Below are 72,089 nucleotides of genomic sequence, written 5' to 3'. Positions count from 1 at the left end.
CAACATCAACTATGAAGGATTCTTCCTTTAAAAAATTTTTTTTTAATTTATCTATTTATTTATTTTTGGCTGCACTGGGTCTTCGTTGCTGTGTGCAGGCTTTCTCTAGTTGCAGTGAGCGGGAGCTACTCTTTGTTGCAGTGTGTGGGCTTCTCATTGAGGTGGCTTCCCTTGTGGAGCACGGGCTCTAGGCACGGGGGCTTCAGTAGTTGTGGCACATGGGCTCAGTAGTTGTGGCTTGCGGGCTCTAGAGCACAGGCTCAGTAGTTGTGGTGCACGGGCTTAGTTGCTCCGTGGCATGTGCGATCTTCCCGGACCAGGGATCAAACCTGTGTCCCCTGAATTGGCAGGTGGATTCTTAACCACTGTGCCACCAGGGAAGTCCCTGAAGCATTCTTGACAAAAATATTTAACTTGAATCTAATAATGAGAAACAATTGGTCAAATTCAGAATATAGGACATTCTACATGACAGTTGGCTGGAATTCTTCAAAAAAGTCATTGTCATACTCACACATAAAAGGCAGGATACTTTTCTTAATTAAAAGAAGCTTAAGAAACAGACCAATCAAGTTCAATGCACTTTGGGCAGCTTCTGTTTTTCTTAAGTCATAAAATATATTTGGAAGACAATTAAGAATATTAGAATACAGACCATACAGTAAATGACATTTTATCATTACTTTTCTGAGATGAGATAATATTATGATTCTATAGGAAGATGTCCTTATTCTAGGAAATGCGTGTTGAAGTATTTAAGGATAAAGTGTCCAGTGATTATAAGTTAATTTCAATTGGTTCAAACCAAAAAAACAGGTATTTATCGATACACACACGTGCACGCACGTGCACACACACGTGTGTAGGTATAGATATCGGCGTATGTATAGAGAAACTGGTGACGCTAGAACTGTTCATTGTACTTTTCTCTTGACTTCTCTGTAAGTTTTTTTTTTTTTTTTTTTTTTTTTTTTGCGGTACGCGGGCCTCTCACTGTTGTGGCCTCTCCCGGTGCGGAGCACAGGCTCCGGACGCGCAGGCCCAGCGGCCATGGCTCACGGGCCCAGCCGCTCCGCGGCACATGGGATCTTCCCGGACCGGGGCACGAAACCGTGTCCCCTGCATCGGCAGGCGGACTCTCAACCACTGCGCCACCAGGGAAGCCCCTCTGTAAGTTTTAAAACATTAAGTTTTTTAACTTTGTAAGAAAAGGCAAAAACAAACAAACAAAAAACCACATGAAGGATAGCTATAGGTACAACTGCTCAGGGGGAAGATTTTCTCCCCTACACCAGAGCTAAAATCAAGACAGGCAAGATTTCTTGTTCTCCCCTTTCGAACAGAGGGTTTATTTCTAGTCCACTCTTACACTGAGAGTGTGACTCCTTCAGGTCTCAGCTTTACATGGGGGAGGGCGTCCTCCTATTAGTTACTTCATCCTAGGAGAGTCTTAGGCTTTTTTTACCCCTTCAACCTGTGAAGCTGATAAAACAGAAGTTTAATTTCCCAAGGTTTATCAGATACTCTCAGTGTAAAAGCTGACTTCAGTGCTCACTACCTTTTAGGATTCAGGCTCTAACTTTATGTTTGGCCTCTATGAATTTCTTGCTTTCTTACAGCTCAGTAATCAATCTAATTTTTAAAATATTTTCTACTCTGAAATGTTAATTGTTTTTACTAGGAGGATCATTCAGGGCATCTTGTTCTAATATACTACCAGAAACAAAAGTCTTCATGCAACAACATTTTAAATAAAAATTCAATCACAATTATTTTTCTTCCAATTTTTGTAGAGATTTAAATAGCAGTTATAACCACAAGCAAGTTTCAAAAAAATATTCCTTCTCATATCATTATTAAAAAGCCTCTGGTCTTAATACATAAATCCAGTACATTTACCTTTCAGCTACCTAGGTGAAAATACAGTTGTCTCAATAGACAAAAAAGTACGCTATCAAGCCAATCTTTTCTCCTGATTTATGAAGCTCATTTACTCAAATCGTTGTAAAGTCATAATCTACCTTATGTACCAAAAATGTACATAAAGAGAGGCTAGATCATGAAAGAACACTTCTCAGTGTCATAAATTCCTTTCATAACAACAGTGGAAACAGCCCTGTTGACAAGTCTGATACATCCTTTTCTTCGTGCTTTATTTATTTGCTTAGATAAGGATCAGACTACAAAGCCCACATCTCTCCCATTTTCTTTTTACGGTACTGGACTTGGGATGGTCTGGCCCAAACTACTCTATGAGGATGTCACAGTTCTCTCAACACAAGGCTCCACCGAAGCACAGGGCAAACCTTTCCCCAAGATAGCTGGGTAGGTTACCATTGATGTCCTCAGTTGGATGAACACCAGCCTTAATTGAACAAGAATATTTATTAAAGAAACATAGAGAAATGAAGGAAAGTAAACAAATATCTATTCTGCAACAAGCAAATCTCAGAATCATAACATTCCATGATGTCCCACAGACCCTGATTATAGCAGAATAATTATTCCCCAATTACAGTTGTGGATTGAGGATATTTTTATCCTGGGACTTTCCTTAGCCTTTACCAGCCTCCAAAACTCTCTATTTTTCTGATCTGTATGTTGGCCAACATATCTAACTGTACCTGCACACACATAGAGTTACCCAGGAGTGAGATTACAGAGTTTCTATATATAATAGCACAGCCTTCTCCTTGATTTTGAGCTCAATTTTTGCCCTAGGTAACCAAGGCAGCAAAAGCATTAATTCTGCTTGTAGTCAGAGTAATTAAAATTTCCTCTAAGTCCTGCTGTCTTTCCCTTCTTTTTACAAGAGGGTCGGGTGTTCTTTCTCTAAGAGAATATGCTCTACTTGTTTAAAATTGTCAAGGCAACCTACTCTTTCCCCATTTCCTCTCATTTAGGCTCCGGAGAATAATAGATTAACAAACTCAATTTAAAATGGAAATACCTGAACCTCATTCCCCCCAAAATGAAAGTAATAATGAAACCACTTTGTGTCAGGCACTAGGTTAAATGCTTATATTTATTCTCTCACCCAAAAAGTGCTATTGGCATCTCCACTCATCTTACAATGGGTACCATTAGCATCTCCATCTTTTGAATGACACTTCAGACTAAGGAACAGAGCCATTAAAGGCCTTCCTAAGGGCACACAGTATGGAATCAGGATCAAAGCCATTATGGCTGCAGAGCCTACTGCATTCCTAACCAGCACAATACCCCTGCTTATTTTCAGCAGCCCTTCTCAGAAATGTTTCAGATTCACACATCCTGGGAGTCTTCAGGTCCCTGAAGTCAGAGTCTCAACCTAGGAATAAACAACCACTGTTAATTGAAAGTTACAGTATGTCAGACACCATCCTGGAGCTGGTTCTCATACAACTCACAAGGTAGGTATCATTCCCATTTCCCAGTGAGGAAATGGAGACACCACCCCCTCCCCCAACAAAAGTTTTAAGAGACCATACACCTTCTAAGGCCATACATCTAGAGAGTGATGAGCAGCGTTTCAAACCCAGGTGCGACTCCATGTGCCACCTCTCCAGATCAGACACTGCATTCCTTCACAGGACAGGGCTAGGTCATGATACACTGTGCTGGTGACCACAACCATTATGGCAATGGTCTTTAAAAAGTGTAGAGAAAGAAAAGCTAATACTGGAAAACTGAGTTTTTGGTTTCACATAATATATTAGAAGAAAATAAATTAAATTAACAGCAAGAAATTCATTCTTATGGCTTCCCTTCCCTTAGCCTGCCCAGGAAGCAGGGGTTTTTGCATTGATCATTCATTCTCTAGAAGCCAGTGCAGTAGGGTAGAAAGGCGCTGGGCCCGGGGTCAGAGACTTGAGTTTGAGGCCAAGCTTCAGCATTCCCTTGGGTAGGTGGTTCAACCTCCCTGACCTTTAGTTTTCTAGTCTGTACAGTGGGAATTTTAACCATCTTATCTATCTCACTTCAGTGTCGTGAAGATTAAATGAGATCAAAGATATGACAGGGCTCTGTATCTGAATGAGATAAAGTTGATTACTATTATTATGTGAGTTACTAAGACTCTTCCACAGAAAAGAGATAAGGATGGAGTGTGTGTGTGTGTGTGTGTGTGTGTGTGTGTACTTATGCATATACATGCATATATATGCATGCATGAATATGCATATAAGTACATATGTATAAGTAAGTTGTGTTGTGCAAATGAAGATAAAAAATTAGTCATAATGTCACAGGAAAAGCCCTGGTCGGGTGTGCTGCAGCAAGCCTGCAGGCCTTGATTTTAGCTGCTTAACTAAGCTGCTTATCAGATATGCAGATAGTGTTGAAAGACTGCTGCTGGACCAAGATAAGAGGGATAGTAATCCTCAGAGGACTAGTACCAAAGTCTGTGCTCTCACTGGTGACTTCCGGGAGCCTCATTGAACAGCGTGTTCCAACCAGAGGTCACTGGGAAAGGAGCGCTTACATTCTGGAGAGAGAGGGGGTGGGGGAGAGAGTATGTGTGTAAGAAAGAAAAATGAAGGTATCAAATGGAACATGGGACTCTTTGACGGGTCCTTGAAAAAGAAGCAGCACTTGGGGCTTCCTTGGTGGCGCAGTGGTTGAGAGTCCACCTGCCGATGCAGGGGACACGGGTTCGTGCCCCAGTCTGGGAAGATCCCACATGCCGCGGAGCGGCTGGGCCCGTGAGCCATGGTCACTGAGCCTGCACGTCCGGAGCCTGTGCTCCACAACGGGAGAGGCCACAACAGTGAGAGGCCCGCGTACCGCAAAAAAAAAAAAGAACCAGCACCCAACACCCCTGCATACAATGAGCTTGTTTTTGAGGGACTCTTGGCTGCCTCCTCACCTTGCCTTCCCCTTTTTCTCTCCTTCTTCCCCCAACTCCTCTGCTACCTTTGCTCACTTCTGCTTTTCCTGCTGAAACTTTTCCTTTCTTGGATTTGTCACGTCTACTTTGCTTTCCCACTGGTCACTTTTTAAATGCGGCAGCCAAAGTCATCAATATCAGTAGCAATTATATCCATACTCAGAATTATTTCTGTGAAGAGACATGCCAGAACACCAGAAGGAAATCACTTTCTGAGAATTATGCAAGGCAGAATCTCATTTTTAGCTGACATGTATGATGAAACACATGCTATCTACCAATGAAATTGAAGGCTCAAGTGGCAATATAAAAGGTCTGCAGTTCACATTTCCCTAGACCCATAAAAGGAAGCATATTTTCATTAGACAGATTTTTCAAGTCAATGACCAACTCCCTCCCGTTTCTCCTGAGACTGATGTAAAGCTGGTCCATGTTAATACCACTGGCAGGATACTGTACCTAGAGAGAGGAAGGAGAGGAAGGGTAGATTTAATACTTATTAGTTTGTGGTACTAGGAAGTAAGATGTGACGCTCATGCCCCGTGCCCCTCAACTCCTCGGTCTTAATAGAAGACAGGAGAGTAAGGAATGGAGTCAGCAACAGGAGTCTGCTAATATTTGCTTTCTTTCTTCTGCTTGATAATTAAGTCTAACATAATGGATAGGATTTCAGAAAATGTATGGCCTAGAAGAGGGGCCTGTCACTTTTCCCGTGAAGGGCCAGAGAGTAAAGACTTTAGGGCTTTGTAATCCACATGGACTTGGTTGCAACTCCCCAGCTTTGTGGTTGTGTCACAAAAGCAGCCGTAGACAAGTGAACATGGCTGTGTTCCAACACAATTTTATTTATAGACCTTGAAATCTGAAATTTACATAATTTTCACATGTCATAAATAACACTCTTCTTTATAATTCTTTTTTCTGCAGCCACTTAAAAATGTCAAAACTCCCCTTAACTTGTCGACCCTCCAGAAACAGGTGGTAAGCCAGATTCGGCCTGTGGGTCACAGTTTGCCAGTCCCTGGTCTAGAACTTCTTATATATTAAGAGTATTCTTCACATTAAACCCATGGAAACTGAAGTTATTTCGTCTCTTTTTGCCCATCCTCTTTTCCCTAAGTCCATTATTTTTCCCCATCCCCTCCCTCCCATTCTCATTTACCAGTTCACCACTTCTCTTCTAGCTTCGCCTATTTGAGCTATGAACCTCAAAAGAGAATAAGGACCATTTGCCAAATACCCACTTGTAAGCACCCAGCCCTGCAGGGGGCACTAGCAGAATGAGAGACACAGAGCCTGTGGTGACCATGTTGGCCTGGTCTGTAATCCACCCTCCTCTCCCTCTTCCTTCCTGGTCGAGCCCACTCCCACAGTGGAGGCTGAAAACACCAGTCGTCCCTTTCCCACCCTTCCTGACAGAAAAGACACGGGTATGTCTGTGACCCATTCCTGGACAATAAGACTTGAGGAGAAAGAAGTCTATTTGGGTGTTGCTGGGAAAGGTCTTCCTCATGGAAAAATGAGCAGTGGTTGTAGATTGAGAGAGATACAAGAGCAGAAGCCTCACCGTCCCCTTGCTTCCTACTCTTGGATGATGTTATGTAAAGACATGCTGTTAGGAGCTGCAATAACCACGAGGGAAGTTCAAGAGCTGACCCAGAGGCATAAGGTTGTTAATTCACTGAATCACCCCTGCAACTCTCTCCCTCTGGACTTCATGTTATAGGAGGTAATGAACCCCTGGGATGGGAATTCTGTTACTGTCTTAACACAGACAGCCTTCATTCTTGTGAAGCTTCTGCTGTGATACAGAAAATGAAAAACTATTATAAGAAAACATAAAATATCAAATTTAATAGACCACCACATGACACTAGTTATACTTTTAATGCCTCCTGATTAAGAAAAATCACAGATCATCAACTCCCTCCCTGGCAGCTCTGTTCCATCTACGTCAAAATATGTTCCTATCTCTCCCAATAATTACTGCCCTATCTCCACCTTCCACATCCCGGGCAAGCTTCTTGAAAGTTACCTTACTTTTTTTTTTTTTTTTTAATATTTTTATTTTATTTTAGGCTGTGTTGGATTTCCATTGCTGCGTGCAGACCTTTCTCTAGTTGAGGCGAGCAGGGGCTACTCTTTGTTGCAGTTGTGCGGACTTCTCATTGCGGTGGCTTCTCTTGTTGTGGAGCACGGGCTCTAGGCACATGGGCTTCAATAGTTGTGGTTTGCGGGCTCTAGAGCACAGGCCAGTAGTTGTGGCACACGGGCTTAGTTGCTCCATGGCATGGGGATCTTCCTGGACCAGGGCTCGAACCCGTGTCCTCTGCACTGGCAGGCGGATTCTTAATCACTGAGCCACAAGGGAAGCCTGAAAGTTATCTTACTTCTATCATTGTCTTTATTCTCCACTTACTATTCTGTCATACTCACTCCTCAAATGGCGGTACCGTTTTTCTTTCACCCCCACTACTCCATCAAATGCTTCCAACAGAGTCACCAATGACTTCCATGTTGATAAGCCGAAGCACAGTTTTCAGTTCTTATCTTGCTTGACCTCTCCAAGATATTGATACTATTCACCATGCCTCCCTGATACCACACTTTCCCAGTTCTCTTTTACTTCTCTCCATCTTTATCTCTGCCTTCTCCTCTACTGGTTCTGAACATTAGTGTTCCTCGGTGTTTTTTCCTCATCTGATGCACGCTTCTTACGCAGTCTCATCTACACCTACAGCTTTAGCTGCTACCTGTAAATTAATGAGGCCACACCTATCGACCTCTCTCTTGATTTACAGACCCATGTAACTAAGCTCCTAATGGACAGCTCCACTTGAATGTCTTAAAGGTGCCTTAACCTCAACATGGCCAAGCCAAACCATCATCTACCCCTCATATCTCAGGGGATGGCACTACAGTCTGCCACGTGGCCCAGGTCAGGACCCCAGACATCATCTTGACATCTCCCTCCATGGGCTTGTACATAACATGCATTCACTCTGCCTGCAATGTTCTTCCCTTACTTTGCCACATGGAGAATGTCTTCTAGGAAGACTCTTCCAATTCTCTCTAACTATAAGTTGCTTTCTCCTCAGCATTTCCTTATTTCTTGGGACACATAACTGTTATAGCCTTTATCATATTATTTATATCCTCTGTATTTCTGTATTTCTCACAGGAGACTGTGAGCTGGAGAACAAGAACTGTGTTTCATTCATCTTTGTATGGCCATTGTCTAACACAGTGCTGGGCACATTCTTGAAGACTGTTGAGAAATATTTGTTGAGTGAAGTAATGAACAGGCACAAAATAATTGTTTGTTGGATAGCTGATTGTATTAAAGAGAAGAAACTCTAATTCATATTTCATGATTGATAGGCAAATATTCTTTCTAACTCAACAGTTTTGTCAATGATTGGATAGCAACACCTACAGAATTTTATAATTTAGAGTTGGAAAAAATATTTATATATATGGTCCAGCTTCTTTACAAACTTGTTAGGGCTCATTTTTCATTAGCAGTACCAAGTTTCCAGTTGACAGTTAACTACTAAAATCCTTCATGTGTTCGTTATTTTAGTAAAGTTAAACATGCCCCCAGGAATTCGAGTAATACTATTCACTTGCTTACAAACATTTTCCCCCCATAGATGAATTTCAATCCAATTCAAATCAAATCATCCCCAATTCTAAACTCCTCATATCCAAATGAATATAATTTTAGCGTATTTTGCAAGTTTGCTTTATGTCCTATTATTTCATTGCAGTTTGCATCATATTTTCTTAGCAAATACATTTAGACATCTGGCACTAAGTTTGGGATTTCCCTGGAACAATAATCATTCTTATCACTAGACTTTGCAGAAACCACCATTTGGATGGATTAATGTATTGTTTAATGAAGCAGTGCAGTTACTTTAAGAAACGCTAGTTGTCAAAACTCTCTCTGGACTTCAAGCTGGGTAGACATAGTTACTGGTAATAAATGTCCTCACAATTGCACTTCTGGCTATTTTTCTAAGGAATCTTTACACAGTATTTAGTAAAGTATATTAAAGAAGCTTAATAAGAATTTAAAAAATAGTCTACTTAGACCCTTAGTGAGATTGAAAATGAGTGATTTTACACACTTCTTTTCTTGCTTCACTAATCTTCAGTGCCTAATTGCTAAGGCAAACTATCTTTTTTTGAGTTCTGTGAAAAAGTTTTTTACTTTTAATTGTACACTAATCAAAAGTCCCCTGCTTGATTTACTAGGCCCTTATTGGTGTTGGCTAGTTTCTAGAGAAGCTATTTTCCTGTCACTTAATCAAGAAACTTCCTTTGTTGAAACTAACTCAACATGGTAAAACAACTATACCCCAGTTTAAAAAAAAAAGGAACTTTCTTTGTTATTAACACTAAACTAAACAGTAGTCCAAAGTCTACATTTTCCAGTGCTGTGGCATAAATGTCATCACATATTACAGTGTAAACCATACTCCCTTCAAACCATCTTTAAATGTTAGTAATTATCTTCCATTTCTATTCCCTTCAAGAATTCTAGTGGAGAAGGGGGAGACCTTCAAGATGATGGAGGATAAGACATGGAGATCACCTTCCTCCCCACAAATACATCAGAAATACATGTACGTGTGGAACAACTCCTACAGAACACCTACTGAATGCTGGCAGAAGACCTCAGACCTCCCAAAAGGCAAGAAACTCCCCATGTACCTGGGTAGGGCAAAAGAAAAAAGAGAAAACAGAGACAAAAGAATAGGGACAGGACCTGCGCCTCTGGGAGGGAGCTGTGAAGGAGGAAAAGTTTCCACACACTAGGAGCCCCTTCACTGGCAGAGACTGCGGGTGGCGGAGAGGGGGAAGCTTCGAAGCCACGGAGGAGAGCGCAGCCACAGGGGTGCGGAGGGCAAAGCGGAGAGATTCCCGCACAGAGGATTGGTGCCGACCGGCACTCACCAGCCCGAGAGGCTTGTCTGCTCACCCGCCGGGCGGGCAGGGCTGGGAGCTGAGGCTCGGGCTTGGGAGAGTTTAGATCCCAGGGAGAGGACTGGGGTTGGCTGTGTGAACACAGCCTGAAGGGGGCTAGTGTGCCACAGATATCTGGGAGGGAGTCCAGGAAGAAGTCTGGACCTGCCAAAGAGGCAAGAGACCATTGTTTCGGGGTGCACGAGGAGAGGGGATGCAGAACACTGCGTAAACGAGCTCCAGGGACGGTCGCGAGCCACGGCTACCAGGGCGGACCCCAGAGACGGGCATGAGACACTAAGGCTGCTGCTGCTGCCACCAAGAAGCCTGTGTGCGAGCACAGGTCACTCTCCACATCGCCCCTCCCAGGAGCCTGTGCAGCCCGCCACTACCAGGGTCCCATGATCCAGGGACAACTTCCCCGGGAGAACGCACGGCGCACCTCAGGCTGGTGCAACGTCCCGCCGGCCTCTGCCGCCACAGGCTCGCCCCGCACCCATACCCCTCCCTCGCCCCGGCCTGAGTGAGCCAGAGACCCCAAATCAGCTGCTCCTTTAACCCTGTCCTGTCTGAGAGAAGAACAGATGCCCTCAGGCGACCTTCACGCAGAGGCGGGGCCAAATCCAAAGCTGAACCCCAGGAGCTGTGCAAACAAAGAAGAGAAAGGGAAATCTCTCCTAGCATCCTCAGGAGCAGCGGATTAAATCTCCACAAACAACTTAACGTACCTGCATCTGTGGAATACCTGAATAGACAATGAATCATCCCAAATTGAGGAAGTGGCCGTTGGGAGCACCTGTAGACTTGGGGTTTGCTTTCTGCATCTAATTTGTTTCTGGTTTTATGTTTATCTTAGTTTACTATTTAGAGTTTATCATTGGTAGATTTGTTTATTAATTTGCTTGCTCTCTTCCTTTTTTAAAAATATATAGATATATATATATTTTCCTTTTTCTCTTTTTGTGAGTGTGTATGTACTTGCCTCTTTGTGTGATTTTGTCTGTATAGCTTTGCTTTTACCATTTGTCCTAGGGTTCTGTCTTTTTTTTTTTTTTAGTATAGTTTTTAGCGCTTGTTATCATTGGTGGATTTGTTTTTCGGTTTGGATGCTCTCTTTTTCTTTTTTATTACTTTTAAATTTTTTTAATTTTTAATAATTTTGTTTAATTTTAATAAATTTATTTTATTTTTTCTTTCTTTCTTTCTTTTTTTCTCCCTTTTCTTCTCAGCTGTCTGGCTGACAGAGCCTTGGTGATCTGGCTGCATGTCAGGCCTGTGCCTCTGAGGTGGGAGAGCCAAGTTCAGCACATTGGCCCACCAGAGACCTCCCAGGTCCACATAATATCAAACAGTGAAAGCTCTCCCAGAGGTCTCCATCTCAATGCCTAAGACCCAGCTCCACTCAATGACCAGCAAGCTACAGTGCTGGACACCCTAGGTCAAACAACTAGCAAGACAGGAACACAACCCCACTCATTAGCAGAGAGGCTGCCTAAAATCATAATAAAGTCACAGAAACCCCAAAACACACCACCAGATGCGGTCCTGCCCACCAGAAAGACAAGATCCAGCCTCATCCACCAGAACACAGGCACCAGTCCCTTCCACTGTGTAGAAAGCCTACACAAACCACTGAACCAACCTCAGCCACTGGGGGCAGACACCAAAAACAACAGGAACTACGAACCTGCAGCCTGCAAAAAGGAGACCCCAAACACAGTAAGTTAAGGAAAATGAGAAGACAGAGAAACACACAGCAGTTGAAGGAGCAAGGCAAAAACCCACCAGACCAAATAAAGGTAGAGGAAATAGGCAGTCTACCTGAAAAAGAATTCAGAATAATGAGAGTAAAGATGATCCAAAATCTCGGAAATAGAATGGAGAAAATAGAAGAAACATTTAAAAAGGAAGTAGAAGAACTAAAAAGCAAACAATGATGAAAAACACAATAAATGAAATTAAAAATTCTCTAGAAGGAATCAATAGCAGAATAACTGAGGCAAAAGAATGGATAAGTGACCTGGAAGATAAAATACTGGAAATAACTACTGCAGAGCAGAATAAAGGAAAAAGAATGAAAAGAATTGAGGACAGTCTCAGAGACATCTGGGACAACATTAAACACACCAACATTCAAATTATAGGGGTCCCAGAAGAAGAAGAGAAAAAGAAAGGGACTGAGAAAATATTTGAAGAGATTATAGTTGAAAACTTCCCTAATATGGGAAAGGAAATAGTCAATCAAGTCCAGGAAGCGCAGAGAGTCGCATACAGGATAAACCCAATAAGAAACATGCCAAGACACATGTTAATATTAATCAAACTATCAAAAATTAAATACAAAGAAAAATATTAAAAACAGCAAGGGAAAAACGACAAATAACATACAAGGGAATCCCCATAAGGTTAACAGCCGATCTTTCAGCAGAAATTCTGCAAGCCAGAAGGGAGTGGCAGGACATATTTAAAGTGATGAAAGGGAAAACCCTACAACCAAGATTACTCTACCCAGCAAGGATCTCATTCAGATTCAATGGAGAAATTAAAACCTTCACAGACAAACAAAAGCTAAGAGAATTCAGCACCACCAAACCAGCTTTACAACAAATGCTAAAGGAACTTCTCTAGGCAGGAAACACAAGAGAAAGTAAAGACCTACAATAACAAACCTAAAAGAATTAAGAAAATGGTAATAGGAACACACATACTGATAACTACCTTAAATGTAAATGGATTAAACGCTCCAACCAAAAGACATAGACTGGCTGAATGGATACAAAAACCATACCTGTATATATGCTGTCTACAAGAGACCCACTTCAGACCTAGGGACACATACAGACTGAAAGTGAGGGCATGGAAAAAGATATCCCATGCAAATGGAAATCAAAAGAGAGCTGGAGTAGCAATTCTCATATCAGACAAAATAGACTTTAAACTAAAGACTATTACAAGAAACAAAGAGGGACACTACATAATGACCAAGGGATCAATCCAAGAAAAAGATATAACAATTGTAAATATTTATGCACCCAACATAGGAGCACCTCAATACATAAGGCAAATGCTAACATCCATAAAAGAGGAAATCGACAGTAGCACATTCATAGTAGGGGACTTTAACACCACACTTTCACAAATGTACAGATCATCCAAAATAAAAATAAATAAGCAAACAAGCTTTAAATGACACATTAAACAAGATGAACTTAATTGATATTTATAGGACATTCCATCCAATAACAACAGAATACACTTTCTTCTCAAGTGCTCATGGAATATTTTCCAGGATAGATCATATATTGGGTTCACAAATCAAGCCTTGGTAAATTTAAGAAAGTTGAAATCATATCAAGTATCTTTTCTGACCACAGTGCTATGAGACTAGATATCAATTACAGGGAAAAATCTGTAAAAAATACAAACACATGGAGGCTAAATAATACACTAATAAATAACCGAGAGATCACTGAGGAAATCAAGAGATTCTGTGCATTAATTTTGTATCCTACTTTACCAAATTCATTGATTAGCTCTTATAATTTTCTGGTAGCATCTTTAGGAATCTCCATATATAGGATCATGTCATTTGCAAACAGTGACAGCTTTACTTCTTCTTTTCTGATTTGGATTCCTTTTATTTCTTTTTCTTCTGTGACTGCTGTGGCTAAAACTTCAAAAACTATGTTGAATATTAGTGGTGAGAGTGGACAACCTTGCTCCTGATCTTAGAGGAAATGCTTTCAGTTTTTTGTCATTGAGAACATTGTTGGCTGTGGGTCTGTCACATATGGCCTTTATTATGTTGAGGTAAGTTCCCTCTATGCCTACTTTCTGGAAAGTTTTTATCATAAATGGGTGTTGAATTTTGTCAAAAGCTGTTTCTGCATCTACTGAAATGGTCACATGGTTTTTCTCCTTCAACTTGTTAATATGGTGTATCACATTGATTGATTATGCATATATTGAAGAATCCTTGCATTCCTGGGATAAACCCCACTTGGCCATGGTGTATGATCCTTTTAATGTGCTGTTGGATTCTGTTTGCTAGTATTTTGTTGAGGATTTTTGCATCTATGTTCATCAGTGATATTGGCCTGTAGTTTTCTTTGTGACATCTTTGTCTGGTTTTGTTATCAGGGTGATGGTGGTCTCGTAGTATGAGTTTGGGAGTGTTCCTTCCTCTGCTATATTTTGGAAGAGTTTGAGTAGGATAGGTGTTAGTTTTTCTCTAAATGTTTGATAGAATTTGCCTGTCAAGCCATCTGGTCCTAGGCTTTTGCTTGTTGGAAGATTTTTAATCACAGTCTCAATTTCAGTGCTTGTGATTGGTCTGTTTAAATCTTCTTTTTCTTCCTGGTTCAGTCTTGGAAAGTTGTGCTTTTCTAAGAATGTGTCCATTTCTTCCAGGTTGTGTATTTTATTGGCATAGAGTTGCTTGTAGTAATCTCTCATGATCCTTTGTATTTCTGCAGTGTCAGTTGTTAGTTCTCCTTTTACATTTCTGAATCTACTGATTTGAGTCTTCTCCCTTTTTTTCTTGATGAGCCTGGCTAATGATTTATCAATTTTGTTTATCTTCTCAAAGAACCAGCTTTTAGTTTTGTTGATCTTTGCTATAGTTTCCTTCCTTTCTTTTTCATTTATTTGTGATCTGATTTTTATGATTTCTCTCCTTCTGCTAACTTTGGTGCTTTTTTGATCTTCTATCTCTAATTGCTTTAGGTGTGAGGTTAGGTTGTTTATTTGAGACATTTCTTGTTTCTTTTTTCTTTTCTTTTTTTTAATAAATTTATTTATTTATTTATTTTTGGCCATGTTGGGTCTCCATTGCTGCACGTAGGCTTTCTCTAGGTGCAGCGAGTGGGGGCTACTCTTTATTGTGGTGCGTGGGCTTCTCATTGTGGTGTCTTCTCTTCTTGCAGAGCACAGGCTATAGGTGCACAGGCTTCAGGAGTTGTGGCACGTGGGCTCAGCAGTTGTGACTCATGGGCTCTAGAGCGCAGGCTCAGTAGTTGTGGCATATGGGCTTATTTGCTCCATGGCACGTGGGATCTTCCTGGACCAGGGCTTGAACCCATGTCCCCTGCACTGGCAGGAAGATCCTTAACCACTGCACCACTAGGGAAGTCCCATTTCTTGTTTCTTGAGGTAGGACTGTATTGCTAAAAACTTCCCTCTTAGAACTGCTTTTGTTGCATCCCATAGGTTTTGGGTCATCGTGTTTTCATTGTCATTTGTTTCTAGGTATTTTTTGATTTCCTTTTTGATTTCTTCAGTGATCTCTTGGTTAATTAGTAGTGTATTATTTAGCCTCCATGTGTTTGTATTTTTTACAGATTTTTTTCCTGTAGCTGATATCTAGTCTCATAGCGTTGTGTTTGGAAAAGATACTTAAAACTATTTCAATTTTCTTAAATTTACCAAGGCTTGATTTGTGATCCAAGATATGATCTATCCTGGACAATGTTCCATGAGCACTTGAGAAGAAAGTGTATTCTTTTGTTTTTGGATGGAATGTCCTATAAATATCAATTAAGTCCATCTTGTTTAATGTGTCATGTAAAGCTTATGTTTCCTTATTTATTTTCGTTTTGGATGATCTATCCATTGGTGAAAGTGGGGTGTTAAAGTCCCCTACTATGAATGTGTTACTGTTGATTTCCCCTTTTATGGCTGTTAGCATTTTCCTTATGTATTGAGGTGCTCCTATGTTGGGTGCATAAATATTTACAATTGTTATATCTTCTTCTTGGATTGATCCCTTGGTCATTATGTAGTGTCCCTCTTTGTTTCCTATAATAGTCTTTATTTTAAAGTCTATTTTGTTTGATATGAGAATTGCTACTCCAGCTCTCTTTTGATTTCCATTTGCGTGGAATATCTTTTTCCATGCCCCCACGTTCAGTCTGTATGTGTCCCTAGGTCTGAAGTGGGTCTCTTGTAGACAGCATATATACAGGTATAGTTTTTGTATCCATTCAGCCAGTCTATGTCTTTTGGTTGGAGTATTTAATCCATTTACATTTAAGGTAGTTATCGGTATGTGTGTTCCTATTACCATTTTCTTAATTCTTTTAGGTTTGTTATTGTAGGTCTTTACTTTCTCTTGTGTTTCCTGCCTAGAGAAGTTCCTTTAGCATTTGTTGTAAAGCTGGCTTGGTGGTGCTGAATTCTCTTAGCTTTTGCTTGTCTGTGAAGGTTTTAATTTCTCCATTGAATCTGAATGAGATCCTTGCTGGGTAGAGTAATCTTGGTTGTAGATTTTTACCTTTCAACACTTTAAATATGTCCTGCCACTCCCTTCTTGCTTGCAGAGTTTTAAAGATGATACAAACAGATTGAGAGATATACCATGTTCTTGGATTGGAAGAATCAACATTGTGAAAATGACTGTACTGCCCAAAGCAATCTACAGATTCAGTGCAATTCCTATCAAGCTACCAATGGCAGTTTTCACAGAACAAGAATAAAAAACTTCACAATTTGCATGGAAACAGAAAGACCCCGAATAGCCAAAGCAATCTTGAGAAAGAAAAATGGAGCTGGAAGAATCAGGCTCCCTGACTTCAGACTATACTACAAAGCTAGAGTAATCATGAAAGTATGGTACTGGCACAAAAACAGAAATATAGATCAGTGGAACAGGATAGAAAGCCCAGAGATAAACCCACCCACCTATGGTCACCTTATCTCTGATAAAGGAGGCAAGAATATACAATGGAGAAAAGACAGCCTCTTCAATAAGTGGTGCTGGGAAAACTGGACAGCTACATGTAAAAGAATGAAATTAGAACACTTCCTAACACCATACACAAAAATAAACTCAAAATGGATTAAAGACCTAAATATAAGACCAGACTCTGTAAAACTTTTATAATAAAACATAGACAGAACACTCTATGACATAAATCACAGCAAAATCCTTTTTGACCCACCTCCTAGAGAAATGGAAATAAAAACAAAAATAAACAAATGGGAACTAATGAAACTTAAAAGCTTTTGCACAGGAAAGGAAACCATAAACAGGAGGAAAAGACAACCCTCAGAATGGGAGAAAATATTTGCAAATGAAGCAACTGACAAAGGATTAATCTCCAAAATTTACAAGCAGCTCATGCAGCTCAATATCAAAAAAACAAACAACCCAATCCAAAAATGGGCAGAAGACCTAAATAGACATTTCTCCAAAGAAGATATACAGATTGCCAACAAACACATGAAAGGATGCTCAACATCAGTAATCAGTAGAGATATGCAAATCAAAACTACAATGAGGTATCATCTCATAGCAGTCAGAATGGCCATCATCAAAAAATCTACAAACAATAAATGCTGGAGAGGGTGTGGAGAAAAGGGAACCCTCCTGCACTGTTGCTGGGACTGTAAATTGATACAGCCACTATGGAGAACAGCATGGAGGTTCCTTAAAAAACTAAAAATAGAACTACCACATGACCCAGCAATCCCACTACTGGGCATATACCCTGAGAAAACCATAATTCAAAAAGAGTCATGTACCACAAAGTTCACTGCAGCTCTATTTACAATAGCCAGGACATGGAAGCAACCTAAGTGTCCATCGACAGATGAATGGATAAAGAAGATGTGGCATATATATACAATGGCATATTAATCAGCCATAAAAAGAAATGGAATTGAGTTTTTTGTAGTAAGGTAGATGGACCTAGAGTCTGTCATACATAGTGAAGTAAGTCAGAAAGAGGAAAAGAAATACTGTTTGCTAACACATATATATAGAATCTAAAAAGAAAAAAGAAAAGGTTCTGAGGAACCTAGGGGCAGGACAGGAATAAAGACACACATGTAGAGAACTGACTTGAGGACATGGGGTGGGGGAAGGGTAAGCTGGGATGAAGTGAGAGAGTGGCGTGGACATATATACACTACCAAATGTAAAATAGATAGCTAGTGGGAAGCAGCTGCATAGCACAGGGAGATCAGCTCGGTGCTTTGTGACCACGTAGAGGGGTGGGATAGGGAGGGTGGGAGGGAGACGCAAGAGGGAGGACATATGAGGATATATGTATATGTATAGGTGATTCACTTTGTTATAAAGGAGAAACTAACACACCACTGTAAAGAAATTATACTGCAATAAAGTTGTTAAAAAAGAAATTCAAGTGGAAAACTTGACATAACTAATGATAGCTTCATTCAAATATCAATTAACAAATATGTATATAGCTTCTACTTAGCTGTGCCAAATAGTAGCATGTAATACGAGTAACTTCTCCCCCTTCTAAAGAACAGGAGGAGCAGAAGCAGGATGGGTATCCCCACGCCCAGCTGCAAAAGATTTTGAAAAGGTTTATTACTCACATAGGGAGGCTTTCTGGTGAGAGCAGGATGGGCTCCCAAGCTGGTCTGCAGATGGCTTGAGAGAAGGGAAAGAAGGCTGGCTTTGGGGTGTTCATGATGATTAGGGGGTGGGGCTGGGGAGAGTGTTCCCATGCATGATGTAGGGCTTGCACAGCACCAGAGGAAGGAGCACCCAGGCTTTCTTATCCAGTTGCTCAGATGTGGGACCAAGAGGAAGGGGAGTGCTGAAGCTTGAAATCTGTCAGCAAACATCAAAAATGGGGCATACTCTGTGTTACAATAATTAGAAATGGCACAGAACCTAGTATATAATTTGCTACAATAAGATCGTAATGTGACAATAATGTTACATAGTAAACAACCCCCAAATCTTAATGGCATATAAAAATAAATGTTTAAAATAAATAAATAGGGACTTCCCTGGTGGCACAGTGGTTAAGAGTCCACCTGCCAATGCAGGGGACATGAGTTCGATCTCTGGTCCGGGAAGATCCCACATGCCGCGGAGCAACAAGCCTGTGCACCACAACTACTGAGCCTGCGCTCTAGAGCCCACGAGCCACAACTACTGAGCCCATGCACCACAACTACTGAAGCCCGTGCTCTGCAATGAGAGAAGCCCCCACAATGAGAAGCCCCCGCACCGCAATGAAGAATAGCCCCCGCTCGCCACAACTAGAGAAAGCCCGCGTGCAGCAGCAAAGACCCAATGCAGCCATAAATAAATACATACATACATACATACATTTATTAAATAAATACATTTTAAAAAATAAACGTTTGTTCCTCTCATGGCTAGAGTCAACAAGACAGCTCTGCTGATCTTGCCTGAACCTATTCACGTGTGTGAGTCAGCTGTGAGCAGATCTCAGCTGGCTTTACTTAGGGTGACTGTGGTGCCTCAGCTCTGCTCCATGTCTCGTCCTCCAACAGGCTAGCACAGCCACACTATCATGGCAAAGGCAGAGGTGGAAAAGTAAGCAAATCCAATCACACACGTATGTTTTTTACTTCTGCTTGTAGGAGTTTTGCTAAATTCTTATTGACCAAGAAAACTACATGGCCAAGCCTAGGGCTACAGCTGGAAAGCAAAAGATATATAGACAACAGTGAAGCTTTGGGGCCATTTTTGCAATCTACGGCACGAATGGATCACTAACATATCACAACCTCTTACCCTGCTTTACAGTACCAAGAGAAGGAAAGTAAATTCAGTGAGCTACTTACTATCAAGTGTTAGCACTGTACTTGGAATTAGGACTATGAAAATAAATGAGATAGTGCTAAAGAGCTCAGTCTGATATTGGGGAAAATTTAAATAAATTAGTACATTATTAAAATAAATTAAAATGCAGTGTAAGTGTTAACAACAGATATTTTAATGAGGTGGCACAGAAAAGACACAGATTAACTCTTTCACCTCCTTTACCATATATTTCACAGCCAATTTAATGAATTTTATTGTAATCAAATTTCCTCTTGATTCTGAGAACATGAAGAAAAAGCTGACTGAGGTTCCCCAAAGAATAGCCTCATAAAAATGCAGTCTCTTTAAAAACAAAACTAAATTGTAAGTTCTATTAGGCTAGCAGAAAGTCATTTGATTCTTTTGTTGCTCAGGTACACTTAGTAGTCATCCAGTTTCAACCAAAATTTATTGTGTGCCTACCTGTGCAAGCTCTTTTGTTGGGAATTTGCTAGGGTTTGGGGATGCCTGACAAAGATGACTAAACAAAGATGACTTAAAAAAAAAAGGCATCTGCCTTCCAAATAACTTAGTCCTACTTACTCCAAAGTCCGTTGCATAAAACATATACAAGCAGAGCCATTGTGCTTAAAGTAGAAGTTGGGGGCCTGGAGCTCCCTCCAACCCAGGCCACTCCTGAGGACACCGTTTGGTGACTTGAAGATTCTCGAGTCTAATCCATCTCACTAGTGTACAGTCACATTGCTGGAAACATGTGCCCTTTGTCTCTTCAGTGCTCTCTTATATGTAGACATATGGTGACCCACTCCATACAGAGACTTAGTGCAATGCGGCCTTAAATGAAGCCTGGATTAGAACTATGTTAGACCCCAAATAGAAAGGAGCTCTGAATATAGCTCACAAATTTTCAGGTCATTAGCTGTGAGTGGAATCATAATTGGTGAGGGGTTATTCTAGCACAGTTTGGGAATAAGAAGATGAGTTAATCTTCCAGTTTATGGCAGATAGCTTCTTAAACTTTGAAATGGAATTCTTTGAGATTTAAAGATAGGGATATAAATACTTTGCTGGATTTTCTCCATTAGTCAAGATTGTTTAAGAGGAAAAAGGTTGCCATTGTTCTGAAATATTTTTTCCTCTAATTAATCCACATTATTTTTAGGGAGCTTTGCCTAGGAGGAAGACTAATTCCTTATGTTCCTTCCCTCTCTTTTAGGTCCTACTCCCATAGCTTTAAACTGTCACTTGGAATCTTTTGGGAAGGCGGAACAGAAGTGGGCAGAGTGTTTGGAAACCTGACTGAAAAATTCTCCATAAAACACTGCCATCTTATAAATGGTTCTGTCTGGATGGATTCCTTGAGATGTGTTTTATTTCCATTGAAAACTCAAAAACTTTGAAACATTCACCGTTCACGTCTCAAAACTTGATGGGGAAAATATTCATCATTTAAAGTATTCAAGAAAAGCTTGAAGAAATAAAAGAAACCAGTTGTTCTCCGGACCACCTTAGGAGGCAGAAGTTCCCGGAGAGCCTTCAGGGCTCGTTGGGAAGGGAACCCAAGATGGGCGTTATGAGCCTGACCAAACGATGTTCTTCTGTTTAGAAAAGAAGAGGTGGGGGATGGATGGTGCCCAAAGCTAGCGGGTCAGTGTCACTTTCTTCCTCCTTTGCCCCGCTCTTCTCCTTCTTCTCTGTCCTGCGTGTCCTCACTTTCTCACCAGCCCCGCGACTGCTCATCCTTGCACTTGGCATCCTCCTAACCCCCTCGTCCGTGCGGGCCCGGCGACTACGCCCACCCACCCAGGACCGGGTCGGCCCAGGGCTCCTTCCCGTCCCCAGTCCCGAAGCTCACGCCTCTCTCTCTGCCGCCCACGCTCCCCGCTCCGGCCGCCCCCATACTTCCCGGCCAAAGGGGATCCCAGCCAAGTAGGCCGCCCCGGCCTCGGCCCTCCCCCACCCCGGCCAGCCAGACCATAAAGCGCCCTGCCCAGCAGCCCGCGCACTCAGCTCCGCGGCGCCGGGACGCGAGCACCGCCCCCGACGGCAGCCCGGACGCCGCGCTCGCCTCACCTGCGCTGCGCGTTCGAAGCCCGACCGAGGGGCCCCGCGCCGACCGCCCTCCCAGGCAGGGCCCGCGGAGCCGTGAGTCCCGAGCGCCCGCGGGGAGCAGGAAAAGCCAACATGCTGGCCCCGCGCGGAGCCGCTTTGCTCCTGCTGCACCTGGCCCTGCAGCCGTGGCTGGGGGCCAGCGCCCAGGCTACCCCCCAGGGTAAGTGGGAGCGAGCCGGGGCGGGAGCCACGGGCCAGGGTCCCTCGGTCACGGAGCCCGCCGTTCCGCGGTCCACTTGGGCGAACGGAGGGACCAGCTCCGCGCGCGGCTCGGCCCCTCTCTGTTTTTTATTGTGATTGGAAACGATAAAGATTAGAATTTTCGGAGATTCGATTATCCAGCGATGAGACCAATTCCCTATACAATAGTTTGGGGGATGCAAAACTTATTTTCAGGCTAGTCAAAGACGTGGGGTTTCCAATCTTATGGCGCGGCCCTAGACCTCGAACACGTTCTGTTTGAAGTTGGGCGAAATCCGCATTCCGTCCCTCGCGGCTCTCTCTGGCCGGCCCTCCACTCAGCCCAGCATCCTAAATCCTTCGACGCGGCAGGAGCGATGTTCCCACCAGGTGGTCTGAGGCTGATATCCTCAAGAAAGGTGCAGTATGGCTGTATTGCCCTGCCACTCGCCTTTTTCTGCTCCAACTTTGTTGGGACCTCAAAACCTCCTTTGGGAGTTGGCTTGGTCTCTTGATTGTTGAGGTAAATTGAACTGGAAGGCTGAGAAATGGGTCTTTCTCTACAAAGAGGTTAATAAGTTGATGAATAATTTGAAAAGCCACCTGGATGATCAGTCTTCAAACCCCTTTGCGAGATGGGGTGAAAAGAACTGTTGGGCAGAAAGCACTTAAGCTTAAACAGAATTTTGGAAAGACAAAAAGGAAGAAATTATTTAAGCAAGAAAACATCTTAGGGCTTTAACTGGCTATCCAGTGATGACCTTCATCTGTTTGAATTGATGCCTGGGGTTAATTTTTACTGACTAAGGTAATAAAGCTGGAAGAGACGCACAACTTGAAGTAAAAATTGCTAATTCAAGGAAGGCAGAATGAAGAAAGTCTGTGCTGGTGCTCTCCATTCCCTTCCCCTCCCACTGCAGTAACTACCCATTTAAACTTTGCATTTCACCAGATAACTCATTTTGATTCCAGACCAGGCAACCAGAATTGTGTTTTCAGGGGGTAGTGAAACTGCTTTTCGTTTGGGCTGAAATGTTTAAAATGCTGTACTTTATAGTATTTATTCATTGTGACCTTGCTTCTAGGAAGGTAAGAAAGGAAGCCTTTTATAAAAATTAATGTATAATTGGCATATAATGTTATATTAGTTTCAGGTGTACAACATAATGATTTGATCGTTGTATACATTGCAAAATGATCACCACAGTAAGTCCAGTTAACATCCACTGCCACACATGACTACAGATTTTTTTCTTGTGATGAGAACTTTTAACATTTATTCTCTTAGCAACTTTCAAACGTGCAATACAGTACTATTAACTATAGTCACCATGCTGTACATTACATCCCCATGGCTTATTTATAACTGGAAGCTTGTACCTTTTGACGTCTTCCACCCATTTCACCCCCACCACTACTACCCCACTTCTGGCAACCATCAGTCTGTTCTCTGTGTCTATGAGCTTGTCCTTTCTTGTTTGTTTTTGTTTTTAAGATTCCACATATAAGTGAGACCATATAGCATTTGTCTGTCTTAATTACACTTACATAATGCCCTCAAAATCCATCCATATTGTCATAAAGGGCAAGATTTCCTTCCTTTTTATGACTGAATAATATTCTATTGTGTGTGTATCACATTTTCTTTATTCATTTATCCGTTGATAGACACAGGTTGTTTTCATATCTTGGCTATTGTAAATAGTGCTGTGATGAATAACTCCATATATCTTTTGGAGTAAATGGTTTTGTTTTCTTTGGCTAAATACCCAGGAGTGGGATTGCTGGATCATATAAGGTAGTTCTATTTTAAATTTTTTGAGGAACCTTCATACTGTTTTCCATAGTAGCTGACCCAACTTACATTTCCACCAATGGTGTACAAGGGTTCCCTTTTTCCCACCTCCTCACCAACACTTGCTGTTTCCTGTCTTTTTGCTAAGAGCCATTCTAACTGGTGTCAGGTGATATCTCATTGTGGTTTCGATTTGCGTTTCCCTCATGATTCGTGATGTTGGGCATCTTTTCATGTATATGTTGGCCATCTGTCTATCTCCTTTGGAAAAATGTTTTTTCAGATTTTCTGCCCACTTTTAAATATGTTTGGTTGTGATTTTTTGTTGTTTTGTTTGTTTTTGCTATTGAGTTGTATGAGTTTTTTTATATATTTTGGATATGAACCCCTTTTCAGAGATGTGATTTGCAGATGTCTTCTCCCATTCCATAGGTTGCCTTTTCATTTCATTGGTTTCCTTCGCTGTGCAGAAGCTTTTTAGTTTGATGTAGTTCCACTTGTTTACTTTTGCTTTTGTTGCCTTTGCTTTTGGTGTCAGAAAGGAAGCTTTTTGACACAGTTCAAGAGTTTTCTTATTGCAAACATTATTTAACAGGTTTGAATTCGTGGGTGTAATATTTTGTGTTATATGAATTCTTGATGTTTGAACACACAACTTCATGGTGTGTTGCAGGTATGGATTTTGCTTCTTGGACAGAGCTGCCTGTTTTATGGAGACTTGAAATCAGGCTATACCTAAATTACCTGGTTAATTTAATTGCTGTAGATGATCTGATTAAGTCAAGTTTCTGATAGATTCTTTATTGAGTTGATTAGTTTGCAGTTTTCAGCTCAGCTGAATAATTTATCTCCTTTTTCCTCTGAGCTGCCTTGCTAGTCTTATTGGTAAGTATTCAATTTTCATACAGTGATGGTTGAGCTCATTGGTAGCAGTAATTTCACCTGTAACACTAGAAGGTCGTGGCGCTATTACTAAAGCGTCATAACATTAGTAGAAATTTGTGGTGTCTCATTGCCTTTTCAAAACACTCTCCAAACTCATTACTAACTAATCCCAACTTGGCCTCTTGAGAGTGAAGCCAGTGGATTAGAGGAACCATACAGATTGAAATGCGGTAAATTTAGTTTCAGCTGAATTATGACGTAATCATGGTCAAAGCAAAAATCAGGAATACCAAGAGTTTAGTTTTGCATGCAGTTCCCATACTTTTAAACACACATCTCTTTCCTGAAGATGTCTTGTCCTGAATGGAACTTTTAAATATATTGCCTTATTTCCCTTTGCTCCCACTGGTGGAAATGTAAAGTTTCCAGTTCTCTAGAAATTTAAAAATTCTGTGCCCCTTTTGAAGTACAGTTGGCAGCAGTCCTCATGTTTGGGGAATGTGGGATGCTAGAAAGAACATAATAGATATTCTGCTTTCCAGCACTGCTAGTATTAAAATCATTATTGTATAAGGTTCTTGATACACATGAAAGAAACAATACAGATCCAATCTGAAGACATATCGTCTTTTAAACTAGGCTTTTGCCTGTTTGTTTTATAACTAGTTTTTCTTACAAAAGCAACACCTGTTCATTGTAAAAAAAAAAAGAAAGAAAAGAAAATTGGATAAGTAAAAGCAAATGAAATTAAAAATGTATAATTATTCAACCCAGAGATAGCTACTATTCTTGTTAGCATTTTGTCATATTGTTTTTCAAATCTTTTTCTGGGCAAATACATATTTCAAATGGGATCATGTTATACATGTAATTTTATCATCTGTCTCCACTTAATATATCATGAGCTTTTTTCCCATATCTAAGTATTCAGCTGCATTACCCTTTTTAATATATAGTAATTTAATATACAGTATTTCTCTTTTTGGGTGGACCAAAATTTATTTATGCAGGGCTCTAATGTAGGACACTTAGTTTCCAGTGTTTTCATACTGTAAATAATTTGTTGAACATTTGCAATGCCACAGGATGGCTTCGGAGGGCTGAAATCCCTGTAATCTCTGTCAAGCCTTTCTGTCTCTGTTAAGAAGAGACAAAGTGCTCTGCCAGCAAAGATTCAGGTTTCCCACCTCTTCCAATTAGATTTTCACATAACTCCTTCCTAAATAGAAATTCTAGAATCAACACTGGTGGTGAATCTCCTAAATAAATTACCATATCATCCATTATTTTCTTAAGATAAATTCCTTTTGTAGCAACGCTAAATCAAAGAGCATATGTGTCTTAGGGCCTTTGATATTGCTATTTAAACTGGCTTCAAAGTGTTTATACCAGTTTAAATCTTACCCACCAGTATATGAGTACCCATCTTCCTGAATCCTCACCAACAGTTGGGTATTACTGTATTTATTGTTTTTCCAATTTGATGGTGAAAATAATACCTCGTTGCTTAAGTTAGCAATTCCTTCATCATTAATTAACCATATGAACACTTATATATATACTTATTTGCCATTGTAACTCTTTTTCTGTAAATTGCCTTTTCATGTTACTTACCCATTTTTCTATTAGGATGCTTATTTTATTGATTTGTAAGAGCTCTTTATAAATTATGGATACTGTGACCCTTTTTAGTAACCAGATTATTGTATCCAGGAGACAGCTCTGGAGCCTGAAGTTCCTGCAGGCTATGGAATTGTCCAAACGATATTTGCATAAACCAAGAAAAATACTAAGTAACTTCTAATGAGTATTACCCAAATTTGGCCTTTGCCTTTTAAATTAACTGGACATACTCTCTCATAGCTTTCTTAAAATTTGAGAGAAGGTGCTGCTGACTCGATCAAAAGCAACTTACACAAATATACATGCAGGTTCTAGTTTTTGTAGACCAACTCTATCAGTGAGGTTACAATCAAGAAATAGAAACCACGTTGTATGGTTTTGTTTTGTTCCCACATCGGGGTTTCTTAACAGAGAAACACTGGGGCACTGTAAATGCACAAAGGGAACACTTTGGTCTCACAAAGGTAGCAAACTGTTTTGTTAACAGTGTATCTCCTACCATACCCCTGCTTTCTGCTGCATATTCCCTGTGTCACTTATCACTGGCCAGGAAAAGACAACGGGCTCCGGTCCAAGAGGCACATGAGGGACCCCAAGGCAGAAATTCACTACTAGGGGCCGTAAGAAAAACAGTGACTTGGACGCTGTTACCTGCGTCCCCCACACCTTATACGTTAAGCCTTTAGTATAAGGGCTTTTAGCCTTTATACTAGCCTCTCCCTAGTGGGCATTTTCAGAGCCACTTCTTCAGCCGAAATGCAATTTGGGGTTTGCAAAGTTTGTCTTCTCTTGGGGGCTATAAGCTTGTGATGAATATTGTGCTCTATTTCTTCTGGTTCAAATGTCCAGCCGCTGTAAGAGTGATGAGGAAGAACCGGCGAGTTTGACAATGTGGAAAAATGATTACAGTATCAGTTTACTTCATAGCTTACTGCCAAATTGTCTCCCCTCAAAAAACGTGTTTGCCCCAAAGTTAAACCTTTCACTGATTGTTCCTTTCTCCCCATTCTCCGCAGTCTTTGACCTCCTCCCATCCGCCAGCCAGAGGCTGAACCCAGGTGTCCTGCAGCCAGTCCTGACAGACCCCACCCTGAACGAGCTCTATGTGATCTCCACCTTCAAGCTGCAGACGAAAAGTTCAGCCACCATCTTCGGACTTTACTCTTCAGCTGACGACAGCAAGTATTTTGAGTTTACTGTGATGGGACGCTTGAACAAAGGTAAGGAGATTTATAGAAATAATTTTCTTAAAAATCCTCTCTGCCTGTTCCAGGATTTGGGGTCTACTTTCCTTCAGATGGTTCCATCCACCATTGATTTCAGTTTTCAATACCAAATTCCTCTGATTGTGCACTTACCTGTACAGGGAGGGTGAGTTGATATCGAGAGAAAGAAGGAAGAATAGCTTGCAACAAAAATGCCCTTTGACGTTGTCTGATCCTCATGTTATTCTGGATCCAGTTCTGGAAGGGACAGGACCCAGGACCGTTTGGCCACTCTGTTAGTCAGCTTGAGCTGCTATAACAAATACCATAGACTGGGTGGCTTAAGCAACAGATGTTTATTTCCCACAGTACTGGAGGCTGGTAAGTCCAAGGTCAAGGTGCCAGCAGATTTGGTTCTTGATGAGAGCCTGGGTCCTGGCTTGTAGACAGCCACCCTCTCACTGTGTCCTCATATGGCCTTTCCTCGGTGTGTGCTGGTGCAGAGAAAGAGAGTGAGCTCTGTCTTCCTTTTCTTGTAAGGACACTAATGCCGTCATGGGGGTCCCACCCTCATGACCTAATCTAAACCTAATTACCTCCCAAAGGCCCACTTTCTAATACCACCATATCGAGGGTTCGGGCTTCAACATATGAATTTGAGGGGAACACACACATTCAGCCTGTAATAGCCACTCACACCATTCTTGTGCTCCCTTAGAAGCATGTGGCTTAGCAGACCTAACTCCTAGCTCTGCAAGCACCTCCCGGACTTGATGGAGAGAATATATCTCAGTGGTAGAACGAAATGAACAGCTCTCTTTTCTACCTGTTTTGTGCCGATTTACACAGGTCTGTCACTTGTTTGTTCCCTCTGCTGTCAAATGTTTCACTGTCAAATTGAGTTCCTACATGTACTAAGAAATGACTTCCAAGGAAAAGGTCACTATTTTTTCATCTCCTTCTCTTCCACCCATGCCCTGGGGACAACACCTGTTCCTGCTTATTGAGGAATGTGACAGATACGTGTCCATGCTGCTCATGCTTTTAAAAAAGGACTGGTCCTTCCGGCGAGATTTTTTATTTGTTTGCTCTACAAAATAGATATTTCTAGTGCTTCAAACTCTCTGAGATTCTAATTGTGATTGAACACTTAAAGCTGCAGGTGTTGGGAGCTGAAAGAAATTCCTAATTCTTAGCATTCGTAGGACTATAGAGTTAAAAGCAAGAAGGAATGGGCTTTTAACCCCTCCTTTTGTGTCAAATTCCAATATCCTCCCTCCCTCCTTCCATCTCACTCACAAGTCTGCTTTCTCTGTCTGTTCCTCATGGCCTCTCAGGGGCTGAGGTGAAGTTTCAGACAATGAAGGGAGTTGGGGACATGATTCATGATTTAGCAGATGTTTCAACCATTCCTGCTCCCTTTGCCCCGCCTTCAGCCCTGATGGGAGGTAATTTCACCCATCTCTCTGCCTTGATTCTGACAACCCCATTTTGCCTCACATCTCTTGAAGGAACAGCTCATTGTCTAAGAACCCAGCTACTCAGTTTATCATCTATAAAAGCCACCCTTCTTCATCTAAAGGACAGTAGCTTCTCACTAAATTATTTTAGATGCACTGGAAGGTTTTTCTTTTAGCTCGCTCAGCTTAGTGGCTAAAAGGCCCTCTATAGAGCCAAAAACTCTGCTTCTAGCTTTTCACTCTCTCTGAATCTCGCCCTCTATTTCTAAATTGGCCATTGTAGAAAACCAAGCAACTTCCCCCGAGCTGATGCTTTCTGTTCACTCTATAGAAGCCAGGGTAATGCTAAGTACATGGGCAGGTAGATGGATAGGGAAGGGGGTTGTTAAGTGCGTTTCCTTTGAAGAATCACCAGTCATGTGAGTCAGCTGTTAATACCAGCTGATCTCCATGTTAAAGGAGGAAAAAAACAGGAAAGGATTGAACACCTTTCCACCTGCCAACCTACTAGAAGAGATAAAAAGCTCTTAGAAAAAATATTTTTTAAAAGGAGTCCTAAAAGAATACAGAGATGACAATTCTCAGAAAAAAGAGGAATTTATAACAGTATTAGGGTTGAAGAATTTGACACAGAGAAGATTCCCTGGAGCAATAGGAAAAAGGACAGAGATTTGCCATCCCTTGTGAATCTGAAAGTTCTAGGAAGGAGCAGCAGCCCATTGTGACTGGAACAAGAAAGAAGTCACTGGGTCCATCAGGTCCAGAAAAAGATGCAGCATGTGTTTGTGACTCCCCATTGAGGTGTTCAGTGGCGGTGCTGGGCTGCACCCTGCAGGCCTCGAGGCCAAAAGAAGAGCCCAGAACAGTGACAGAGACATCAACAGTTTATTGGACAGGGGATCTCACATGTCTGCAGCAAAAGGTCCTGGAGCGACATCCCACTGTATAGAGCAGACAGCAGGCGGGACATGGCAGCGATCTTTGCTACTCGGAGGAGAAGGAGGCTACCACGTATGGGGGAATTGACGTCAGGTTGGCTCGTCAGTTACCAGGGAAACCGGCAGCCGGGGCACATCCCTCACAGCCCCTCAGGTTAACCGCCATCATGAGGGCAGAAGTTTCCCTTTAATAAACTAGCAGGTGGAGGCGTTCTGGCCTAAGGATTAGAAGAAGCGGTTGCTGGAGCAGGGGGCAAGCACTTTCATGTGAGTAGGGAGTAGGTGAAGCAGGGACTGGTTGAGCAGGGGAGTTACAAAGAGCAAGAGACCATCTTCAGTGACCTGACCGTTCAGGGGGCCATGCACACCTGCCATGATTTGTGGAGGGTGGGGGGAAAGCATCTTCCTGAAAGGTGAACCCCAGTCCGTTATTCAACTGACAAGCCTCAGCTGATCTTGTCTTCTGTTGCTTTGCATGGAAAACAGCGAAACAAGAAATCAAGATGTATCTCTCATGACTTAAAGCACCAGAGTAGGAAATAGGACACATCTTTCCCTCTATTAAAGGTTATGGTTTGGGAGAGGGTGACTGCACAGATGGAATCGAAGAGAGGATTTGGTTGTCTGGGCCTCTGACGAGCTCCTACGAGAAACTAAAGTGTATTCCATGAAGACTGCAAAGAATGAGTTTGCCACTGAGCTTTCTGTTTCTGCCCTCTCACTCTCCAAGGCATCCTACCATGGTCGCCTCGTTACTGTTCGTAAAGCATAACATGGATCTAGTTATGCCTGACTGCAGAGACCTGTAGTGGCTTCCGATCCCAAACTGAATAAGGTGCAATTGCCCAGGCTGGGCATTTAGGGCTTTCTATTGCCTGACTCCCAACCGGCCTTTCCAGTTTATCTGTCCTTCCAACTGTCCGTGCAGCCTGTGCTTCAGCTGGATGGACTAACTGCTGTTCCCTGGATGCACCCATGCTGTCGCTCCTTCTCTGTCCTTTTGCTCTTGCCCTCTGCTCCCCCTGGTGCATGCCCTGCACCACCTCAAGTGACTGAAATCCTACACACGTAAGACACATCTCCAGCTCCTCCTGACACCTTTCTTTATATGACTTTGTACCTCCACAGAAGGTGCTACTGTTCGCTTGCCTTGTATTTGAATTACTTGGAGGTCTTTTCTCCAGTAGGTTATAAGCTCCCCTAAGGCAGGGACTGGGCATCCCTTAACTCACCTTTGTGTATACTGCAGCACATAGCACAGTGCCCTGTACATAGAAGTGGCTCATGAAGAGACTGGATAGAATAAATGGAGGCTGAGAAGAGTAGCTTTGTTTAAAAAAAAAAAAAAAACATTGTTGTGGAAATTCTAGATGTATACAATGTCACACAATAGGCCTGGCTCGGAATCACTTTTTGAATGAATGAATGTTGAAGACCATTTGGTTGAGGACGTAAAAGTGATACAGGTAGTATTTCTGATAGAAGTGCTCTATCAGATTATTAGTAATACAGTGGTATAGAAATAAGCATTCTATAGAAACCACCTAGCTGGGTAGAAGATATTGTTGGTGATTTTCTTGAATCTGGCATAGAGACAACTTTCCAGTTAGTATCCTGAGTTTGAGTCACAATTAAAGGTCTCAGGAGCTGTGTCACCATGAATGCATCTCTGAATCCCCCTGAGCATCGATTTACTATCTCTAAAGTGGGGATGATAACAGCTACCTCCCAGGTTGATTGCAAGAACTGACTTACATAAAGTATAGTAACTTAGAGTCTGAAGCTCAATAAAAAACTTCAGGTTACTATATTAGATAGATTAGATAGATAGTGAGAGACAGAGACACCTTTCTATTATTTAGGCAACTGTCTTCCAAAAATGATGAGTCGGTGAACTCTTGGCTTACCTTAGTGAAAGCTTCACCTTTCAGAAAAAGCATGAGAGGACCGCTTCTTTAGCCTTAATTTGAGAGCCTCAGAAAAACAACTTGATGCTGTGGAAATGAAGGGAACTCCAAGAATTAGCAGTAATGACTGGAGAGAGGCTCCTCATCCTATGACAGGAGAAGTCAAATGGTTCAGAGTAGTTCTGAAACCTGCAGGCTAATGAGAGATACAGTTGAAAGAGATGGAAGAGTTTAAAAGTTAGAATTCTGGAATTCCCTGGCTGGCCAGTGGTTAGGACTCTGAGCTTTCACTGCCAAGGGCCCGGGTTCAGTCCGTGCTGGGGGAACTAAGATCTCGCAAGCTGCATGGAGAGGCCAAAAAAAAAAAAAGTTAGAGTTCTAAACCAAATAATGAACGGGAAAAAATGAGGTGCCTCAAACGCTTATAATAATATTTATTTATGGAGCCATTACAATGAACCAGGGCCATGCTAAAGGCTCAACGCTCATTTTCCCTTTTAACTTTCACAGTACTCTTATGAGGTACCCTTGAATGAACTCAGTTTTAAAATGATGATATACAGAAAGTGGAAAGAATTTTCGTGGACTTTAGGACAAACCTTCAGAGGGTTGTACTGTTTTATTCATGCATTGGGGGATTTCCTGGAAAAGAAAGCTGGGATTATTTGAAGGCAAATAGGTTTACTAAAAATAAATCCTGCCAAATTTTTTAATGAATTTTATGAAGTCACTCATTATACCTTTCTGAATAATATAAAAAAAGAATAAACTAGATAAATAGTACTGTTAGGAGTTGGTAAATTGCCTTATAGCAAAGTATCTAGTGGTTTTTGACAAGGCTCTGTCTTGGGCATTGAACTTTTCAACATATCAGTGACTTAGGTGGAAACATAGTATTTTAACATGTTTGCAGTTGGCACAGAGCTGGAAAAAACAGTTGAACGTGTCAGATGCCGTTGTCAAGATTTGCAAGGTCCTACCTGGCTGACACACAATAGGCCACCATCAGATTCAATTTAACAATAATAAATGTAAATCCATCCTCTAGGAATGAAAAGTAAATTGTAGACACCCAGGATGTGGAAGGCCCATCCTAAGCATCCTAGTCAACAACGTTAAGAACCAAGCAATGGGGCTTCCCTGGTGGCGCAGTGGTTGAGAGTCCGCCTGCCGATGCAGGGGACAAGGCTTCGTGCCCCGGTCTGGGAAGATCCCACATGCTGCGGAGCGGCTGGGCCCGTGAGCCATGGCCGCTGAGCCTGCGCGTCCAGAGCCTGTGCTCCGCAGTGGGAGAGGCCACAACAGTGAGAGGCCCACGTACCGCAAAAAAAAAAAAAAAAAAAAAAATACAAAGAACCAAGCAATGTTGAGCACAGTGCCTGGCACTTAGTAGTTGCTCAGAAATGTTTGCTGAATGAATGAATGAACAGATACACTGACGCAACTTCTTTTTAAAGCTTTTTAAATTTTAGGCTTCATTAATACACACATGTGGCCAGATTAAGGGCACCGATAGTCCCACTGCACCCTTAATTGTCCAGCCACATCTAGAATACTGTGTCTAGTCGTGAGCACATTTCACAGGGACACTGTCAAGTCAGAGACTACCTTAAGGAGAGTCACCAAGCCAGCATCCTTCTGGATCCCGTTTTTTTTTTACCACATCACAAGTCAAAAAGTTAAAGGAACTGGAGAAATCAAGGAGCCAGACAGAAGACATGAGAGAAGTGCAAGTTGCCTTAAAATATTTGAAGAATATCATTTCGATTGATGATATCTGTCTATAGTTCGGAAGAGTAAAATTAGGACACACTGGTGGAAGTCGGAGGAAACAGATATTGGCTCTGAATTAGGAAACTCTTGGGGAGCAATCCAAGAGTGAAATGGGTTTTTCTGCAAAGTAAAGTTCTTTGTTACTGGAAATGTGCTGGTAGAGGCTGCACTTTTACTGAAGGGATTTGTGAAATGAGATATTAAGCTGGATGACTTATAATGCTAAGATTCTGTGGCTCCGCTAAGGCTAGAGAGCATTCCATGGGCATTTAAGAAGCTGCTGTGCACCTCTCTCCTATAAGGTGACCTTGGGATTCTGTGCACATTTACAGCTCTGTTACCTACCTGATAGTTGTTTACAGTGATGCCTCGTAACTTAGCAAAATATAAAGCCCTTTGCAGATGTTCAGTATAACTGCTGTGCTTCCTTTCACCGGATGGTTTCTTTGCTCCGTGTGTGTGTGCATGTGTGTGTGTGTGTGTGCGTGTGTGTATTCTGTAAGCTTTACATTGGTTTAAACTGCTACAAAAAAATTTCAAAACACACAATACTGCATTTATCACACCTGGGAGTCACCCAGAGTACTTTTAGGAAAAGCAGTTTGATGATTTACCTTTTATGTATTTCCAAAGCACTAAAGTTACAAAGACCTTAGCGTATAGGGCATAAAGATAAATGAGCCAAGGCAAACAAGAATATCCGTCACAAGAAACATTAATGGCAAGAAGTCTTTTTTTAATGTATAGTTATTTAGAGAAGAAGAGGAAAGGTTGACAGCAATTGCTTTCATCATATATTTAAAAGTGCCAAAGAGCAAAGCCATTTGCCAAGCAAAGCCATTCGCCAAGCAAAGCAGAAAGCCCCGGACTACCTTGCTGAGTTTGCTGCCTGCAGGCTAGGTCACTCTGAATTTCTTTGCCCAAGCAGACAAAATATTATCATTTCCAGTTCTTTAAAGCTGGTAGCCTGCTTCATAGCTTTGACATTCAACACATCATAATATTTTTGACCGCCAAGTCCGTCCACTTTTCAAAAAGCACCTTTTGAAAGTTTTCCCAAGATAGCAATATTTCAAATCTTCATTGCTTTGGTTTGCTTCTTCGTCTTCATCCCCCGCCAGTCACTGAGATGGTTTTAATCAGGCCGGGCTGCGTGGCTCCTCTGTCAGTCTGGTACCCAGACATGGAAATGCAGCCATAAAACGGGGCTGCAAACTCTCAAGTACACAAAGATGCTAAGTTTAGAAGGGAAGGGTTTATGTATGTAAACTAATAGAAACTGCTCCCCACACTTTTAAAAAGATTGTGGATTAAAAAAATCAGAGTAGGGGGCTTCCCTGGTGGCGCAGTGGTTGAGAGTCCGCCTGCCGATGCAGGGGACACGGGTTCGTGCCCCGGTCCAGGAGGATCCCACATGCCGCAGAGCAGCTGGGCCCATGAGCCATGGCCCGTGAGCCTGCGCGTCCGGAGCCTGTGCTCCGCAACGGGAGAGGCCACAGCGGTGAGAGGCCCGCGTACCTCCAAAAAAAACCCAACAGAGTAGATACATGAATACTCTATTTTATCTATTTTTTCATTCAACAGATAGTTGTATTTGGTGTTCTCAGGTGCTGTGGTGTATGGGAAAATTAGTAAGAAATAGACTGCTTGTCCCAAGAGTTTATGCTTTAGCAGAGAAGATGAGAAATAAACAAATATACTAGTACCTACATTTGTATAGCAGCTTATATTTTTGCATTTTCTTATTTGACCACCACTGAAAACAAAATGACATAGGAAGGACAGCTTTTATTGACTCCTTTTAATAGTTTAAGAAGTGGACACTTCAGGCCCAGGGTCACATAGGGATTAAGGGTCCGAGCCATGACTGGAACCTGAGTCCTGAAAACGTATACCTAGCAAAGCACCGAGAAAGTGTTAGGGAAGACGAATGAGGCAGTAACTTCCAACCATGGGGAAGATGGAAAACTAGAGGGAATCTGGTGCATTTGAGCTGGATCTTGGCTTCAGATTTGTGGCAATGATGGAGCAGGAAGGAGAGGAATGGAGAAGAGAACATTCGCACAGAAAGAAAAGGATGAGGGAGGCTGGAGAAAGCTAGAGAGGGGTGAAAATGGGTTATTAGAACTGGTCGTTCAGCTTGGCTGGTGATCAGCAGAATGGAAGGTGGCAGGAAGGTTGGGCCCGTCCTGGGATAAGTTACACATTAATTAGGGACCACTAGGGAGCTAGTGAATGATTCCACTGGCTCGCTCGTGTGTTGCATTGAAAAGGCAATCATTTGGTCAAAACAGTCCTGTAAGAATGTCAAGCTTTCAGTCCAGAAAAACTGCATAGAAAGAGACCCTCAGCAGGAAGGTGAGTAAGGAATCTGGCAGAGAAACCCAGAGATAGAACAAGGTAGAGGCAGAAGCACCGTTTGAAGACCTGCAGCCTTCAGTTCTAATCAGAGGAGTTCTTGGTACTCGCCCTGAGAGAGCACAAGGCTGAAATCACCAAGCACACTTGTTGCAGTGAGAAGCAAGCAAGAGGATGGAATGTGCCTCAGCTGAAGAAGCAGAGCTGTACCCAGTGACGGTTTTCCTGAGTGCGTTGCTCCCTGGGGTGCTAAGGGGCAGAAGTGGGCTGGAGCCAGGAGAAGACTGCTCCTTCTGACTTCCAGGCCTGATTTTTCACTCCTTCTGGAGGCAGAAGTGATGTCTTACTGGCTCACTTGTATTTTCCCCTCTGTTTTGCTCCCCTCTGCTCTGTGTGTATGTTGGGCTAAGATTGGGCAAGGTGAGCACTGGGAAAGGGGGACCAGAGAGAGGAAGGGAACCATGTCTGCTCTCTCCCCTCCAGTGGTGCTGCTTCTGGAGAAGGTCAGGGAATCTCTCAGGCTGCAGGCTCCTGGGTTGTTGAGGCTGTTTCTAGACTCATTGTGACTGATGGGAGAATGCTGAGTTTTCTGAGCAGGTGCCTGTCGACCCTCTGGGGTAGTCTTACTGCTCTGAAGATAAAATAAGTATAGAAGCACTGAAGTAAGGGGTTTGCAATAAAAAAGAAAAATGAAAAAATGGAAGCCATAAGCAAAATGAAAATTCTTGGATCAAGTATGAAGAATGGTAAATGTCAAAGCACTTGATAATTTTCTGCTAACGGACCTTGTGAAGATGGAAGTTTCCATAAGTCTTCTTTTCCTTTTTTTCCTCTTGCTCTTGTCACAAGACCTATGAGCATGAAGAATCTGTCATTTCAGCGCTGCACTGCAACACAAAGCAACGCAGAAGTCTAGCGTGCCCTTAAATGGCAGCAGGAACACAATGGCAGGTTTGGCTGCCTGCAATAGATGTTAAATTGCTACTCTCTAAACTTTTAAATTTATATGTGAAAAGCTTTCGATGCAATCATTTAATTATTCATTGAAAGTTTATATTCACAACATTAATGTGCAACTGTTATACATGACGTACTCCACTAGGTACTGTTTATAAACTTAGCGATTCAGTTATGAAAATAAATCATGGCCCACATGGCCTGGAAGGCCTGCTCAAAGCAGGCAAGGGCCCATGAAAATGTGTTTCCTTTGAATTACACAGAAATCCCAGGAGAGAAAGACCAAGGGTATTTGTTTTAAGCTGTGTATCCTCTTAAACTGTTACTATGAGGAACAGAGGTTGTGGCCATAATGAAAATGAGGAGATCCTGAGTATATGTGTCTATGACCTGGTTGAAGTCTGGTAGTCCAAGTGGTGTTTCCACTGGCCTGTAAAAACGCCAGGGATTTGCAAAACTATTCAAAAAAGTAAAGAAATAGACGTCTTAAAATATTGAATTAGTGCATATATTTGGGTTCATTTTCCCCCTCTTTTGTGTACCTTATGCCTCCAATTTCCAGCCATGCTGTTACAATTATAAATTCTCAACAATATTAAATAAAGGGGTAAAAAAACTCTGTTGTATCCCATGTTTAAAATACCTCAAGAATTTCTACTCACATCTTTTTTCTTTCTCCTCATACCACATTTACTTAAGTCTTACCAATACTTTGCTTCAGGAAACGTAGTAATGTACTACAGCCAGAGAAAGGCCTTCTAGCCAGTCTGTTCTGTCAGGTCTTACCAATTCTTCTCTCTCGGTAAGCAAGTGGTGGTGACCACGTGGGCACGAGAGAAGATCTCCTTACTCCTCAGGGCATCTCTCTATACCACAGACCCTGATGCCACCTGGCCCCCTCCAGCCATGGTCAAATGGGAAAGCAAATCTAGTCAGGGTTTAGAAGGGTGGGGAAGTCAACCTAGAAAGGCTAAGGTATTTGGAGGAAGTCTTCAAAAACATCTTTAAAATTTCATAGTAGGGATTATTTTTTCTGGCAGTATTGCAACATAAACAGATATTCCTGGCTGGCTACTCCATGGGGCAGCACCAAGTTGGCATTTACACTTCACAGAAGAGGTATCTGAGGAAAGATGGTCCCAGTTACTTGTTATGAATCATATAGACTGACTGTAGCACACTCTGGGTTTATGTGTGGAATTCATTTCTTTCTTTTACTTTTTTGTATTACATAAGTAATGCATGTTTCTTGTAGAAAAATCAGGCAATGAAAATGAAGAAAAGGAAAAAAAACACATCGTCCAGCAATGACCGTATTAATATTTCCTTCTAATTTTCTGTATATGTGTATATAAGTCTGTGTACATACCTACATAGTTTTTTCGGAATGAACCCGTACTGACTCATAACCTTTTTTTCACTCAACGTAATACTGGGAATGTCTTTTTGTGTAAGGTGGTAGATCTCCCATGAAGTCCTTAGAAAGGCCTATCCAGGCCTAGCATTCTTTTAGTCATGGAATAAACCACACTCAGTTTCAAATTCTAGTCCTGTCACTTACTGTGTCCTTGTGCAAGTTCCTTCGCTTATCTGAGCTTCCCTTTCCTCACCTGTAATCATTCCAGTTTCATAGGGTTGCAGTGAGGAGAAATTAAGTGTTTACAGCAACGAAGGGCAGCACCCAGCCCTGTAGTAGCGCTCAGTTGATGTTTGCGAATTAGTGAGTTCATGCCCTCAGGAGCTTACCTGGATGTTACTTGACTTTTGATGGGTTCTACTTGCTCACTCTACTCATCATTATCTGAAATTATTGTTTATTTCCAAATTTACTACTTATTGTCTCTCTTCATGAGCACAAAACGTTCTCAGCAACAGAGTGGCGGCCAGTGCCTAGAAAAACGCCTGGCACACAAAATGTTGAAGATTTATGGTGCTGACTTACGTGCGTCTTTCCAATGACCCAGCCTTGCCATCGTCACCTGGAGGCTGTGCAGCACAGAATCACGCCCTTTCCCTTTATCTCATTATTCGCTGACCCGTGCTTGGTTCTAGCCATCCTCCGTTACCTGAAGAATGATGGGAAGATTCATTTGGTGGTTTTCAACAACCTGCAGCTGGCCGACGGCAGGCGGCACAGGGTCCTCCTGAGACTGAACAATCTGCACCGGGGAGCTGGCTCTGTAGAGCTCTACGTGGACTGCTCGCAAGTGGATTCCATTCACAATCTCCCCAGAGCCTTTTCCGGCCTCGCCCAGAGTCCTGAGGCTGTTGAATTGAGGACTTTCCAGAGGAAGGCACAGGTAAGAACCCACAAACCATTCTCCAAACTGGAAAGATGAGTTTCTGAAGCTTCTGCTGAATGCAGAAGAGTGGGCTGAGGTCAAGAGTGGGTCTAATTTTGACTGCATGTTAGAAACACCTGTGGAACTTAAAAACCGACTGCTAGAGGGCCCACCCTCCAGACAAGTTAAATCAGAATCTATAGCGGTGGTGCCTCGGCATCAGTATTTTTTAAAATACTGATTCTAACGTGAAGTCAAAATTGAGAGCTGCTCTTTTAGATGGTAAGTGGAGACTTTGGCGATATAATTGTAAAGCAGGAAAGGAATAGCAAAAAGAATAGCAAAAATTTTTAAACTTTCTTAGGGCAATAGGATGATCTACTTGTAATCTTTCTATAACGTTATTATATTTTTAGTGAAAGTAAAAAAGAATGATTGGAAATTGCCAAGCACCAGGAACATTTTTCACAGGTCTCACTAGAGCATCCTAACAAAAAGACCCTTATTGCCAACTTAATTCCATGAGGCCTTACAAATCACATCACTTCTGTCTTCCGTTTTATGCCCGGTTGATGGTATTTTTTTTCATCATATCATTGCACCTACTCTAGAAATTGCCACATATGCTTCTCTTAGAATTTTGCACTAGGGGGACTTCCCTGGTGGCGCAGTGGTTAAGAATCCGCCTGCCAATGCAGGAGACATGGGTTCGAACCCTGGCCCGGGAAGATCCCATGTGCCACAACCACTGAAGCCCGTGCTCCTAGAGCCCGTGCTCCACAACGAGAGAAGCCACCACAATGAAAAGCCCATGCACCACAATGGAGAGTAGGCCCTGCTCGCCGCAACTAGAGAAAAGCCTGCGTGCAGCAATGAAGACCCGATGCAGCCAAAAATAAATATAAAAAAAATAATAAATTTATTTTAAAAAAAAGAATTTTGTGCTAGGAAATACTTTGTTTCCTATAAATAACTAGTAGTATTCTTTGTCTTTTCCAATTATTACTATAACTGCTCATCGTTCCAGAATTTCATCTGATACGGAAGTCAATCCCAAAATCAGTAACTACGTTCATCCACTGTGGCCCATTGTTTTATACATTGCAATCACTATTTTCCACTTTTATTTCATTATTATATGCTTTAACTAAACTATATGTGCTCTTACCAAGTTATTCTGAGCCCTTTGTGTAAAGAAGCAGGGTGTAAACAGTAATTTCCATTGTAACTAGGAATGCTGAGGAGTTTTAGATAATAATGTAAAAACTATGAATCAGATACTAGAATTTGTGCTTGAAACATAGGAAGCATTTTCAAGCAGAAGTTTCAAGAAAGCTAAAATCCAGGTTTAGAGAGAGGGAGAAAGAGTTGTATATATATTTAGTGTAGATTTATAGAGAGAGAAAAAAATTAATGGAGAGATATGCCAAACTTTATTTCTGAATCCCCAGAGTAGCCCAAATAGTCAGAATGACAGTCAGAAATTGTGTCAGTGACATTTCAGAAATTAGTCTCCACCAAATAAGTCCATTTCTAAAAACCCAGGTCATCAGAAACAGATGGAATTTTTTGGAATTTTGTCCAAAAGTTCTACCTCCTTAGGCTATCAACAAGGACCACAGTGCTCTGTCTTCATAGTCACCTTCTCAGTCAGTCAGTCAGTCAGTCAATTAGTCAGTCAGTAGGCACATTCTAGGCATCAGGCCAAACAGTCATGGCTCTGCCTCCATAAAGCTTATGGTCTGATTCCAACAAAATACCTATTATGTAGCACGTGTTGCATACATCTTAACTTAGCTAAATGGAAAAGCAGAGTCCCTCTGAAAATCCTTAGCATGCTCTTTTCTAAAATAAGAACGATGACTTTATGTTGCCAGTTAACATAAACATTTTCTATCATACATATATAAAATAATGAGTACAGTAAAAGCTACAAAATTAAGGGGTGAGAAAATTGACTATGACTAACAATGAATGATGGATATAAACCAGTAATGTGAAAATATATGAAAATATACATCACAGAATATACAGTTTAATATCACTAATTATTAAAGAAATGTAACTCAAAACCACAATGAGGTATCGCCTCACTCCGGTCAGAATGGCCATCATCAAAAGGTCTACAAATAATAAATGCTGGAGTGGGTGTGGAGAAAAGGGAACCCTGTTGTACTGTTGGTGGGAATGTGAATTGGTACAGCCACTATGGAGAACAGTATGGAGGTTCCTTAAAAAACTAAAAATAGAACTACCCTATGACCCAGCAATCCCACTACTGGGCATATACCCTGAGAAAACCATAATTCAAAAAGACACATGCACCCCAGTATTTATTGCAGCACTCTTTACAATAATCAGGTCATGGAAGCAATCTAAATATCCATCAACAGAGGAAGGGATAAAGAATATGTGGTACGTATATACAATGGAATATAACACAGCCATAAAAAGGAATGAAATTGGATCATTTGTAGAGACTTGGATGGACCTAGAGAGTGTCATACAGAGTGAAGTAAGTCAGAAAGAAAGAGAAAAACAAATATCATATATTAACATATATATATGGAATCTAGAAAAATGGTACAGATGAACCTGTTTGCAAGGCAGAAATAGACACAGATGTAGAGAACAAATGTATGGACACCAAGAGGGGAAAGGTGGGGTGGGATGAATTGGGAGATTGGGATTGACATATATACACTAATATGTATAAAATAGATAACTAATGAGAACCTGCTGTATAGCACAAGGAACTCTACTCAGTGCTCTGTGGTGACCTAAATGGGAAGGAAATCCAAAAAAAGAGGGTGTATATGTATAAGTATAGCTGATTTACTTCACTCTACAGCAGAAACGAACACAACATTGTAAATCAACTATACCCCAATAAAAAAGAAAGAAAAAGAATATACGGAAAAAAAAAAGAATGTACGGTTTATTCCTCCTCATAATACAAGGAAACCAGAGACTTTGCTAAATCTGAATCCAAGATACCCTAGAAACAATAGTGTTTAAAATTGGGGTCAATGTCTTATTCATTACAGTCTAAACTCCATAAACAAACAACTCTTAAGAGGCTCCTGCCACAAAAGAGCTTGTCTACCATGAAGGAAAACTGCCTTTTCTCTTCTCCGAGTCACCTTCATGAGCTCTCAGACCACGCTGGACGCCAGCACTCTCCCGAGCTACTGGTTTCTTCCATATTTGCTTCAGCCAAAAGGATAGGGCTGGCAGGCTTCAGGAAAAAATGCAAACCCACAAAATTATGTAAAGCGTCAGAGTCCAAGTATTCAGGCCTACTGTGTTATGAAAATTGTGTGCGTCTGCAAGCTCGCTGGCTTTTGAATGACATCAGCAATGTATGGTATGAATCCGATTTCTTCCAGGACTCCTTGGAAGAGCTGAAGTTGGCGGTGAGAGGCTCGCTGTTCCAGGTGGCCAGCCTGCAAGACTGCTTCCTGCAGCAGAGCGAGCCGCTGGCTGCCACAAGCACAGGTGTGGGCTCTTGGGCAGTTTGCACACCTCCATCAACACAAACCCCCAGGCCCCCGGCTGGACTGGTCCCCATCCCAGAAAGGTGGGCTGTCGGCAGAGCAGCCCTACAGGATCATGTACCTACAGAGATGAGGCTCTTGCCCCACGTCCAGGGCAAGGAATGTGTTCATTGCACTTTTATTAGTATAATTCATAGGAATTTGGAGTAACCAGCCCAGCGGCATCATTATCATTATGTTTTAGATGAATTAAATGAGTTTTACCCTAAACTAAATTCCTGTATCTTACGTTCTTTGTCTTGATGGTCTCTGGGAAATCATTTGTTTTTGAGTCACTGTAGAAATAGCTGTCACTGACTGAATGCGCCTTACCTTCTGCTGTTCCTACAGGAGACTTCAATCGGCAGTTCTTGGGGCAGATGTCACAACTAAACCAGCTACTGGGAGAGGTGAAGGATCTTCTGAGACAGCAGGTAACAAGTAGGGCATACCATCAGAGAAGGTCCAGTCTTATCAGAGAAGCTCTGTGTTGGAGTTAATGGATCTGCAGGCCTGCAGAGGCAGGGAGGGGACCTGGAGCCTGACCCCAAGTGGCCCCGTGCAGCCCGCTGCCCTGGGGCTCTGAAAATGGGGGACCAGCCTGTGATAAACACACCAGGGCTCCATGCAGAGTGGGAACTACCAAGAGCTCCTTTAACACTCCTTTAAGTACTGCTTAATAGTTTGCTACTCATGGATTCTTTCACTCCTGGATTATACATCAGGAACTCCTTTTCCATCTTTTTTTTTCTCCCTTCCCATTTCTAAAGGTCAAGGAAACATCATTTTTGCGAAACACCATAGCTGAATGCCAGGCTTGCGGTAAGTGCTTTTCTAGTAACTGGTGCATTCTGAGTTGGACCAGCAAATGCCAGCTGATGAGGGCCTGGGTGGGTGAGGCTCCACTGGCGCTGGTTTCTGGAGGTTTGGCACAGAGGCGGAGGGAAGGGAAAAGAAGTTCACTGCGAAACTAAGCTTGATTCTGTATCAGCTCTGTTTTCTTGGTGGTTTATAAGCCTGTGGATGATGGTTTTCCTCTAGGTCCTCTCAGCTTTCAGTCTCCAACCCCCAACACCGTGGTGCCCCCCGTGCTCCCAGCATCCTTGATACCCCCAGTGCGCCGGTGTGATTCCAACCCGTGTTTCCGTGGCGTCCGATGTACCAACACCAGAGATGGCTTTCATTGTGGGCCCTGCCCTGAGGGCTACACAGGAAATGGGATCAGCTGTTCTGACGTTGATGAGGTAAAAGTGCAACTAGATAGGATGGGGCTCCCTCAGTATCTTGTACATCCGACAGCTTATGGAAAAAGAAGCCATGTTGATGACTAAGGGATGACTTGGGTTGTCCTCCAGGCTACATAAAAAGTACTCCCTCAGGAATCCTTAGAGATCTGTGATGGTGGGAAGGAGGAGGCATGACACACAGTTGTGGCCGTGATCATTGAGTCTCCCCTCCATGGTTCCCACTCTTCCGGTTTGTGTTACTACGATGCTGAGATTTCAGCCTTCAACTCTAACATTGATTCTTTCTCTTAAGCAGTCTCTGTGACAATTGTGATTTTTCCACACATTTGCAAACATGGGAGGGGGAAGATCTGGGTAAGGGTATATTTCAGGGGTTGCAACTGATTGCTTCAGGCTTCCTAAAACAGAGGAGCAGACAGGAATCTCAAACCAATAAGACCTCTTGAAGAGGCCCCATTATCTGTGAGTAACCTAAAGTGCCCAGAGATGGAGCCAGAAGGACATACAGCAAATACGGGCTGTTTGGCCAGCTGGCAAAGCCTCTGAAGGACCATCGTTAGCCAGTCACTGGTCCAGTCCCAAAACAGTGTTCGCAGTGGGTAGCGAGGCTGCCCCCAGAATGTGCCTTTGGCCAGAGGAAGGCTGGAAGGAGCTTTCACACACATGGATCCTGCAGGCTTGTGGTAGCTGATGACCTCCCCAAGGTAGTCAGCAATTAAGATGGTCTTTAGTCATCCCTCCACTGGAAGAACATCTGCACATGTTTCACAGAACTGCATCTGGTTTTTATCTGTGAGCTGGAATTTTCCTCCTTTTGAAAGGGCAGGAAGTGGTCATGTTTTTTACATTAGTTGAACTGGTTAAAAACGAAACAAAACAAAACAAAATCAGAATGAACCTCCTAGACTGTGAGAGCCTAGGAACAGTCATGGACTTGGTAGGGCACAAAGACAGGCACAGACCCTGATGAATCACATCTTACTCAAGAAACAACAACTGCCCTGGTTTTGTCTTCTCAAGGTCTTTTTGTTTGAGTAGTTGGTTCCTTTGGACTCAACTAATAGCTAGCCGACAAGTAGTCCGGGAACACTGTCCTGTCACGGAGGTTTTAAAACTCCAAGTTAGAATATCAGGGAATTTGCACTGGGAGGTAGACTGGTTAACATTAAGGACTCTTTCCACTCGGCTGTGCGTGATTCTATGATATAGCAAAAGCCCACTACAAGGAAACCTCCAGACCGTGTGGGTCAGGGATTCTGTGAGTAACTATGAAATTGGAAGCCTTTATTGCCTTTGATCATGTCAAGCACCAAAAAACGATAGTTAAATGAATCCCCAAGTCTGCACAAATAGATGAATGGAAGTTTGAGGGTGTTTTCTCCATGTGGCTAAAGAGTGAATTTTTCTTTCTCTCTAGTGCAAATACCATCCCTGCTACCCAGGCGTGCGCTGTGTGAACTTGGCTCCTGGCTTCAGATGTGACACCTGCCCGGTGGGCTTCAAAGGGCCCACGGTGCAGGGTGTTGGGATCAATTTTGCCAAGACAAACAAGCAGGTGGGCTGAAGTTGTGGCCTTTTAATCTCTAATTACCAACAGAAAACCTTTGGTTGGTTCCCACCTCTTTCCATATAACCCTTTACCTCCCTGAGCGGCCAAGGGTGTGCAGAATGTCCTCATGCACTGCGGGCACATTAGGAAGTTTTCCAACTCATTTCATCAAGGCTAGTGAGGAGGAAGCTAGTCAGCTGGGATAATCGAGTAGCACTAGGAAAGCAGTGAAGGGGGTAATCCTGGATATGTGACATGTTTCAGCCTTATTTTGTTGGTAGCCTTTTGAACATTTTGTCCCACCAAATAACTTAAGAACTGGGGAAACAAATAAAAGCTTTGAAAAATTAGGTCACTTTCATAGAGTCATTGTTGCTGATCAGAAGCTGTTTTAGAGATAAGAGGATTTCAAGAGTAGAAATAATCCCCTGAGGAAACCTGCCTTTCTTCTTATATAAGCCGTAAATTGCTGTAAAGCACTCAAGCACTTTGTGACAGTCTCCGTTTATTTCCAAATGTTCTCCTATATCCTGGCCATTATTTAACTGACTGACCGTGAAATTCTTTTTGATGTTTTCAGCCCCTAAAAATGGTTGGTCTATAAATATATTTTACTACCTTACGGAAATTATTAGCTTTAAAGAAGGGCGGAGGTTCATCATTTCCTAGCAGCCTATCAAAGGATTCTAGAGGGCATCATTTTTTAGACTAGAAAAAGGAGCCAAGCTCGACACACACGAATGACAAGCCATTGGAGTAATGACCTAAGTTTTTCTTCCTCTTCTCTAAAGACAGAATCGCCAAGACTAAGCTAAGGAAAATAGACAAAAAGAAACAGAAGGTGCTTTATGTAAGCTAGGAAGGAGCCCTTCCAGTGGATTTCCAGAATATGGTAGAATGAACTCAAGTCAAAGGGAACCAACTTGCTGAAATTAAACAACAAATTTTAATGCATGACCAATATCAAAAGAAATAAGAGGAAATGTGCAGGTTCGAGAAACAAAGAGGGAACTCAAAGTCAGAGCTGTGGGTGGAAACTGATGTCACAGCAGCTCATGGGAGGTGGGAGATGGTTTTAGGTCCTCCAAGTGGGAAACTGGGGTTCATGCACTGTGTGGGTATAGCAGATGTAGTCTTGAACCTTTAGAAAGACCTAATACCCCTGAAGAAAGCCAGAAGCCTTAGAGAGCTATCCTACTTATTACAAGGAGATGAGAAAACTTTCTTAGCCCCCAAAAATCAACAGGAAGCTTGATGTCAGCTTTGGGACATGGTTGACAGAAATGACAGTTGCCCACAACAAATCAAAGCTCCAAGCTTGTAAGACATATAGTCATGAGCTCCAAACCTATGTTACACATAGAATGCAGAAACAGGAGCCCCAAAATTGACATAAAAACCAGCCCTAGAGCAGTAAAATCCCCAGGACCCTGGCTAATATCACTTTGTGAAGAGACTCCAAAACTCAGGGCAAGTGGGACACCCTCAAGCAAAAGCAGGGCCACTAAGGATATACTCTGATCACCAGCCTACCTGAAATTGCACGTCCTCGCTTCACACAAAGATGTCAAAACAAAGCAAAATGTATTTGTCTTTCTACTTAAACAGTGTCCCTTTAAACTTCTCTGCACTAGGTCTGCACTGACATCGATGAGTGTCGAAATGGAGCGTGTGTTCTCAATTCTATCTGTGTTAACACTTTGGTGAGTATTTTTCATGGCTCTTGTTATCGAAGACCAGTTATTAAAACAAGTATGTGTACATAAATCATAACCCCAAAACACATGGAGAACATATGGGCATAATATATTTGACTTGCAAGTGAGGATAAAATTTGTGCTGAAAAACAGTTTTTAATGTAAGAGTAATTTATAAGTAATTTTCTATATAAGAATGATTTTATATGGGAATTCCCTTGTGGTCCAGTGGTTAGGACTCTGCGCTGTCACTGACAAGGCCTGGGGTTCAATCCCTGGTCGGGGAACTAAGATCCCGCAAGCTGTGTGGCATGGCCAAAAAATTACTACTCATAATAATTTTATAAATGCCAAATTTGTTCTTTATCTTCTCTCAAAGTTGCAGTGTTGGGCTTTGGGGTTTTTTTCTTTTTTTTTATACAGCAGTTCTCATTAGTCATCACTTTTATACACATCAGTGTATACATGTCAATCCCAATCTCCCAATTCATCACACCACCACCACCCCCTGCCATGGCTTTCCCACCTTGGTGTCCATACGTTTCTTCTCTACATCTGTGTCTCTATTTCTGCCCTGCAAACCAGTTCATCTGTACCATTTTTCTAGGTTCCACATACATGCATTAATATACGATATTTGTGTTTATCTTTCTGACTTACTTCACTCTGTATGACAGTCTGCAGGTCCATCCACGTCTCAAACAAATGACCCAATTTCGTTCCTTTCTATGGCTGAGTAATATTCCATTGTATATGTGTGCCACATCTTCTTTATCCATTCGTCTGTCAATGGGCATTTAGGTTGTTTCCATGACCTGGCTATTGTAAACAGTGCTGCTATGAACATTGGGGTGCAAGTGTCTTTTGGAATTATGGTTTTCTCTGGGTATATGCCCAGTAGGGGGATTGCTGTATCCCACTAAAAACTAAAAAATTCTATTTTTAGTTTTTTAAGGAACCTCCATACTGTTCTCCATAGTGGCTGTATCAATTTACATTCCCACCAACAGTGCAAGAGGGTTCCCTTTTCTCCACACCCTCTCCAGCATTTGTTGTTTGTAGATTTTCTGATGATGCCCATTCTAACTGGTGTGAGATGATACCTCATTGTAGTTTTGATTTGCATTTCTCTAATAATTAGTGATGTTGAGCAGCTTTTCATGTGCTTCTTGGCCATCTGTATGTCTTCTTTGGAGAAATGTCTATTTAGGTCTTCTTTCCATTTTTGGATTGGGTTGTTTGTTTTTTTGATATTGAGCTGCATGAGCTGTTTATATATTTTGGAGATTAATCCTTTGTCCGTTGATTTGTTTGCAAATATTTTCTCTCATTCTCAGGGTTGTCTTTTCATCTTGTTTATGGTTTCCTTTGCTGTGCAAAAGCTTTTAAGTTTCATTAGTTCCCATTTGTTTATTTTTGTTTTTATTTCCATTACTCTAGGAGGTGGATCAAAAAAGATCTTGCTGTGATTTATGTCAAAGAGTGTTCTTCCTATGTTTTCCTCTAAGAGTTTTATTGTGTCCAGTCTTACATTTAGATCTCTAATCCATTTTGAGTTTATTTTTGTGTATGGTGTTGGGGAGTGTTCTAATGTCATTCTTTTACATGTAGCTGTCCAGTTTTCCCAGCAGCACTTACTGAAGAGACTCTCTTTTCTCCATTGTATATCCTTGCCTCCTTTGTCATAGATTAGTTGACCATAGGTGCGTGCCTTTATCTCTGGGCTTTCTATCTTGTTCCATTGATCTATGTTTCTGTTATTGTGCCAGTACCATATTGTCTTGATTACTGTAGATTTATATTATACTCTGAAGTCAGGGAGTCTGATTCCTTCAGCTCCGTTTTTTTTCCTCAAGACTGCTTTGGCTATTCGGGGTCTTTTTTGTCTCCATACAAATTTTAAGATTTTTTGTTCTAGTTCTGTAAAAAAGACCATTGGTAATTTGATAGGGATTGCATTGAATCTGTAGATTGCTTTGGATAGTATAGTCATTTTCACAATATTGATTCTTCCACTCCAAGAACATGGTGTATCCATCTGTTGGTATCATCTTTAATTTCTTTCATCAGTGTCTTATAGTTTTCTGCATACAGGTGTTTTGTCTCCCTAGGTAGGTTTATTCCTAGGTATTTTATTCTTTTTGTTGCAATGGTAAATGGGAGTGTTTCCTTAATTTCTCTTTCAGATTTTTCATCATTAGTGTATAGGAGTGCAAGAGATTTCTGTGCATTAATTTTGTATCCGGCAACTTTACCAAATTCATTGATCAGCTCTAGTAGTTTTCTGGTGGCATCTTTAGGATTCTCTATGTATAGTATCATGTCATCTGCAAACAGTGACAGTTTTACTTCTTCTTTTCCAATTTGTATTCCTTTTATTTCTTTTTCTTCTCTGATTGCTGTGGCTAGGACTTCCAAAACTATGTTGAATAATAGTGGCGAGAGTGGACATCCTTGTCTTTTTCCTGATCTTAGAGGAAGTGCTTTCAGTTTTTCACTATTGAGAATGATGTTTGCTGTGGGTTTGTCATATGTGGCCTTTATTATGTTGAGGTAGGTTCCCTCTATGCCTACTTTCTGAAGAGTTTTTATCATCAATGGGTGTTGAATTTTGTCATAAGCTTTTTCTGCATCTATTGAGATGATCATATGGTTTTTATTCTTCAGTTTGTTAATATGCTGTATCACATTGATTGATTTGCATATATTGAAGAATCCTTGCATCCCTGGGATAAATCCCACTTGGTCATGGGGTATGATCCCTTTAAAGTGTTGTTGGATTCTGTTTGCTAGTATTTTCTTGAGGATTTTTGCATCTATATTCATCAGTGATATTGGTCTGTAGTTTTCTTTTTTTGTAGTATCTTTGTCTGGTTTTGTGTGATGGTGGCCTCACAGAATGAGTTTGGGAGTGTTCCTTCCTCTGCAATTTTTTGGAAGAGTTTGAGAAGGATGGGTTTAGCTCTTCTCTAAATGTTTGATAGAATTCACCTGTGAAGCCATCTGGTCCTGGACTTTTGTTTGTTGGAAGATTTTTAATCACAGTTTCAATTTCATTGCTTGTGATTGGTCTGTTCATATTTTCTATTTCTTCCTGGTTCAGTCTTGGAAGGTTATACCTTTCTACGAATGTGTCCATTTCTTCCAGATTGTCCATTTTATTGGCATACAGTTGCTTGTAGTAGTCTCTTAGGATGCTTTGTGTTTCTGCGGTGTCTGTTGTAACTCTTATTTTTCATTTCTAATTTTATTGATTTGAGTCCTCTCCCTCTTTTTCTTGATGAGTCTGGCTAATGATATATCAATTTTGTTTATCTTCTCAAAGAACCAGCTTTTAGTTTTATTGATCTTTGCTATCATTTCCTTCATTTTCATTTATTTCTGATCTGATCTTTATGATTTCTTTCCTTCTGCTAACTTTGGGTTTTGTTTGTTCTTCTTTCTCTAGTTCCTTTAGGTGTCAGGTTAGATTGTTTATTTGAGATTTTTCTTGTTTCCTGAGGTAGGCTTGTATAGCCATAAACTTCCCTCTTAAAACTGCTTTTGCTGCATCCCATAGGTTTTGGATCGTCGTGTTTTCATTGTCATTTGTCTCTAGGTAGTTTTTGATTTCCTCTTTGATTTCTTCGGTGATCTCTTGGTTATTTAATAACATATTGTTTAGCCTCCATGTTTTTGTGGTTTTTACATTTTTTCCCTGTAATGATTTCTAATCTCATAACGTTGTGGTCAGAAAAGATGCTTGATATGATTTCAGTTTTCTTAAGTTTACTGAGGCTTGATTTGTGACCCAAGATGTGATCTATACTGGAGAATGTTCCAAGCGCACTTGAGAAGCAAGTGTAATCTGCTGTTTTGGGATGGAATGTCCTATAAATATCAATTAAATCTATCAGGTCTATTGTGTCATTTAAAGCTTGTGTTTCCTTATTTATTTTCATTTTGGATGATCTGTCCATTGGTGTAAGTGAGGTGTTAACGTCCCCCACTATTATTGTGTTACTGTCGATTTCTTCTTTTATAGCTGTTAGCAGTTGCCTTATATATTGAGGTGCTCCTATGCTGGGTGCATGTATATTTATAATTGTTATATCTTTTTCTTGGATTGATCCCCTGATCATTATGTAGTGTCCTTCCTTGTCTCTTGTAACATTGTTTATTTTAAAGTCTATTTTATCTGATATGGGTATTGCTACTCCAGCTTTCTTTTGATTTCCATTTGCATGGAATATCTTTTTCCATGCCCTCACTTTCAGTCTGAATGTGTCCCTAGGTCTGAAGTGGGTCTCTTGTAGACAGCATATAAATGGGTCTTGTTTTTGTATCCGTTCAGAAAGCCTGTGTCTTTTGGTTGGGGCGTTTAATCCATTCACGTTTAGGGTAGTTATCAATATATATGTTCCTATGACCATTTTCTTAATTGTTTTGGGTTTGTTTTTGTAGGTCCTTTTCTTCTTTTGTGTTTCCCACTTAGAGAAGTACCTTTAGCATTTGTTGTAGAGCTGGTTTGGTGGCACTGAATTCTCTTAGCTTTTGCTTGTCTGTAAAGCTGTTGATTTCTCCATCGAATCTGAATGAGATCCTTGCCGGGTAGAGTAATCTTGGTTGTAGGTCCTTCCCTTTCATCACTTTAAGTATATCATGCCATTCCCTTCTGGCTTGTAGAGTTTCTGCTGAGAAATCAGCTGTTAACCTTATGGGAGTTCCCTTGTGTGTTATTTGTTGTTTTTCTCTTGCTGCTTTTAATAATTTTTCTTTGTCTTTAATTTTTGCCAATTTGATTACTATATGTCTCGGCGTGTTTCTCCTTGGGTTTATCCTGTATGAGACTCTCTGCACTTCCTGGACTTGGGTGGCTATTTCCTTTCCCATGTTAGGGAAGTTTTCAACTATAATCTCTTCAAATATTTTCTCTGGTCCTTTCTCTCTCTCTTCTCCTTCTGGGACCCCTGTAATGCGAATGTTGTTGCATTTAATGTTGTCCCAGAGGTCTCTTCAACCTCCCAGAGGTTGTCTTCATTTCTTTTCATTCTTTTTTCTTTCTTCTGTTCTGCAGCAGTGAATTCCACCATTCTGTCTTACAGGTCACTTGTCTGTTCTTCTGACTCGGTTACTCTGCTATTGATTCCTTCTAGTGTAGTTTTCATTTCAGTTATTGTATTGTTCATCTGTTTGTTTGTTCTTTAATTCTTCTAGGTCTTTGTTAAACATTTCTTGCATCTTCTTGATATTTGCCTCCATTCTTTTCCCGAGGTCCTGGATCATCTTCACTATCATTACTCTGAATTCTTTTTCTGGAAGGTTGCCTATCTCCACTTCATTTAGTTGTTTTTCTGGGGTTTTATCTTGTTCCTTCTTCTGGTACATAGCCCTCTGCCTTTTCATCTTGTCTATCTTTCTGTGAATGTGGTTTTTGTTCCACAAGCTGCAGGATTGTAGTTCTTCTTGCTTCTGCTGTCTGCCCTCTGGTGGATGAGGCTATCTCAGAGGCTTATGCAAGTTTCCTGATCAGTGTTGGGCTTTTGAATTAATGTTTATTGAATAAAATATTATCATTCTAGTATTTTTTAAATAGGAAGAGCTTTTTAGTTTGTATTAATAGTTCAGTATTCCAAAATATGCATTTTACTCGTGACAACACAATTCCCAAATGATATTCATTATTTTCATAGGACTTCTCAAAAGTCATTTGTGTTAAATTAAAATGCCTAACGCTTAATGGGTTGAAATTTTTTTTTTAACATCTTTATTGGGGTATAATTGCTTTACAATGGTGTGTTAGTTTCTGCTTTATAACAAAGTGAATCAGTTATACATACACATATGTTCCCATATCTCTTCCCTCTTGCATCTCCCTCCCTCCCACCCTCCCTATCCCACCCCTCCAGGCAGTCACAAAGCACCGAGCTGATCTCCCTGTGCTATGCGGCTGCTTCCCACTAGCTATCTACCTTACGTTTTGTAGTGTATATATGTCCATGCCTCTCTCTCACTTTGTCACAGCTCACCCTTCCCCCTCCCGATATCCTCAAGTCTGTTCTCTAGTAGGTTTGTGTCTTTATTCCTGTCTTACCCCTAGGTTCTTCATGACATTTTTTTTCCTTAAATTCCATATATGTGTGTTAGCATATGGTATTTGTCTTTCTCTTTCTGACTTACTTCACTCTGTATGACAGACTCTAGGTCTATCCACCTCATTACAAATAGCTCAATTTCGTTTCTTTTTATGGCTGAATAATATTCCATTTGGGTTGAAATTTTAACTAATCAGATTTGGCTTTTATTCCTGAAAGTTCCTGTTGACTCTTTCCAAGGTGATAGGTGTAGCACAGTAGACTGTCAATGAAGGAACTATTGGCTCCAGGTATGACTGCTTCTCATTTACTGTATGTTCCTGGGAAAGGTTTTTAATCTCTAGGTTCCTAGCTTCCTTATATGTCAAAGCATTTTATAAATATCAAGTCACTTATTTTAATCCTCACAACAAACCTGTCAATAGGCACTATTATTATCCCCATTTTACAGTTGAAGAAACTGAGGCACAGGAAAGTTAAATAATTAGGCGAAGGCCACACATCTCATAAGACATCCAGTCTGGCTGCAGAGCCCTGTTCTTATCCACAATGCTGCCTAGGAATATACTGGGACTTATTAGCTTTTTAGCTTCTTAGCTTTTTACCAGGACAAAGCTAGTCTGCAGAAATGGATTTGGGAGACACTGACATGAAGGTAATAACTAAAGCCACTCAGGGAGAGGAGAAGTAGACAGTGGAACTGTCTACAAAATAGAACTCTAGAAAACCTCAAAAATGAAGGAGTAGGCAAAGGAAAAAGAGCAGAGGAACAAAGAAAAGGAAAGAACTGACCAAAGGGAGTCTTCCAATGAGGCTGACAGATCAAGAAAAATCATTGGAGAGAATTCCCTGGCGGTCCAGTGGTTAGGATTCTCCCAGGGCCTGAGTTCAATCCCTGGTTGGGGAACTAAGATCCCACAAGCCCTGCAGTGTGGGCAAAATAAAATAATAATGCTTGGAAAGCATCTTTTGGATTCAGTGAGTCAGGGGTTGTGAGTGACCAAAATCATTGAATTGTGTAGTTTATGTGGATGTCTTTCATGATATGTAAAGTCTATCTCAGTAAAAAAGAAAAAAAAGAAGTCAAGCTTGCCCCGGAAGTGCCATCGCAATGGAGCTGACAGCTCACTTGCCAGGTTTCTTTCACAGCACCCCACCTCATCAAGAATTCTCAGTGCAAGGCCAACGACATTTCTCTGTTCCTTTGTCACTTGATTGTTAAAAAAAAAAAAAGCCAAATGAACATTAAAAACAATTTTCTCATTTGCTTTTTTACCAAACCGTGTTCTTTGTCCCCAGAGTAAATTTTCTCACTCCACCTCCCAGGACTTCACTGGAGTTTTCAGCCCTTTCCTCCTTGCCCTCCACAGTGGATCCGGCAAGTCAAAGTGGCTCACTGGCCAGCCTTCTCCCTTCGATTGTGTTCCTTCACGTCTCCGTGGCCTGCTGTGGCTTCCAGTCTGGTAGTGTCTCCCCCAATACTCACACAGTGTTAGAAGACATACACATAAGCAGAGGCAGGCATGGGGCTCACTTCATCCTGGCATCGAGTACATGTAAAAATAGACACAAGCGCCGTACCTTTGCTCATGGGTCTGAGGCCCTGGCTCACCGTCTTGCTCTGCTCCTTACAGGGATCTTATCGCTGTGGGCCTTGTAAACCAGGGTACATTGGTGATCAGAGGAGGGGATGCAAAATGGAAAGAAACTGCAGGAATCCAGAACTGAACCCTTGCAGCGTGAACGCACAGTGCATTGAAGAGAGGCAGGGGGATGTGACATGCGTGGTAAGTTGTTTGCTACTTTCTTTATCATCTTCCCCCTTCCATTGGAAACACCATGCCTCTCCGGTTTCTACTTGCTTCAGGGTAAAAGTACTCAAGAATGAAAACAATTCCATCAAAGTAAACAAAGGATGTAGTAATAACAGAGCCAGCTGAGTTTGTGGGGGGCAATCTGAAGTCCACCCGACCATCAGCCACCCTCTTTCTCTCCCTCTTGGCCGTGGGTCGGCACCGTCCCCTTGGGGACCTCGGTGGTGGAGCCCCAGCTCCCAGCCACCCCCTCTGGAAGGCCCAAGAAGTGAACAGCCGGAGCGGAAGGAGCCTCCTTCCCTCCCTTCCGACTGCTGCCCTTACTGTCCTCACCCTGAGGGCATCCAGTTTCAAAATCTGGCCTCATACTCCAGGAAGTGAGCCACAGTGGAGGGGTGGTGGGCTGCTCTTATAAACCCTGGGAGGAAACCTCCCATCTTCCGCAGCACCCTCTGTTCTCTGTGTCCACCTCGGCCGGGTTCAGGAGTAGCTCAGTGGGAGCTCACTCTCCTTCCCATGCGGTTCCCCACCTGGGAGCCGGCCTGGGGAGGAGGAGGTGGGTAGAGGGCAGGGCAGTTGCAGCCTTGCAAGGGTCTCCCACCAGGCAGGTGTGTAGTGGGCCCTTGGCAAGGAATGAGGTTCATGCCTGCCATCCATCCTGCCCTGGAGTCCTGGGGGATTCTAGGCGCTGTTCAATCAGCCATCTTCAGCCACTCACCTCCCCAGGGAGCCAGGCCCTTTAGAGTTGGGGGCTCATAGGTTCATGGCGATCACCCTGAGCGGCAGGATGGATCCTGGGAGACTTTTTCTCTCTTCTTTATACCTCAAACTCAGACTCCCTTACCTTCACATTCTCAGAATTTTCTACGAAGGGCATATCATTTTCAAATAGGAAAAATGAGAAGAATCAAAACTAAGTTAGAGAAATAACTGTAATGGCACCAGCTCTCTCCATCAACACAGATAACTTGTAACAAGATACTGATGAGGGAATGGGCTGGGTTCAAGGGGGAGAAAAAAATCAACAGTTCCTCTAATTCCTGTTGATGGGGCATGTTTATTCCCATTGAGAGGCAAGCGTATATCTATGTTTAAATCCTCATTTTCTGTGAACAAATTAACGATTCCCCTGGGATGGTGGGTGATGAGGCTCTTCATGTGTTTTGTTTTTTTTTTCCCTTAATGTGTTTTTGAATTTGTGGTAAGGCACAATGACAGATGGTAAAGGATTAATACACTTGGTGTGACTACTAAAATAATTTAATCTGCCAGAAAATGGCTCATTAAAAACATACTTGTTCCTAGAGGAAATGTTTTCTTCATTAAAGTGAGTCAAGGACCATACCCCACGGCTGAGCTCTCCAGGCCCTCTGAAGGCCCTGCTGAAGCAATTGTACAGAAATAGGGGTAGTTACTGGGAGGGGTGTCTTTGGATTCTGCCTTCTACATCTCTGGTTGCAGAAGCGGGGTGCACATGATTAAGGACAGCCAGGCTGCAGCTTAGGAAGTCACTGGTCTTAAATCACGTTATTTTGATTAATGAGGGCAGGAAATTTAACATTTACTCATGTAAAGTTTCTTTTTCCTTGGCCCTGTTCCCCCGGCTCTTACCTGCCCCTGCCTTGCTGGTTCCCTGTCATTTTCCAGGCCCCCTTGTCTCCTGTTCCTTCTGCAGTTCTGCCTGCCCCTCCTCAGGCACCTGTCCTGCTCCTGAGCTGAGCTCCCAGGTACCACCTCATACCCAGGACACCGCTTATGGAAGGATTTCCTTTCTCTTGGGTTTATCATTCATCCTTTAGCCAGGCCAACTATATGGAATATCAGAGGGAGAACTCAAAGCGCACGTTAACCAAATACATGTGGCAGAAAACATTGAACTGGGACAGTCTCGAGTTCAAGTCCCAGCTCTGAGACCTTGGGCAAGGGACTTAGCCACTCCGAGCTGAGTCGACTCTTTTGTAAAATGGGATAGTGATGACCTTGCAAGGACTGGAGATAATGCTTATAGAGTCCGGTATAGAATAACTGTTATTTTAATGCCTCTTCTGCTGCCAATGAAGGCTTGCTCTTAGCAGCTGGTGGTGGCACGAAACTTGGGTAGACTTTTCCAGAAACGTAGAGAACATGCAGACCCAGCACTACACCTGTGGGAATCTTCACCTGTTAAAAGATATGAGTAGAGGTAAAGCACTTTGGAAGGTTCCTGCTGTGGTGGAAATTGATCTAGAAGACCATTAGATTCAGAGATACGACTGTGGCTCCAGAATGCTAAGGAAAGTGCCACAGCAGCCACTCCACCTTTGTGTGCATTCATTTCCATTGGGAGAAGAAATTGGATAATCATATGGAGAACATTTTAACAATAATTCAAAAGTACAAATACCCTTTGAACCAAGAATTTCATACTAAGAAGCCAGTACATGTGCAGAATGATAAATGTCCTCAAATTCTTTGTGGCCCCGCATTGTTTGCGACAGAAAAAGGTTTTAACGACTTGACACCGACCAGTAGGGGACTGGTTGAATTAATTGAGGTGCACGCATTCCACTTTATGTATGTTATATCTGTGCCCATTAAAAAGGAAGACACTAATCTACGTGTGGTAATATGAAAAGAGCTCTAAGATATAATGTTAATTTTTTAAAAATTCAAGGTACAGAGCAGTGTTTATATGTGTGCTACCAATTGTGCAGAACGACAAAAAGAGAAAAAGAACGTATGTGTGTTTGCTGATCTCTGCCCAGCGTGTCTCTGAAAGTATTCATGAGAGCAGATTGCCTTGATTCCTGAGCCAAGGTGCAAGAGCAGGAAGGAGTTTTCACTCTCCCTTTGTACTTTTTGAATTTTGAAGCATTAGACTATTCAAAACACAGTTTAATAGTTTTAAAATCCTGCGAACAAAGCTTTCTGGCCCTCCCTCTGGGGATGCACACACAGGAGCAGAGGCCCCTGTCGGACCCTGGCCTCCCACCAGGCTCAGCTCCTGGACTCCTGATGGGTTTTTCCTTCACAGTGTGGGGTTGGCTGGGCTGGTGACGGCTACATCTGCGGAAAGGACGTGGACATTGACAGCTACCCTGACGAAGAATTGCTGTGCTCTGCCACGAACTGCAAAAAGGTAAGGGGGTCGAGCAGGAGAAACACACACACACACACACACACACACGCACATGCACGCACGCTCTGTGGCTTTCCAAAGCCACATCTTATATGGGGCAGAGGTTCTGTGGCTTCCATTTAAAATTGTATTTTTGAAGTAGCTGCATCTCAAATGTAGCAAAACAGCGATCAACAATAAAGCCAGACAGGTAGGGACTTCCCTGGTGGCACAGTGGTTAAGAATCCGCCTGCCAATGCAGGCGGAGACACAGGTTCGAGCCCTAGTCTGGGAAGATCCCGCATGCCGTGGAGCAACTAAGCCCGTGCACCACAACTACTGAGCCTGCGCTCTAGAGCCCGTGAGCCACAACTGCTGAGCCCACGTGCCACAACCACTGAAGCCCGTGAGCCCGTGTGCCTAGAGCCCTACTCCGCAACAAAGAGTAGCCCCCGCTCACCGCAACTAGAGAAAGCGCGCAGCAATGAAGACCCGACGCAGCCCAAAATAAATAAATTTATTTTAAAAAAAAAAAGCCAGACAGGTACAGGCAGAAATAGTTTTTGACTTAAGACAGATGGAGATGGGGATGGGGGAAATGGGGAGAAGTTGATGAAAGGGTGCAAACTTTCTGCCATGAGGTGAATAAGATCTGAGGATCTAATGTATAACAGGGTGACTATAGTTGATAACACTGTACTGTATAGTTGAAATTTGCTAAGAGTGTAGAACTTAAATGTTCTCAGCCAGAAAAATGGGGAGATAAACATGTGAGGTGATGCATATGTTAATTAACTCAATGGGGGGATCCCTTCACAATATCAACGTATATCAAATCGTCACATTATACACTTTAAATGTCTTGCAATTTTATTTGTCAGTTATACCTCAGTAAAGCTGAAAAAATACAAATGTAGATGTGTCTCTGAGCTGTGTTTCTCCAACTTAGGACAACTGCAAGTATGTGCCGAATTCCGGCCAAGAGGATGCAGACGGAGATGGCCTTGGAGATGCTTGTGACGAGGATGCTGATGGAGATGGGATCCTGAATGAGCAGGCAGGTACCTGCTTTGCTGGGAGGGCCTATGAATTGCCACGTACCAGGGATGGTGGAAGAAAGGCCGTGAAGTCAACTATTTATATTAATCATCCCGACTGTCTGTTTCCATGCCTGCGTTCCCATGGCACTGCAGTTTTTTATTCTAAGATTCTGAAATGTTTATAAAACTGATGAACTTGGGCCTCCTGAGTTGCGACATCTCATGCCAGTCGGGGGAAGGTTGGCTGGCGTCCACCGCAGGACCAGGCACACAGTGGGGATTCACTAAAAGTCAGAGTTAATGTCGGTCTTTTGATCCTTTAGGACAACTGTGTCCTGACTCACAATGTGGACCAGAGGAACAGTGACAAAGATATGTTTGGGGATGCCTGTGATAACTGCCGGAATGTCCTAAATAATGACCAGAAGGACACTGACGGGGATGGAAAAGGAGATGCCTGCGATGACGACATGGATGGAGATGGTGGGTGTGTCTTGCTTAGTCTTTTACTTGGGACTCATTTGTCCTTTTTCCCCTTGTTCTCTCTTAGGAGCAGGAATAGAATGACTGACTCTGAGGGCCTTTCCACTCCCGGGGGTTCCACATGGCCTGTGCCTGGCGGCCCCAAGGCCCACTTGTTTCCGTGGAAGAAGAACCCTGGTGTTCTGGGAACTCTACATCATTGCCAGAAACTGTAGGAATCCCTTCGAGCAGTGTCTTGTCAGGGATGTGACTGTGTAGGGCATCTGTCTTCCCAGACTGCAGCTTTCCTCCCTCCCCACCATCCTTCTCATGCATAAGGGTCCTGGAAGTGGAGGATTGAGGTAGAGGGGCTGAGCAGTGTCATGGGCTGCAGCCCTGGGTCAGGCTCCTCCTGCAGAGACTCAGGCATTTCCCAGGAGCCTGGGAAGAGCTGTCAGGCAGGGCGGCTACATCACCCAGCTCCAGGGTCCACTGAAGGGGCCTCGTATTGTGGTCTGTGTGAATAGCACCTCTGGAGCACAACTCTGGAGCCCCACAGGCCGTGAGGGAGGACGTTTGTTCCTGTATAGCTTCCGTAACATATAGGTGACTATCATCAAAGTATAGGCTGGATCCGATGGTTTCTGAAAAACACATCACAACACAGGACATTGAAGGAATTTCCTTTTAGAAATACACTACACCCACCACTAACCAACACACACCCCACACTCCAGACTATTCACATGTCTCTAAAACACGATCCCACCTTCTATAAGCCTGACTGATGGTAAACCAGCTCAGCGAAACAAACAAAAAACGCCCCGAGTTGTAGCATTTGCCAGTTTCCATTATGTAAATACCACTCCCACCATCACTGGTTCTAAGGTACCAAGAGGAGATGACATGACTGAACGGGAAGCTGGGGAGAAATGGGTATGACTGGCCTGACTCCAGCACACCACTGCCTGAGCCCCGGGGCCCTTGTCATAGCTCACACACCCGTGAGGTCCTCCCTCTCCAGGGTCGGCCCACCTAGCCCTCATGACCCCCTCATCTGGTTGCAGTGATAGCCCTTGATACCTTCAACAGATTCTAACTCAGTGGATAAATGCCTTCGGTCATTCTTCTTTTAAGTCTCCCAGAATCCATCCTTTGACATTACCTCCAGGTAACTGCTGGAAAAGGTATGGCTCTCTGAGGATGGCCCAGGCAGACATTACCTACTGTGTGCCATGTGCTGGCCTGATCTCTACAGCACCTGGAAGTCTGTGCTCCGGACCTTTCTGTGATGTTCACCTGACTCAGGGAAGCACTCCTTTCTCATAGGAATAAAAAACATCCTGGACAACTGCCAGAAAGTTCCCAACCGTGATCAACAGGACAAAGATGGTGATGGCGTGGGGGATGCCTGTGACAGCTGTCCTGATGTCAGCAACCCTAACCAGGTTAGTAGGATCCAGGGGCATCCAAACTCTAGGCTGAACTGCCCAGTGCAGAGACTCATGTAAGACACGTGTCTGGAGGAACCCAGCCAAGCCCGCCAGGCCGGTTCTTTGCTGTTGTCTTATACCTAACAGCAGAGGTGGTGAAATTGTATACTTAAGCCTGGAGGTGATGGGGAGAACATTACAGGAGATCTGAGGCCTTCTGGACTAATCTCACAGGCTGTGAAGTCCCTGTGAGGTTAGGAATAGGAGTTTTTGGGGTTTCCTAAAATTTATTTGGCTGCACTGGGTCTTAGTTGCAGCACGTGGGCTCTTCGTTGCTGTGTGCGGGATCTTTAGTTGCAGCATGCAGGATCTAGTTCCCTGACCAGGGATCGAACCCGGGCTCCCTGCATTGGGAGCACATGCTGGACCACTGGGGAAGTCCCAGTAATAGTTTAATGATGCCCAAAACAAGTTGGGTTTTTTTGCTGAAAGGAAAATGCAATGTGGCAGTTAACCATTGGGAGCCCCATGTCCCTTTCATCCCCAGATCCCAACAACAGCCTATGTATGGACATTTCAGATTGGGATCAGTCAGCGATGTGCTGTTTCCCTTCTCTCTCCTCCTTCCTGTCTGGATAATTGGATGTGATGTGTCACTTATTTTTAAAGCCCTGAGAGAGGGGCGTCATTATTGCCCTCTGACTCACTCCCATTCTGGCTCAATTCCAAAATGCAGAAGCAAAGCAAAATCTGTTTGCCTTGTCCCCGTGCCTGTGGCTGGCTCCCTTCCGACCCGTGCCAGAGTGCCACGTCTCCACCTGCCACCATGCTGCCCCAGCGCCCTTCTCCAATCAGCTCATCTGGTGTGTAGGCAGCCCATCCTTGGAGCTTGATATTTTGGAAGGCTTTTTTGAAAATTCAGCATTGTGCCTACACCAATATGGTGTTGTCCTTTTGCAGTTTGCACCACCCCAATTCCAGAAAAATAATTCCTGAGATCCAGTGATGATGGGCTGGGTCTGCCTTCTCTGGAACATTCTGTGCAGGCCCAGGGGTAAATAACACGTTTTGTTCTCTTTGCAGTCTGATGTGGATAACGATCTGGTTGGGGACTCCTGTGACACCAATCAGGACAGGTATGGCGTGTTTCCCAGCTGCACAGGGCTGATGAAAATTCCAGAGAAAGTTTTCTCTTTCAGAGCTCTCCGTTGCTACCATGCTTTGGGATCTCTCTGGGCAGATTGAGTTGCTGGAGGGACAATAGCCCTGTCTTTGGTCAGGGTCACTGCACCTCCATGAATGGGGGACTTGACGGTACCAGGAGGGGCCACTAGGCACTCAGGCAACTGAGACTCTATCACAGGAGAGGCGGTGTAGCATCATGCTTTAGAGCTGGGCTCTGGAGCGACACAGCTAGATATAAATCCCAGCTCCTCCACTTACACATCAGCTTACCTTAGGCAAGTTACCTCATCTCTCTGTGCCTCCATTTTCTCATCTGTGAAATGGGGATGGAAATGGAACGTAGCTCTTAGGACTATTGTGAAAGTTGAGTTAATTTATGGAAAGGACATATTACAGTTTCTGTTGCATAGACGTTAGCCCTTTTGCTGTTGTATTCTTTCAGCTCAGGAAAGCTTCATCATCATCCCAAAATAGAGAGCTGTCAGTGTGCTGAGGGAATCACTGTTATTTCATTGTCCTTGGAATTTTTTCTTTCAGTTTTCTTTATTTGGGTGGAGTTGTTCTATGCAAATGAATGTTGTCAGCCCTTCTAGCCCCACATGGATGGAGTCCTACGTTAAGACACAGGGCTGGATCAGATGCTATAGGAACATCAAAAATGTAGGCATGGCCAGCTCTGCCCTAGAGGTACCTGCCGTCCAAGACTCTAAACCCTTTCCTCTCTGTAGGGAATCATAGGGGCAGCAGGACAGGGGTGAGAGAGGGAAAGGAGTCTAAAAGGCAAAGCAGGAAGAAACACAGCTGCCCTTCTCAACCTCTTCTCCGAGGCTTCCCTGCAGGCAGCAGCTCCCAAGCCCAACCTTGCTCAAGGACAGCTCCTGTCAAGTCCTTGTGCTCCGTGTCCTTGATGCACAGTACATGTCAGCTAAGTGAACGTCAACAGACTTCTCAGTCTCTGAGTCTCAATTTCTTCATCTGCAAAGTAGAGAGAATTAAATGCCAAGTGATGGTAAAAAAGAAAGATAATGTAGGTAAAGCTCCTACCGACAGTGCTGGCCCTCAGATGAGCTGCAGAAAATGGTAACTGAGGTATTAGTGTTATCACAGCATGAGGAAAGGAGAGGCAAGTTGGAGACAGTTTGACATAGGATGTCTCCGTTTTTGAGGGGAAGATGCGACTGGTACCCTGACAACGTCCCTCAATAATGTACATCAAGAATGTTCCCTGTTGTAGGTCATCCTGTGCTCTCGGTGCCATCTAAGTGATTTCTAAAATAGCCTGTCCCACCAGCCTCTAGATTTTCTGCCTAAAATAACTCATTCCACTACATTTTAATTCCCACAAACTTGAGGACAGAAACTGCTTGGTTTTGCATAAAAATGTTCAGGGCTATATGGAATGGCTGCTAATGGAAATAGCTCAATCTTATGATTTGGAAAGCAGCCCTGCCACATGCCCAGGAATTCCACTGTTGGAGTTGTGTCACCTTCTGCCTGTCAGGGTTGACCTCACTTTCTCTGGGACCCATCTGGGAAGCATTGGCCTGAAGGGCAAGGACTGGCCCCTGGCTTCCCTTCCTTGTCCCACTGTGGACAGCATGGGGCAGTTGCTGGTCCAGGACGAGCTGTGGGTGGCGCCCGTGAAAGGAGTACCTGCTCAAATCCAGGGTAGCCGTGGGAGGCCTCCATCAACTCAGGGAAGCCTGGGGACAGGGCAGACTCATCCTCAGGTGGCCGTTAGGCCTGGAAAGAAGGAATGTCAGGTGGGCAGAGAACGAGGGTTCTGAGAAGTGCGTGAGCCCGGCCTACGTGCTCAGTTCTTGGGAAGGGCGGCCCTGCTGTTCCTGCCCTTCTCCCTGTGCATTCCCGTCTGACGCTTCTCAGGCTTCCTGGCCGGGCATGGTGAAGAGTCACAGAAAAGGAAACACCTTAGGGCTTCCCAAGAGCCAGGCACTTAGAAGTGTTTTTCTTATATTAAAACGTAACATGCAAAATTCTAATCACTTAATCATTCAATCTTCTAACAACCCTGTGAGGTGGGCTGTTATTATTCCCATGGTACAGGGGAGGATGCTGAGCCGTAGAGGGGTAAGTGTCACGTCCGGGGCCCGATGCTGGTACGCAGCTGAGCCAGGACTCACAGCGGGCAGTGAGTCCACTGCCCCTCACTTTGTTCCCCTCCCACTTTCTCTGTCGGGGGTCACAGTCGTGCCCGGGGACTGAAAGGAGCATCTGGTCACCAAATCACAGAAATAGGCCCTTATTTTGAATAGAAAATGATCTACTTGTTTCAACAGGTTGGAGAAGTGGGAAATGATCTCTGAGGCCCATAAGGCAGCGTCATCTAAGGACCTGTGGGGGTGATAAAAGACCAAGCCTGGTTAAGACCCCAAACCCAAACTCTCCCTCCTGAGAACTGGACTCTTCGCGTCCTCTGCTGAACTGGGACGCAAACCCCCTCTCCCTTCTCCCACAGTGATGGAGACGGGCACCAGGACAGTACAGACAACTGCCCCACTGTCATAAACAGTGCCCAGCTGGACACTGATAAGGATGGAATTGGTGACGAGTGTGATGACGATGACGACAATGACGGCATCCCAGACCTGGTGCCCCCTGGACCAGACAACTGCCGGCTGGTCCCCAACCCTGCCCAGGAGGACAGCAACAGTAAGTGGGCTCAGCCCCGGGCTCCCTTCAGCCAGGCACAGGGTGGCCCACCTCTGCCAGGGCCCCAGCTTCTCTGAGCAGCCACAGCTTGTGTGGACAGTAGACATCTGCTAGACACCAGTCTCCAACTGTCAGATAAGAGCTGCTTCCGCGCAGCCCGAGGAGGAGACCACACGGGGCAGGGAAGCAGCCACGTGCTGTTTGGGGCTTGGAGAGCTGATTCACCATCTTGCTCGTGCCTTTCACCAGAGTCACAGGGCAGGAGCGGGATGGAGGGGAGGGCACCGCAGCGCTGCGTGATGCCTGATGCCAGCAGGGGCCAAGCTGTTAAGGAAAGGTATGCACAGAGCCAGAAATGAGACAGCAGAGGGGTGAGGACACACGGTGGTGTGTTGGTGAGGGCATGCCCATCCCAGTATGCACATTCAAATTTTAATACCAGCTGTCGGCTGGACAAAAGACACTGAGCTATATTCAGCCTAAGGATCACTGTAAATTCTTCTTAGATTTTGGTGACCATAATTTCCCTGCTTTTTATGCATCATAGTCCAGAAAGTACTGTAGACATTTGCTTTTGGAAGGTCAGGCTTAAGATCCACCAGTTGGGGCTTCCCTGGTGGCGCGGTGGTTGAGAGTCCGCCTGCCGATGCAGGGGACACGGGTTCGTGCCCCGGTCCGGGAAGATCCCACATGCCGCGGAGCGGCTGGGCCCGTGAGCCATGGCCGCTGAGCCTGTGCATCGGAGCCTGTGCTCCGCAACGGGAGAGGCCACAACAGTGGGAGGCCCGCGTACCGCAAAAAAAAAAAAAAAAAAAAAAAAAATCCACCAGTTGGTGAAACCCCTGTCCTAGAGGACAGCCAGGGTTTCCTGTCAGGTCAACATTGAAGTGTACTTTTTTTTTTAAGGTTTTTTTTTTTTTTTGATGTGGACCATTTTTAAAGTCTTTATTGAATTTGTTACAATATTGCTTCTGTTTTTTATTTTGGTTTTTTGGCTGCGAGGCATGTGGGATCCTAGCTCCCCAACCAGGGATCGAACCCGCACGCCCTGCATTGGAAGATGTAGTCTGAACCACGGGACCACCAGGGAAGTCCCTTGTCAGGTCATCTTTGGACAGTTGCCCTCCACTCTGTCCCTAGGAAGTCCTTTTGATCACCTGCAGTGGGGTTCACTCACCTGCAGTGGGGTTCACCAACCCACCATGAGGACCACGGGGCCGGCTCAGACACGGCTGATTCCAGGACTCCTCGCTCCACGTGGAGCTGGGTCTTGGGCTCTCTCTGCTCCTTGCCCAGCCCCCCTCTGTCACGGAGCGGGTGGCTTGAGGGTAGTAGGCATTACTGAACTGATCCCCTCCTCCTCCACCCCCGCAGGCGACGGCGTGGGGGACATCTGCGAGACAGACTTCGACCACGACCAGGTCATCGATCGGATCGACGTGTGCCCGGAGAACGCAGAGGTCACCCTGACCGACTTCAGGGCCTATCAGACGGTGGTCCTGGACCCTGAAGGGGACGCCCAGATCGATCCCAATTGGGTGGTCCTGAACAAGGTGAGGGTCATGCGGTTGGCACCGGCTCAGCGTTGCCTCTCAACACAGGCCCTTCTGAGAGTAGTTGGGTAAATTTTGAGGGTGCCGACCTCCAGCCAGGTACTGTTCCACGTCGTGTTTGTTCCTCTCAACAGCCCTGTGACAGAGCTCTTTCGTTAGCCTCGTTTTACAGATGAGCTCAAGTGTTACAAAGCTTGAATGATTACTCATGGTAGCACTGCAGTTAAGCAGCTAAGATTGCTGGACTTGGGACCGAGGCAGTCTGACCCTAGAGCCATGCTTCTAATCTCCGCAGTAGATGCTCCGGTGTGTCCTCCTCCCCGTGGACCTGAAGAAGACAGGCACAGAGAGGCTTCGTAGGTTTTCCAGTGTCACCCAGGAGGTCACATTCATTAGAAGCATATGTTCCCTAATTGTTTATTGACTCAGCCTAAGTGACAGTTTTAGCAAAACTATTTCTACTTAGCTTTGAGGGTTTTTTGTTTTTTTTTCTAAGGGTACGCTTTCTTTGAGCACACAACAAGGTAGAGCAGTTCCTCAGATAATGAAATCTTTACATGGAGGTCTGAGGTTCTGGGCTTCTCTGAGATTATTCTACCCGCTCCAAGGTTAATCTTAACCCCTTCAACTCTCTCGGCAGGGCATGGAGATCGTGCAGACCATGAACAGCGATCCAGGCCTGGCAGTGGGTACGTCCAGGGCCTCATCACCACTGGTACAGAATTCACTCTTTCAAGCTGGTGTGGCTTGTCTGTTTTTCTCATCTATTTTGATCTTTACAGGGTACACGGCTTTTAATGGAGTGGACTTCGAAGGGACCTTCCACGTCAACACCCAGACGGACGATGACTATGCTGGCTTTATCTTTGGTTACCAAGACAGTTCCAGCTTCTATGTGGTCATGTGGAAGCAGACAGAGCAGACGTACTGGCAGGCCACCCCGTTCCGAGCTGTTGCAGAACCTGGCATTCAGCTCAAGGTACTCATCTCCCTTTCCTCTGGGCCCTTCACCCACCTTTTAAATTCTGTGTTCTCCCATATGGCATTTATCCATCTAAGGAATTGATGCATTCGTGCCAGCATTCAAGTTAGGGAACACTGGAGCCCATCCAGGACCTTGCCTTCACTCCTGCGTACAAGCTACATGCTTCCCTCTGGGTGACTGATGGTGAGAATGTCAGCCCCAGTAGGGGCCCAAGAGGTGGGGAGGATTTGGAGGTGCAGCTTCAGGCACACTCTTTTGGAAACTGGTATTGTGTCTCCTCGATGGGGCCAGCTTTGTACAGGAGGGCTAGGAGGCTACCTCTGTTACTCCTGCTGGGAGGAAAGGCACACTTCAGAGCCCTCACTGGCCAAATGTGGGGAGCAATGGATTTTCAGCAGGAAAAACATGGGCTGGGTTAGTGGAATACTGGCCAGTGCGGCTTACTGAAAGGCTGGGGGGAGCATCGCAGTAGAAATGGCACTTAAGTGTTTATGCTTTGTGTCCAGATCCAAAGCCACCAGATTGTAACCGTGAATTCCCACCCCGTCACCACCCCAGGGATGGAGGGTGCGGGAAGGGCGGTCTGTGTGTTCTAAGACCTCACTCGTGTCGTCCAGGCCGTTAAGTCTAAGACGGGTCCGGGGGAGCATCTCCGCAACTCCCTGTGGCATACCGGGGACACCAGCGACCAGGTCAGGCTGCTGTGGAAGGACTCCAGGAACGTGGGCTGGAAGGACAAGGTGTCCTACCGCTGGTTCCTGCAGCACCGGCCCCAGGTGGGCTACATCAGGTAGGTGCAGCGCCCCCTCCTCACCGTGCACTTGAAGTAAAGCGCATCCTCCTTCTGCATCACAGAGCCTCCGCTTCCCTGAGCCGAGGGTCCCCGAGGACACGCTGGGACCTCAGGCTCCCAGAAAAGAGGTGGGAGGACGACACCTGGCTCAGACTGACTGCCTGGATGGTAGGGCCAAACTGGCAGTAGAAGGACCTTCTGTGGGGGAGGCCTTGGTACCGGGGCACCAGAACGGGGATTCCCCTCTGCCATGCTGACCCGTGTGAGGTGAGACGTGTACTGACTCTCCCATCCGCATCCCCATGTGGTCCCTCTATCATCACTTACCCACCAACATTTCACGCTGCAGCGAGTCCCTCACGGTCTGATAAACTCCACGAGGGCAGCACCCATGTCATTTTATCTTGGTCTCCCCAGTGCCTGACACAGTGATGGCGTGTCCCACCCTCGGCATGAACTGGCCCTCATGTGAGCCGATGTAATCTCCCTTATTTCCCTGTAGGACTATTTAAAAAACAACTGTTCTCAGAAGCTAGGATGCCTTAGCACTACATCTTTGAAATTTAGTCGGTGTACTTTTCTCTCTCATTCCTCAAACTTACAGATCAACACCCATGCCAGCTTATGTAGCACTTTTAGGAAGGGTGCTGATTGCTTTCTGCTGACTGGGAGCAAGGAAGCTGCTGAGTGGAAAAAAGCGAATCATGAGGGCTAGTTCATATTTTGTCCTTCTTTGAGACATTACATCAAATGTAATCTGTCTCACAGTAAGATGACCATGTTCTCAGCCCTATTAAGCTTAATGCCCCTTTTTTATGACATATTTTGAGATGCCCCCTCTGTGTCCCAAAATAAAATCATAGAAAATATAACCTACCTGCACATATTATTTTAAAGAGTCAATCTGATCCCTAATAGAGAAATAATAATTTATAACAAAATCGTGTAAATACTTGGACACAACCACAGCCAACACAAAATGAGACAGACACTGCCACCTGTGCCTAGAATCACGGCAGAGACGATGTCCTACTACAGATTGGTGTGTTGTAGACACAACAGTGGTAATGTGACTTTCTAAAATGGTGAACAGCTACAGAGAAGGACAAATATTGTACGACATCGCTTACATGTGGAACCTAAAAGGTACAAATGAACTGATTCACAAAACAGAAGTAGAGTCACATGTAGAAAACAATCTATGGTTACGGGGGGGCAGGGAAGGGAAAAATTAGGATAAATTAGGAGGTTGGGATTGACATATACACACTACTGTATATAAAATGCATAACTAATAAGGACCTACTGTATAGCACAGGGAACTCAATATTCTGTAATGGCCCATGTGGGAATAGAATCTAAAACAGTGGATATATGTATATGTATAACTGATTCACTTTGCTGGACAGCAGAAAGTAACACAACATTGTAAGTCAACTATACGCCAATAAAATAAGTAAATAGTAAACAGCTTAATTGTTAAACAAGACGAAGTACAGCTGACCTTTGAGCAATTCAGGGGATCAGTTCCAGGACCCCGCCAGGGATAAAGATCTGCAGATGCTCCAGTCCCATAGTCGGCCTTCTGTATCAGCGGCTCAGTATCTGCAGAGTCAACCACCTGGAGATCACATAGTAAAGTAGTATTTGGGAAAAATCCACATATAAGTGGACACATGCAGTTCAAGCCTATGTTGTTTCAGGGTCGACTGTACACAGGTTTTCAATTTACCCTGGAAAATCAGTCAATACCAGTGCAAAAACTACTTGATGTTCACAAGTGAGAGAGTTAGGTTCTAAGCCCAGATGACAGTCTCTTCACCTACCCAAGGGTCTGGAGGAGCACCCCAAAAGTGTCTGGATGCAGGACAAGTTTTGATTTTTCTCTCCAGGGCCGTGTGAGCCACCCAGCACCCCTGGCCTCTGTCACTAAATGCCACAGTGACAGCTCAAAATGCTCCCACAAATGTCTCAAACCCTGCTTAGGGAGTGCCGTCCCTCCCGAGGAGAATCATTGCTCTGGGATTCCACCAAGTGTTATCAGTTCGACCTAGAGAAAAGCAGTGGTTTTCAAGCATGAGGTCTGGACAAGGTAACTCACTGGACAGTGAAGTCACAAAGCCTCTTGGTCCTGAGGCGTATTGTGATTTCTCTTTAACTCATCAGCGAGTACCCAGCGAGTTGAACTCGGTGCCCAGCATCGTGCTAGGCCTTTGGAGAGACGGAAGAGGGGAGACGTGGACAGGTGGTCCCTGACCTCATGGAGCTTCCGGTCTCGTAGGGAAAGGGGAACACGGGAGCACGATCCAGGTCTGTGAAAAGTGGAGTATGAAACAGCAAAGACGCAGGTGGATAAGAAGTGGGACCCCTAGGTCTCATGACAGGCGCTTCCACCAACCTTGGTTGGAGACCCGCTCATGGAGACCCGCTCTGGCTGTGTTGTCCTCAGGGTGCAGTTTTATGAAGGCTCCGAGTTGGTGGCTGACTCGGGGGTCACCATAGACACCACCATGCGTGGAGGCCGGCTCGGCGTGTTCTGCTTCTCCCAGGAGAACATCATTTGGTCCAACCTCAAATATCGCTGCAATGGTAACGTACATTCTTGTCACTGCATGCTATTACTACTATAAAAAAATCAAAGAATACCACCCTCTTGTATAGCACACATCCCTTCCAGGAGCCACAAGCTCATGCCACATATTCCCGAAACCTGAGAATCCCTGTGTCATCCAAGTAAGAGGTAGATCTCATTTTTCCTATTTGATAGATGAGGAAATTGAGCCCCAGAGAATTAAACTGCTTGGCTTAGGACGTGGGTTCAGTGAGAGATTCAGGCAGGTTTAATTGACAGGCACCCTTCATTTTCATACAGCTCACACATAATCATAAACTCAAAAAATCCATTCTGCGTGCAAATTTTCTTGAGGCCTGTGAATGAGCATTCCTGGGCTTTAAGCCAACAATTTGCAAAGCAGCCGGCGGTAGAAAATGGCTGCCGCGGGTGTGGCGTGAAGTGGTGTCTTTGAGGGCCTGCTGGGTGGGCTGACAGCAACCCCTACAGGATGCCTCCCAGCGTGAGATGCACCAGGATGCGGGCTGGAGAGAGCCTTCCTAATCCCTCTGTGCCTGTTCTCCTTTGCAGACACCATCCCAGAGGACTTCCAAGAATTTCAAACCCAGAATTTCGATCGCCTGGATAACTAAACCAAAGAAACAATCCGTGACTGCTTTTCCAGACACTGAAACCACATCTTTTTTAACCTCCTACAACTTTCTTTATATACACTGTGGCTTTCTTTTGCCCACCCAAATATACCAAACTTTTTATATGAATGTAGCAATAAAGAAGAGAATTTCTAAAAACTGTGTTACCCAGATATCACTTGCACGGGGCTCAGGCTTTGATGATGTGTGTGCCGTTCTCTGTGGTGTCCACGTGCAACAGTCAAAAGGCTCAGGCCAGAGGTCTCATCTTCCGTCTCTCCAGTTAGCTTCACACAAGCCTCACAGTTCCGTGCTCACCTCAGCAGCCTCCTTATTCTGGGTAAGAAGCCTCAGAAACACTGCTGAGGGACACTTTTCCTATGAAGACTTTTCCTGACCCATCCTGGGGCAGATTTGTCCACTTCCTTCTGTTACCCTCCCCACCTCACACACACGCCTTCTGCCCAGACTTCTATGCCAGCACTTTCAACACGGTTATTGTGCTTATTTATATATTTGGCTCCCTCTAGTGGAATATCAGCTAATTGAGAATAAAGGACCATGTCTTAACTACAATCTGTATAATCTGAGTGCCCGACATGGAGTAGATATCCAGTAAATTTTTGGCTGGCTGGCTGCACGAATGCCTCTTAAGTAATAAGGACAATAGCGTATATGGATCATAGAAGCCCTCCTACAACTCAGAAAGCTGCTCACAACATACACTCTATCTGCGGTGGTATCAGCAGCCTCGCTGTGTGTACGGGACAGAAACTTGCCTGATTTTTGCACTAGCCTTTCTCCCATTCCATTTGTTAAGCAAAGATCCAGGCAAATTTTTATAAGTTCCCTTAGATTTTTGTTTCAAGGAATATTGCTGGGCAGTA

General features: G+C 43.4%; 1 protein-coding gene across 1 annotated transcript; it reads left to right on the top strand.

Annotated features, from left to right (window-relative positions):
* The first annotated feature begins 21,386 nt into the window (after positions 1-21,386).
* THBS4 (thrombospondin 4) lies at positions 21,387-71,361 on the top strand. Its single transcript, XM_032628969.1, has 22 exons — positions 21,387-21,660; positions 27,000-27,203; positions 38,634-38,881; positions 42,253-42,361; positions 42,751-42,833; positions 43,170-43,221; positions 43,441-43,643; positions 45,064-45,201; positions 46,830-46,898; positions 54,601-54,753; positions 57,794-57,898; positions 58,827-58,934; positions 59,241-59,400; positions 60,709-60,827; positions 61,896-61,948; positions 64,474-64,667; positions 66,042-66,220; positions 66,861-66,909; positions 67,003-67,199; positions 67,823-67,995; positions 70,448-70,587; positions 71,141-71,361. Exons 1-22 carry the CDS (start codon positions 21,573-21,575, stop codon positions 71,200-71,202), a joined length of 2,886 nt encoding a protein of 961 aa, XP_032484860.1. The 5' UTR covers positions 21,387-21,572; the 3' UTR covers positions 71,203-71,361.
* Positions 71,362-72,089: the final 728 nt, after the last annotated feature.

The sequence above is a fragment of the Phocoena sinus genome, chromosome 3 (genome assembly GCF_008692025.1).
Source record: "Phocoena sinus isolate mPhoSin1 chromosome 3, mPhoSin1.pri, whole genome shotgun sequence".
NCBI classification, from domain to species: domain Eukaryota; kingdom Metazoa; phylum Chordata; class Mammalia; order Artiodactyla; family Phocoenidae; genus Phocoena; species Phocoena sinus.
The sequence above is the reverse complement of the archived record's forward strand: the minus strand, read 5'-3'. Positions and strand labels throughout refer to the sequence as shown.

What these genes read in the sequence shown, in the direction of transcription:
- THBS4 (XM_032628969.1), top strand. Translation starts at nt 21,573, where the DNA reads ATGCTGGCCCCGCGCGGAGCCGCTTTGCTCCTGCTGCACCTGGCCCTG. An exon ending in AGGGGGATGTGACATGCGTG is followed by an intron (nt 54,754 to 57,793) that starts GTAAGTTGTTTG and finishes TTTCCTTCACAG; the next exon opens with TGTGGGGTTGGCTGGGCTGG. An exon ending in CCTCAAATATCGCTGCAATG is followed by an intron (nt 70,588 to 71,140) that starts GTAACGTACATT and finishes TCTCCTTTGCAG; the next exon opens with ACACCATCCCAGAGGACTTC.